Source organism: Aotus nancymaae, unplaced genomic scaffold (genome assembly GCF_030222135.1).
Source record: "Aotus nancymaae isolate 86718 unplaced genomic scaffold, 86718_ANA_hifiasm-v0.15.2.pri h1tg000064l_1, whole genome shotgun sequence".
In the NCBI taxonomy this organism is placed as follows: domain Eukaryota; kingdom Metazoa; phylum Chordata; class Mammalia; order Primates; family Aotidae; genus Aotus; species Aotus nancymaae.
This window is the reverse complement of record NW_026988479.1, coordinates 14,404,629-14,474,155: the sequence shown is the minus strand read 5'-3', so window position 1 is coordinate 14,474,155 and position 69,527 is coordinate 14,404,629. Positions and strand designations below refer to the sequence as shown.

General features: G+C 47.6%; 4 protein-coding genes and 1 non-coding gene across 12 annotated transcripts in view; 3 read left to right on the top strand and 2 right to left on the bottom strand.

Annotated features, from left to right (window-relative positions):
• STING1 (stimulator of interferon response cGAMP interactor 1) overlaps positions 1-2,539 on the top strand; it is an 8,874-nt gene extending 6,335 nt beyond the window's left edge. For 5 of the 6 annotated variants that reach the window (XM_064366374.1, XM_064366371.1, XM_064366373.1 and 2 more), the window contains one exon: positions 1,619-2,539. In XM_064366374.1, the coding sequence (XP_064222444.1) occupies positions 1,619-1,812 (194 nt within the window). In that variant the 3' untranslated portion in view covers positions 1,813-2,539. The remainder of the gene's footprint in view (positions 1-1,618) is intronic. The other variant, XM_064366375.1, reaches the window with a different exon arrangement.
• Positions 2,540-3,993: 1,454 nt separating this feature from the next.
• SMIM33 (small integral membrane protein 33) lies at positions 3,994-6,811 on the bottom strand. Its single transcript, XM_064366265.1, has 2 exons — positions 6,704-6,811; positions 3,994-5,173 (listed from the first exon to the last, which is right to left on the bottom strand). Exons 1-2 carry the CDS (start codon positions 6,809-6,811, stop codon positions 4,784-4,786), a joined length of 498 nt encoding a protein of 165 aa, XP_064222335.1. The 3' UTR covers positions 3,994-4,783.
• A 10,408-nt stretch (positions 6,812-17,219) lies between these two features.
• On the top strand, positions 17,220-29,282 carry ECSCR (endothelial cell surface expressed chemotaxis and apoptosis regulator). Of its 3 annotated transcripts, none has more exons than XM_012473495.3 (11): positions 17,220-17,341; positions 21,520-21,564; positions 21,905-21,955; positions 22,107-22,166; positions 22,643-22,777; positions 23,159-23,200; positions 24,104-24,217; positions 24,619-24,717; positions 24,839-24,875; positions 28,671-28,767; positions 28,937-29,282. In XM_012473495.3, the coding sequence occupies exons 1-11, from the start codon at positions 17,281-17,283 to the stop codon at positions 28,943-28,945; spliced, it is 750 nt and encodes a 249-aa protein (XP_012328918.2). In that variant the 5' UTR covers positions 17,220-17,280; the 3' UTR covers positions 28,946-29,282. The 3 variants fall into 3 exon arrangements, with proteins under 3 accessions (XP_012328918.2, XP_012328854.2, XP_012328985.2); XM_012473431.3 differs by having other exon boundaries at positions 22,640-22,777; XM_012473562.3 differs by lacking the exon at positions 23,159-23,200 and having other exon boundaries at positions 22,640-22,777.
• Positions 29,283-29,813: 531 nt separating this feature from the next.
• On the bottom strand, positions 29,814-29,930 carry LOC135270696 (U5 spliceosomal RNA). Its single transcript, XR_010338825.1, has one exon. It is a non-coding gene; the product is annotated as a U5 spliceosomal RNA (small nuclear RNA).
• An 8,837-nt stretch (positions 29,931-38,767) lies between these two features.
• DNAJC18 (DnaJ heat shock protein family (Hsp40) member C18) lies at positions 38,768-69,109 on the top strand. The gene is made up of 8 exons (XM_012473659.2): positions 38,768-38,887; positions 40,425-40,611; positions 47,813-47,958; positions 51,507-51,692; positions 52,760-52,869; positions 54,975-55,084; positions 57,592-57,764; positions 65,001-69,109. The coding sequence occupies exons 1-8, from the start codon at positions 38,848-38,850 to the stop codon at positions 65,123-65,125; spliced, it is 1,077 nt and encodes a 358-aa protein (XP_012329082.1). The 5' UTR covers positions 38,768-38,847; the 3' UTR covers positions 65,126-69,109.
• The last annotated feature ends 418 nt before the right edge of the window (positions 69,110-69,527 follow it).

Sequence of the window (69,527 nt, the reverse complement as noted above, 5' to 3'; positions counted from 1 at the left end):
GTGAGGGATTGATAGGGTGAGGGGTTGATAGGGTGAGGGATTGATGGAGTGAGGGGTTGATGGAGTGAGGGGTTGATAGGGTGAGGGATTGATAGGGTGAGGGGTTGATAGGGTGAGGGATTGATGGAGTGAGGGGTTGATGGAGTGAGGGGTTGATAGGGTGAGGGATTGATGGAGTGAGGGGTTGATAGGGTGAGGGGTTGATGGGGTGAGAGGTTGATGGAGTGAGGGGTTGATAGGATGAGGGGTTGATGGAGTGAGGGGTTGATAGGGTGAGGGGTTGATAGGGTGAGGGGTTGATGGGGTGAGAGGTTGATGGAGTGAGGGGTTGATAGGATGAGGGGTTGATGGAGTGAGGGGTTGATAGGGTGAGGGGTTGATAGGGTGAGGGGTTGATGGAGTGAGAGGTTGATAGAGTGAGGGGTTGATGGAGTGAGGGGTTGATAGGATGAGGGGTTGATGGAGTGAGGGGTTGATGGAGTGAGGGGTTGATAGGGTGAGGGATTGATGGAGTGAGGGGTTGATAGGGTGAGGGGTTGATAGGGTGAGGGGTTGATAGGGTGAGGGATTGATGGAGTGAGGGGTTGATGGAGTGAGGGGTTGATAGGGTGAGGGATTGATGGAGTGAGGGGTTGATAGGGTGAGGGGTTGATGGAGTGAGGGGTTGATAGGATGAGGGGTTGATGGAGTGAGGGGTTGATAGGGTGAGGGGCTGATGGAGTGAGGGGTTGATAGGGTGAGGGGTTGATGGAGTGAGGGGTTGATAGGATGAGGAGTTGATGGAGTGAGGGGTTGATGGAGTGAGGGGTTGATAGGGTGAGGGGTTGATAGGATGAGGGTTTGATAGGATGAGGGGTTGATGGAGTGAGGGGTTGATAGGGTGAGGGGCTGATGGAGCGAGGAGTTGATGGAGTGAGGGTTTGGTAGGGTGAGGGGTTGATAGGGTGAGGGGTTGATGGAGTGAGGGGTTGATGGAGTGAGGGGTTGATGGAGTGAGGGGTTGATAGGGTGAGGGGTTGATGGAGTGAGGGGTTGATAGGGTGAGGGGTTGATGGAGTGAGGGGTTGATAGGCTGGAGGGCAGCGGGAGTCAGGGATCTCAGGGTCTTCCAAAGAGTCAGAAGGAGCTATGGCAGCAGCATACCCTGGGCCTGTCCTTCCTTCCCTGGGAGAAGGCCTCCTCTTCTCAGCATACCAGATTGCTTTTTTAGGTGTTTGACTGTAGCCCCTCCATGAAGCCTGAAGAGGTGGGTTCTCGGGGCCTGTCACTTTATCTAGGATTCCAGAGGAAACAAAAGAGTCCCAGGCCGGTATGCAATGGGCACAGGAGGCTGGGGCTGCAGCCTTGGCTCTGCTGCTCCCTCACTGTGTGACCTCGGGCAGATTTCTGCTCCTCTCTGAGCATCAGCTCTAAAAGTGAGAGGGTGGAATTTCATTCTCCCGGAAACCACTTCTAGCTCTAGGATTCCATGAAACTCTAGCCCCAGTGGCTGGGGTGGGGGGTGGGTAGGAAGAGCGGGTAGGGAGGGTTGGGGGATCTTTCCAGCAAGTCTTCTAGACGTGTTCAAGTGGGAATGTGTAAGGTCCTCACTCCACTCTCCACCATCTCCCTGTTTCAGAACCTGCAGATGGAAGCAGCTTCTCGCTGTCCCAGGAGGTTCTCCGGCATCTGCGGCAGGAGGAAGAGGAGGAGGTTACTGTGGGCAGCTTGAAGACCTCAGAGGTGCCCAGTACCTCCACGATGTCCCAAGAGCCTCAGCTCCTCATCAGCGGAATGGAAAAGCCCCTCCCTCTCCGCTCGGATCTCTTCTGAGACCCAAAGTCACTCTGCCTGAGCCTCCGGTGGTCTCCAAGGCTCTGGACTGGGGGCTTTCTTCAGTGGCTGAATGTCCAGCAGAGCCATTTCCTCCCACAGGGGCCTTGCAGGGAAGGGCCTAGGACTTGACATGTCGAGATGAGTCCTGTCCCCTTGGGCCAGTGGTTTCCCCTCTCTGAGCCTCAGTGGCTTCAGCCTATGAAAGGGATCATAATCACTGCCCTTCCTCCCTCACGGTTGTAGTGAGGACTGAGTATGTGGAAGTTTCTCATAAGCTCTGGATGCTAGGTGCTTAAGGCCTGTGCCAGGTGTCTTTCATTGGGCCTTCCAGACTTACTCCCCACTCTTCTCTCCTTCCTCTGCTCTGGTATACCAAACTCTCTAGATGGTATCAACAGGCTCCTTTGCCCTCTGACTCCTGGTCATGTTCCATTATTGGGGACCCCCAGCGGGAGAATGGAGGGGAGGAGGCTGAATTTGGGGTAGTGAATCCTCCCGCTCCCACCGTGCAGCATCAGGGTTGCTGTGGGCTCTCCTGCCGGGTAACCCTTGCATAACCAAGGCTGTCTCTAGGGTTCTGGAACTGCTTCCTCCCCGGCCCCTTAAGTCTAGCTGTGTATGGGCCCCACCCCACCCCACTAGAGTCCTCCCTCTCACCTTCGGTTTCCTTACACTCCACGCTTTCTCAATGATCCCTTTTTAAAGCATGCCTCAGATTACCCAATGTGAGTGTCGTCTTTTTCCTGCTGGACTCTGACTGATATAACAGATGGGATTTACTGTCCCTGATGCCCCAAACCTGCCTGCACATGCATGCTTCCCTGCACCCCTCCTCATCCTAATACAGGCCAGCAGGGGGCTGGGTGTCATTTTCCATCTGGATGGAGCCTATCCGTTGTGCTGAGGGCACCTATCCTTTCAGCGCCCTTGTCTCCAGTGAGAGGCTTGGGGAGCAGGGACCATGGGCTTGGCCTGAGCCAGCACACAGATGATGCCATGAGGGGTACACAGCTGTGTCCTGGGCAAGGGGCCACTCAAAGGAGCAGGGGTCACTAACTATATGTGCCAGATGAGTGAGCCTGCAAAGGGACAAGGGAGAAAGAGTTTGTGTGATGAGATGGGACAGTTCCTGGAGGGCCTTGGACAGCACAGCCAGCTGCCATGCTGTACCTTTCGCCATCATGGTCACAACTGAGCCACTGTGACAAGGCTTTGAAGGCGCAGCTGCCTCCATCTGGGAGGGAAGGCAGCTCATCTCTGCTAGTTCCGTTTGTCCCACCAGGCTGGGCTCGTTCCCTCCCTCCCACCGTTTTTTTTTTTGTTTTGATCACAAATGCTCAGTATACATTTCTGAGTACAGCATCACTGTGGAGAAATGCTCCACACAGACACACATTGGTCAGAAGGAACTGGCTCCCCCTAAGGACGGCAGAGCCAAGGGGGTCAAGTGGGAACAGTCCCCGCTCTCCGGAAGTATGCCAGCCACCCTGTCCCCAAGGCCTGAGAATCCTCCATCATCACACTAGTGGCTCGTATACCAGAAACCAGCCCAGAATCAAAGGTCTTTCCAATCCATCCAGTCCCTAGCATAGGGCTTCGGCTGTGGAGTCTGATGACCCCAGGTTCAAATCCTGACTTCACCACTTAGTACCTGTGTCTACCTAGGTGTCTTGATAAACAAGCCTCAGTTTCCCCGAGTGTAAAATGGGGATAGCAGTGGCCCCTCTCCTGGAGGTTGTTTCGAGGAGTGAATGGTACCATATCTGTAGGTCCACAGAGAAGCCTGGCGTCCTGCCCCTGTCCAACAAGGGGCAGCTATTAACATTTTAGCTGCCTCTCCCCAGTCCCAAAGGAGGCAAGCCTGTCCTCTGCACAAGCTGCAGTCCCCACCTCTGTTCCTTTTTATCTTCTGTTATTTCCCAGCCAATGCCCCCAGGAGTTCCCCAGGGTAAAGCACCAGAGGTCCTGCCATTAATATCTGTCTGCAGATGAATGAGATTCAGAGGTGCTGGGGAAGGCAGTGCCACCAGGAGGCACTGAGCCACCAGAAGGCCCAGTTTTGTCTTCCTGGCCCCTGGCTGCATCTTCCTGACCCCCCTGCTGACTAGATCCAGGCCCTCCCACTGCTGGTAGTGGTCCCCACCCCACTCCTTCCTTCCCCAAACAAGCTCCATGGAGCTCCTTTTCCTTTCCTGTTTTTTCATCAGCTGGAAAGGTCTGGGAAATGTCCTGTGGTACATTCTAGGCTTTTCCAACAGGCCCAGGCACACAGAAAGTGGAAGGCAATGAGAGCCCCCCAAACTCCCCCCATCCCTTCTGGGGAGGCAAGACAGAGTCGGTGGGGGCCTTTGAAAGCCAGTCTTTGAACTATAAATTGTGCTTGGGCTTACAAGGATTTTGGAGCTTGTCAACAAGGTCTGGGCCTGACAGCTGAAGGATGGCCCCTGACTGACGGAGGACAGGCATTCGTCACTTCCCTGAGCCCAGGGAGTCTCAGGGAAGGCGGACCCCAGCTTCTCTGCCTGGGCTCTTCCTGGCTGGCCTTTGTAGGATCAGGGCCGCTCCACGGGGCCTCTGGCATTCCTGCTTGGGGGAGCTGGTGGAACCTCCCAAACTGGATTCACGTTACAACAAAAGGGAAGGAGACGAGGGGCTCGGTGAAGGGGCAGAGACTCGGAAAAGGAGATTCAGGGGTCTGGTGGTCCCTGAAGAGGGAGTGACCTTGTGAGGTGGCCTCAGGCCCTGGGAAGGCCCCCAGCAGCGTGTTTCTGGGCAGGGCCCTCGAGCTTCTTTGATATCTCCTGCCCACCACAGGGCTTTCTCTATAAATGTTCTGAGAGAGCAGCTCCAGCTGAGTCCAGTGTGCCCTTCCGACGCTCTGATGCCCAGGCTCCAATTTGCTTTTGCCCTTTTTCTCTGTCTGGTTTCTTGTTCTGAGCTAGGTCAGGCTAACTTTCCAGTCTCGCTGCTACAGATGTGTGACTTCATCGATGCTGGGCCTGGGTCCATCTGGCGCAGGGCAGGAGCCAGGGACAAGAGGGCCCTTCGGTGCTTCTTCGGGACTGTCTTGGGGGCCCAGCACCCGCCAGTGGATGAGGTAGATGCCATCCTCTGGCTTTGGGGTTGGTGGCTCCGTAGGGAGTGTGGCATGGCCCTGGTGCAGCCTTGGCCCAAAGTGGACTGCCACCACGATGCAGACTGCCAGCAGAACAAAGACAGTGACGATGATGGTGACTATGTGCAGCCCGTCACCTCGAGGTGGTTCCCAGGTGCCACCTAGCACCTCCGGAAGCTGCCTCTGGGGCTCCTGCCCCCGTGAACTGTTCACAGCTGGAGAAGGCCAGGAGTAGTGGCCAGCCTGGGAGGGGTGTGGCAGAGAGACAGGGTGACATGGGTGTATACACACAGAAAATGACCAAAATAAAGAGAGACAAACACCCAAAGGAACCTGAGGTGCGGGGTGGGGCAAGGGACCAGAGACAAGCAGAAAGACGAAAAGTCAGAGTAAAGACCTAGAAAGAGACAGATAATATAGAGGTAAACCACATGGCAACAGAGACCATAAAAGAAAAAGGCAGCCTGGGCATGGTGGCTCACACCTGTAATCCCAGCACTTTGGGAGGCCAAGGCAGGCAGATCACCTGAGGTCAGGAGTTCAAGACCAGCCTGACCAATGTGGAGAAACCCTGTCTTTACCAAAAAATACAAAATTAGCTAGGCATGGTGGCGCATGCCTGTAATCCCAGCTACTTGGGAGGCTGAGGCAGGAGAATCGCTTGAACCCAGGATGCAGAAGTTGCCGTGAGCTGAGATCATGCCATTGCACTCCAGCCTGGGCACAAGAGCAAAACTCCATCTCAAGAAAAAAAAAATGAAAAAGAAAAAGGCAGAAAAGGCAGAGGGGGACACAGAGAGGGAGAAAGAGGAAAAGGGAAAGAAAAAGACACATTAAAAACAGGGACAGAAATAAAGATGGAGAAAAAAGAAACAGACGCAGGGAGACAAAGTCATTCAGATAGGGACAAAGTGCTGGCTTCATCACAGTCCAGCATATAGAGTTTGGGCCCCCAAGTTTCCTCCCACTGTTGCCTCTTCCCAGGTCTCCAGCAAAATTCCTAAATAGATCCTGTGCCCTGGGTCGGGAGTCTTGGCATGCTATGGGCTGCTGTCCCCACATCCTGGGCAGTAGCAAGAGAGCACCTGCTTCCTAAAGTCCTGGGAAAAGGAGGTCCTTGTCCAGCATCTTAGGCTCCCCTTACTCCCCACTTGCACAGAAGTCAGACAGACAGCACCCTGGCCAGGGGAGAGGTAGAGGGGACATGAATCTTAGAAGCTTGGAGTGAGGCAGGGGGACGCCTCTCCTATAACTGTGCCTCCGCCACTCCGCCGAGGTCTCAGCATCCAGTTCTGGAGTCCTGGAGGGGAGGGGGTGCCCAGTGTGGACTCCTGGCTCTGCCCAGGATGGATTGAGAAGACCCTGTGCCAATCTTCCTTTGTCAAAGCCTCAGTGTTTTACCAAAAGCTGGGGGCCATGATCTGTACCCCTGTCTGTCTCCACCCTGCTGGGTGTTAGATAAGGGTGGTGGCACTGTAGTGAAGGCAGCAAAACACAAAACTGTAAGCCCTAGAGTTGATGAGGTCCTCACAGGCCCAAGAAACTTTTCCTCCTTAGCTTCCCCTTCCCAGATGGGCCACGCTGGAGCAGATCTTAGCGGGTGGAGCCCCTCCCTCTAACCCTGCACCCTCAGCGTGGCCCCACCCATGGTAGGCCAGGAAAGGCTGCCCAAGACAAACCCATTTCCTTTAGTCCCTCAGTCCCACTGTCCAAGCTATCCCATCTCCCACACGCAGCCCTTTGCCTGTGGAAAGACACCCCCAAACTCCCTACCTTACAAGTATTTTTGGGTCCCAGGCCACAAAGCTCCCAGGGCAGGGGGTGGGGAAGCAGCTCTAGATGTACAGAGGAAAAGGGGAAGCTCAGGCGGGTGACAGACATGGGGCCCCCCACAGGAAGTCAGCCCAGCCTGGCAGGAAGGGGTGAGCAGAGTCTACCTGGTGCATTGTCCGGGCCGGCACGGGGCTCCCTTTGGGACTGGCAGCCAGCTGGGTAAAGGAGGGCTGGCTGCCCTAGAACAGCCCCTACCCGGAGCTGCCACGTCTGCGGGGCCCACAGGCACACACCCTGTGCACACACTCTTACCGCTCTCCTTCGCTTGCACTTCCTTCCGGGAACATCTGGGCTACCCTGGGCTCTGCCCTTAACTCTGATAGTACCTTAATCTTCCTCCTTGGCACCTCCTTTCATGCCCCCTGCCAGCTTCAGGAGCCTGGGTGTGCCTGCCCACCCTTCCCCCACCAGATCCCAGAAGCCTGGCCAGCGCCCCAACCCAACCTGCCCCCAACCAAGTTATGCTGGCTCCTCACCCCAACCGATTTCCTGGAATTACTGTCCTTTGATCTTTTCTTTCTAAATGAAATAGTTCAAACACAATGGAAACTGCAGATAATACACTCTCTCTTTAATAAATACATAATACGTCTCTAAATTTCCAAGTCTCAACCGTCAGCTCTGTCTTCTCTCAATAGTTTGTCACATTTATTTTTAAAATGTTAATATTACAATTAAAACAGAAGCCCTCACTCCTTCTCACCACAGGGATAAACATCTTATAGAATTCCATGTTTAATGGCCGGGTGTGGTGACCCACACCTGTAATTCCCATACTTTGGGAGGCCAAGGCAGGAGGATCACTTGAGGCTAGGAATTAAAAACCAGTCTTGGCAACATAGTGATACCTTATCTCTACAAATAATTTAAAAATTAGCTGGGTGTGGTGGTGTACACCGTAGTCCCAGCTACTCAGGAGGCTGAGGTGGGAGGATCACTGAGCACAGAAGGTCAAAGACCGTGAGCCATGTTTGTGTCATTACACTCCGGCCTGTGCAACAGAGGGAGACTCCATCTCAAAAAGATAACAACAATAGAATTTGATGTTTATTATTCTCACACAAGACATTGTTTTCCCTTTTTTCCTTTTGGTTTTTATAAATACAGATTCTGTATTTCTTTGCATTTGCCTGAATGCAACTTCATTTGAGAGTATGTATGTGTTTTAATGTCCAAGTCACAAAAACTGCCCACCAATCTCTCCTCTCTCTAGAGACAGTTATTTTTTTTAGCTCCAGCTAACTCTGTGGGACCAGCCTTTTCTCATTCTGTCTGTTGCTGTGCACTCACCATCCTCTCTTCCAGTCTGGAGAGCTGGAGATGCCCTGGGAACTCCCCTTCACTAGAATTTTGACCCAGGATGAAGCAGAATGCAGCCTCCTGGTTCCTTGTCTCTCAGCAGAGCTGTCCCACATTCTGACATCCAAGCCCCCCACGCAAGACCTCCAAGTTTACTCTGAGCCCAGATCCCTGGGCTACTGACCTGATCTGCAAAGTGAGTAGGACCTATTGCTGGCTGACCTTGAAGCCCCTGGCTGATCCCCTCCCAGTGTGATCAGAAAGCCCCTGGCTGATCCCCTCCCACTGTGATCAGAGGCTCTCTGCTCATTCTCTGCTTCTCACCTTGGTCCATTTAGACTTCAGCCAGAGGGAATCTGGACTCTGCCACAGGTCCTGAACTTCAGCCACTGCTGTTCACCTCCTGCCTCCTCAAGACACATGTGCCATTGCTCTGGCAGATACCTCCACTGGGGCTCCTGTCCCTGTGTCCAAAAGCCCAATGTTTGATTCTTCTGATGACTACGTCTTCCCTTTCCCTCCCTCATTCATCCTGGATCTATTGTCTAAAGGGCTTCCAGGAGGAAGATGGTACAACTTCTACACTTCTTCACTACTGCTGTGAGCTGCCCGCCCATTCCCGCCGTCTAAACCTTAACCATCTGTTACAGCTTAGGTCAAGTGTGGCCTCCTCTAGGTACGAATTCTTCAGCCCTGTACTTGAGAAACTTTCTTTCTTTTCCTTAAGCCTTACGGCGTAATGTTTCTTACCTCCTCCTAACATTTGTCACACTTTGTCTTATGTTATCGGTATGTAGCAGCTCATTTTTCCAGGAACCATGTCTCTCGCTCTCTCTTTTTTTTTTTTTTGAGACTGAGTCTCGTTCTGTTGCCCAGGCTGGAGTGCACAGGCACAATCTTGGCTCACTACAACCTCCATCTCCTGAGTTCAAGCAATTCCAGGAATCATGTCTCATTCTTTGAGAACCATGGGGGTTTCTTGATAACAAAAGTTTTCTGATAGAAGTGGAACCTAGAGGAATGTACCCCTCCCCACCCCACAACGCAAACATATCTGTTCTTAATCCTGGAGGCTTAGAGCAAGCAGAACGCCTTTCTCCAGGAGGACACTTCTGAGCCATGACAGAATGCTCACTGCTTTGCTCCCACTGTCTCTTTCTGGATTTTGTTGTCACAGAGCCTCTTAGGGTGGGTGGAGGGGGCTACAATGATCAAGAATCTGCTCTTATTTCATAGAGAACAAATGCCCTGACTTTTGAGACTCAAGTCCTGGAACCAAAAATGAAGACTCTGGGGTCCTCCCCACCATCACCGAGCTGGGCTGGAGGCCCCTGACCCAGCTCCATACACTAGGGTCACTTTTCCTTTTCATCTCTCCAGGGAGGGTAGAAGTGACTTTGCTGGCCAATGGAAGGCAAAGAGCAACGCTTCTTTCACTCTGTTGCCACCAAAGGCAGGCATGCTGAGGAGTCTGCAGAGGGAGGTGAAGGACAAGGGCCTGTGGGGACATCCTGAGCAGGCCAGAGCGGGGTTGCCATGATAGACTCAGGGCAGGTCTGAGTCTAACTGGCTGACTTTTGAGGTCATCAGAAACTCTGGGCCAGAGTTGGGTAAGTAAGCCAGGAGCAAAGGCTGTTTTCCTCTACCACGCCCCACTTCTAGCCTTGTAAAAAGCTATAGGTCTATAAGGGGTGTGAGGTGTCTTTTTAGGATAATGGAAATGTTATATAAAATTGATTTTATTTGGGATAGGTAAACAACTCTCTGAATATATAAAAACCACTGAGGCTGGCATGGTGACTCACGCCTGTAATCCCAGCACTTTGGGAGGCCCAGGTGGGTGGATCATTTGAGGTCAGGAGTTCAAGATCAGCCTGGCCAACATGGTGAAACCCTGTCTCTACTAAAAATACAAAAATTAGCCAGGCTTGGCAATGTGTGTCTGTGATCCCAGCTATTCAGGAGGCTGAAGCAGGAGAATGGCTTGAACCCGGGAGGTGGATGTTGCAGTGAGCCAAGATTGTGCCACTGCACTCCAGTATGGAATACAGAAGGAGACTCTGTCTAAAAAAAAAAAAAGCCACTGAATTGTGCACTTCAAATGAGGAAGGGTGAAAGGGTGAGGAAGGCATCTACATGGTGGGGAAGGAATGGGAGCAGAAATGGGAGCTTGATTACTGCAAGGGGAGTGATCCAATAAGTAAATATTTAAGGATCATGGGAGCCAGAGAAGGGCCTTAGAGACGCTACACCCTAGCACCAAAGAGCACACTGACAACTCAGACCTCGGTTTCTTTTCTTTAAAAAAAATTTTTTTCGCCGGGCGCGGTGGCTCACGCCTGTAATCCTAGCACTTTGGGAGGCCGAGGCGGGTGGATCACGAGGTCAAGAGATCGAGACCATCCTAGTCAACATGGTGAAACCCCGTCTCTACTAAACATACAAAAAATTAGCTGGGCACGGTGGTGCGTGCCTGTAATCCCAGCTACTCAGGAGGCTGAGTCAGGAGAATTGCTTGAACCCAGGAGGCGGAGGTTGCGGTGAGCCGAGATCGCGCCATTGCACTCCAGCCAGGGTGACAAGAGCGAAACTCCGCCCCCCAAAAAAAAAAAAAATTTTTTTGAGACAGAGTTTCACTATGTGGCCCAGGCTGGAGTGCAGTGGCATGATCTCGGCTCATTGTGGCCTCGACCTCCCAGTATCACTCGAGCCTCCTGAATAGTTGGGACTACAGGCACACCCCACCATGCCAGGGTAATTTAAACTTTTTTTTTTTGCACAGACAATATCTCACTATGTTGCCCAGGCTGGTCTCAAACTCCTGAGCTAAAGTTCTCTTGCCAAGGCCTCCCAAAGTGTTGGGATTGCAGGCATGAGCCACCGTGCCTGGCCCTCAGCTTCCAAATACCATTTGCACCAAAAAGAATGAAGGCTCCTTAAAGAAATAAGCTGATTCCAGGGCTGGGGCAGGTGAAGCGCAAGATGTGCCTTGAGGCCAGTCATGATGGCTCACACCTGTAATCCCAGCACTTCGGGAGGCCAAGGTGGGTGGATCTCTTGACGTCAAGAGTTCGAGACAAGCCTGGGCAACACGGTGAAACTCCGTCACTACTAAAAATACAAAAGTTAGCCAGGCTTGGTGGTACGTGCCTGTAACCCCAGCTACTCAGGAGGCTGAGGCAGGAGAAGGTAGGAGAGTCGTTTGAACCTGGGAGGAGGAGATTGCAGTGAGCCGAGATCACGCCACTTCACTCCAGCAGAGTAGTGACAGAGCGAGACTGTCTCAAAAAAAAAAGAAAAAAGAAAAGAAAAGACAAAGAAAAAGTAAGCCTGGAATATCTTATGCCAGAAAGTAAGGAAGTACTCAAAAAATGATGAAGACATGTCAAAAGGACACAGAAGTCAGTTTGTAGGGGCTAAGAGTGGCCGAAATGGGGACAATTTGAGCATCAGAACAATAAATGATTGTATTCCAACCCAGTGAATAAAACAGAAATACATGAGTTTATATGCAGATATAGAAATGATCTCCTCATGGGCTGGGTGTGGCAGCTTACACCTGTAATCCCAGCATTTTGGGAGGCCAAAGCGGGCGGAACACTTGAGGTCAGGAGTTCAAGACCAGCCTGGCCAACATGGTGAAACCTCATTTCTACAAAAATACAAAAACTAGCTGGGCATGATGGCGGGTGCCTATAATCCCAGCTACTTTGGAGGCTGTAGCAGGAGAATTGCTTGAACCTGGGAGATGGAGGTTGTAGTGAGCTGAGATTGCACCACTACACTCCAGCCTGGGTGACAGGCGACAGAGCAAGACTCAGTCTCAAAAAAAAAAAAAGAGTCTTGGCAGATGTAATTAAGTTAAGAATCCCAGGCCTGGCGAGGTGGCTTATGCCTGTAATCCCAGCACTTTGGGAGGTCGAGGAGGGCAGATCACAAGGTCAGGAGTTCGAGACCAGCCTGACCAATATGGTGAAACCCCATCTCTACTAAAAATACAAAATTCAGCCAGGCGTGGTGGGACATGTCTATAACCCCAGCTACTCAGGAGGCTGAGGCAGAAGAATTGCTTGAACCTGGGAGGCAGAGGTTGCAGTGAGCTGAGATCGCACCACTGCACTCCAGTCTGGGCGACAAAGTAAGACTGTCTCAAAAAAAAAAAAAAAAAAAATCCCAGAACTTTGGGAGGCTGAGGCAGGTGGATCACTTGAGCCCAGGAATTCAAGACCAGCCTGGGCAACGTGGCGAAACCCCATTTCTACAAAAAAAAATACAAAAATTAACCAGGTATGGTGATGTGTTCCTGTAGTTCCAGCTACTCGGGAGGCTAGGTGGGACGATTGCTTGAGCCTGAGAGGCGGAGGTTGCAGTGAGCCAAGGTCGTGCCACTGCACTCCAACCTGGGTGACAGAGCCAGACCTTGTCTCAAAAGAAAAAAAGAATCTTAAGATCATCTTAGATTATCCAGACAGTCCCTAAATTCAATGACAAGTGTCCTTCTAAGAGACACTCAGAAGAGAAGACACAGAGGAAGCGATGTGAAGATGGCGGTGCAGATGATAGTGCTTCGCTACAAGCTAAGGGACACCAAGGAATGCCCAACAACCTCCAGAGGCTGGAGGAGGCAAAGAACAGATTCTCTCCTAGAGCCTTGGGAGCCACTGTGACGCAGCTGACACCTCGATTTTGACTTCTACCTTCTAGAACTGTAACAGAATAAATGTTTGTTGTTTTAAGCCACCAGTTTGTGATAATTTGTTACAGTAGCCACAGGAAACTAATACACTGGCAGACACCGCCTTGTGATCAAAGCAAACCTCCTCAGTAATGAAATAAATCCAAATCATGCATGGTGGGGGTTGTGTGTGCACATGTAGTCTCAGCTACTCAGGAGGCTGAGGCAGGAGGATGACTTGAGCCCAGGAGTTCAAGGCCAGCCTGGGTGACATAGTGAGACTCTGTCTCGAAAATAAAAATAAAAATAAAAATTGAGCCAGAGCTGGGCACGGTGACTCACACCTGTAATCCCAGCACTTTGGGAGGCTAAGGTGGGCAGATTATGAGGTCAGGAGTTAGAGACCAGCCTGACCAACATGGTGAAACCCTGTCTCTACTAAAAATACAAAAGTTAGCCGGGCATGGTGGCACACTCCTGTAATCCTAGCTACTCAGAGGCTGAGGCAGGAGAATTGCTTGAACCTGGAAGGCAGAGGTTGCAGTGAGCCTAGATTGTGCCACTGCACTCCAGCCTGGGCAACACAATGAGACTCTGTCTCAGAAAAAAAAAAAAAATTAGCCAGCACTGTGGCTCATGCCTGTAATCCCAGTAATTCAGGAGGCTGAGGCAGAAGGGTCACTTGAGCCTGGGAGTTCAAGGCTTCAGTGAGGTGAGACTGCACCATCACACTCCAGACTGGGTAACAGAGCCAGACCCTGCCTCTCTCTCACTCTCTCTCTTTTTTTTCTTTTGAGTCAGGGTCTGGCTCTGTCACCCAGGCTGGAGTGCAGTGGTACAATCTTGGCTCACTGCAACCTCTGCCTCCCAGGTTCAAACCATCCTGCCCACCCTAGCCTCGTGAGTAGCTGGGCCTACAGGTATGTACCAAACCTAGCTACTTTTTCTATTTCTAGCAGAGACAAGGTTTTGCCATGTTGCCCAGGCTGGTCTCAAACTCCTGAGCTCAATCCATCCTCCCTCCTTGGCCTCCCAAAGTGCTGGATTACTGGCATGAGCCATCACACCCAGCCCTGAGACCCTATCTCTTTAAAAAAAGAAAAGGAACAAAACCGGGCAGGCACAGTGGCTCACGCCTGCAATCCCAGCACTATGGGAGGCCAAGGTAGGTGGATCACAAGGTCAGGAGTTCAAGACCAGCCTGGCCAAGATGGTGAAACCCCGTCTCTACTAAAAACACAAAAATGAGCAGGGTATGGTGGCAGGCACCTGTAATACCAGCTACTAGGGAGGCTGAGTCAGGGGAATGGCTTGAATCCAGGTATCAGAGGTTGCAGTGAGCTGAGATTGTGCCACTGCACTGCTGCCTGGGTGACAGAATGAGACTCCATGTCAAAAAAAAAAAAAAGGAAAAAAAATAATGCATTATTTGAAGGATGAAGACAGGGGTTCAGCATTGCTTCTTTGACATTACTGCCAAAGATGGATAACCTAAATCTTAACATGAGGAAACACCAGAGAAACCCAAATTGAGAGACCTTCTATAAAATAACTGGACTGTAACTTTCAAAAGTGTTTAGGTCATGAAAATCAAGGAAAGGCTGAGCTATTCCAGATTGAAGGATACTAAAGATAATTTCAACGAGTAATTCTGGACAGGATCCTTTTGCTATAAAGGACATTATTGAAACAACTGCCAAAATTTGAATAGGATCTGAAGATTAGATGGTATTAACATATTTATGTTAATTTCCTAATTTTGATGGCTATATTGTGATTATGTAGGAGACTATCCCGTATAGGAAATACACACTAAATTATTCGGGGTGATGGGGCATCCTGTTGACAATGTACTCAAACAGTTCAGGGAAAACAGTTCTGTGTAATGTACTTCCAACTTTTCCTGTGATTGCTTCAAAATAGAATCTTTATTAAAAAATAAAGAAAAAAGGGCTAGGCAGGGTGGCTCATGTCTATAATTACAGCATGGGAGACCAAGGTGGAGGATCATTTGAAGTCAGGAGTTCGAGACCAGCCTGGCCAACATGGTGAAACCCCATGTCTACTGAAAATACAAAAATGATCTGGGTGTGGTGGCATGAGCCTGCAGTCCCAGCTACTCTGGAGGTTGAGGCACAAGAATGGCTTGAACCTGGGAGGCAGAGGCTGCAGTGAGCAGAAATTGTGCACCGCACTCCAGCCTGGGCAAAAAATAAAGAAAAAGAAAAGAAAGATACCAATCATATAAATGATTGCCTATGTATATGCATGTTGTCAAAGACTGGAAGGCAAATAGACTGGAAGGAAATTTATAACAATAATATAATTAATATTAAGGAGGTAGGATTGTTTGTAACATTCCTATGCTTTCAAATATATATATATATTTCTTTAATTTCAGTGTTAGGGTCTCATGTTGTTGCCCAGACTAGAGTGCAGTGGCCTGATGATAGCTAACTGCAGCCTTGAACTCTTGGGCTCAAGAGATTCTGTCACCTTAGTCTCCTGAGTAGCCAGGACTACAGGCATGCACCATCATGCCTGGCTAATTATTGTGATTTTTTTTTTTGGTAGAGACAGGGTCTTGCTGTGTTGCCCTGTCTGGTCTCAAACTCCTGGCCTCAAGAAATCCTTTTGCCTCAACCTCTCAAAGTGCTGGATTGTAGGCATGAGCCACTGTGCAGCCCTGACCTTAAATCTTTTGAGTTTAGTTCAGTAAGTATGTGCTGAGGACCTGCTATGTGGCAGGCATTGTGCCAGGTCCTAGGGATACTGAAAAAAATCACAATGCTGGCATGCAGTCTGCAGGAGAGAGAATCCTGGGATAAGGATGAGGGCTGCTGGATGCTGAGGACAGGAGACACCTCACCCCAGTGAGGGTGCAGAGGGAGGGGTGCTTCAAATAGGCACTCTTGCTCTTCTGTTAAGAATAATAATACTGGCCGGGTGAGGTGGCTCATGCCTGAAATGCCAGCACTTTGGGAAACCAAGTTGAGCGGATCACGAGGTCAGGAGATCGAGACTATCCTGGCTAAGATGGTGAAACCCCATCTCTACTAAAAATACAAAAAGTTAGCTGGGCGTGGTGGTGCATGCTGGTAGTCCCAGCTGCTCGGGAGGCTGAGGCAGGAGAATCGCTTGAACCCACCAGGAGGCGGAGGTTGTGGTGAGCTGAGGTCACACCACTGCACTCCAGCCTAGGAACAGAGGGAGACTCTATCTCAAAAATAAAATAAAATAAAATAAAATATCAATACTAGGCATGGTGGCACATGCCTGAAGTCCCAGCAATTGTGAGGCTGAGGCAGGGGGATCACTTGAGCCCAGTGTTTGAGTCCAGCCTGGGCAATATAGCAAGACCCCATCTTTTTTTTTTTTTTTTTTTTGAGACGGAGTGTCGCCTTGTTGCCTAGGCTGGAGGACAGTGGTGTGATCTCAGCTGACTGCAACCTCCACCTCCCGGGTTCAAGCAATTCTCCTGCCTCAGCCTCTCGAGTAGCTGAGACTACAGGCTTTTGCCACTATGCCCCGCTAATTTTTGTATATTTAGTAGAGATGGGGTTTCACTATGTTGGCCAGGCTGGTCTCGAACTCCTGACCTCATGATCCTCCCGCCTCAGCCTCCCAAAGTGTTGGGATTACAGGCGTGAGCCACTGCGAATGGCCAGACCCCATCTCTTTTTTTTTTTTTAGACAGAGTCTCGCATTGTCAGGCTGGAATCTCCAGGCTGGAGAGCAGTGGTGTAATCTTGGCCCACCGCAACCTCTGCCTCCTGGGTTCAAGGGATTCTTCTGCCTCAGCCTCCCGAGTAGCTGGGACTACAGGTGCACACCACCACAGCTACATTTTGTATTTTTAGTAGAGATGAGTTTTCACCATATTGGTCAGGCTAGTCTCAAACTCCTCATCTCTTGATTCTCCTGCCTCAGTCTCCCAGAGTGCTGGAATTATAGGCATGAGCCACCATGCCCGGCCAGACCCCATCTCTAAAAAAAAAGAAAAAAAGGAAAAATAATCATGGGTGTAGGGCCTCTCTGAAAGATGTGGGGAGTCCTATAGGCATTGGGATCCCTGAGGAAGGAGAGGAATGTGGAGAATTCAGAGTCCACAGAGCATGGGCGGCTGGTGGGCTGGGTTTCCAGGCTGAATCCCAGAAGAGGAGAACCCCGTCTGAAACGGTATGGGGTGGGATTGGTGTTAGATTCAAGGAAAACCCCCAGGTGGTCTGTGGTGGGACCTGATGGACCCCTTGGAAGAGAAGAGAATGGGGATGGGGCCAGGTGGCTGTGGATGGTCATCATGCATAGGCCCTAGAGGCCACGCTGGGCGGGCACAGTCCCTGCTGCAGCCTCACGTCCTCATCTGGACATGGCTGAGCAGGGCCCCTGGAACTAGTCCCAACGTGTTTCCTTCTATTCTTTGACAGGAAGCTCCTGGAGAGCCAGTCCCCACCCCCACCCCGCCCCAGCACTCCCTCTCTCTTCTCCACTATGGACAGAGCCTCCACTGAGCTGCTGCCTGCCCGCCACATACCCAGCTGACATGGGCACCGCAGGAGCCACGCAGCTCTGCTGGGCGATACTGGGCTTCCTCCTGCTCCGAGGTAAGAGGTCCCTGCCGCTTTCCCTCACAATTCCTCTCCGCAGCTGGCCATCCTGGGCGCCGGCCCCCTTCTCAGGACACACATGCTTTCCATCCAGGGCTGTGCCCAAGGGAAATTCCAGAGCCTTTCCATGAAGGGGATCAGTTGGACTGGGGGGTCCTGACTACCAGGCAGGGGTAAAATGGAGCTACAGTGAAACCCTCTTGTGGGAAAATTGTCCACGGGGAGCTGGGCTCCCCGTAGAGGCTGGCCTCCTCAACTGTGAGAGGCAGCTGTGTTAGTGCAAGTTCCAGGCTCAAAAGCTCCTTCTAGGATGTGCGCGGGCCCGAGACACCTATGGCTGCTTGTGGAGCCTCACCCTCTGATCTTGGGGCTAGGCTGACGACGGCCACTCTATCAACTGCTCTAACACAAATCATCTGCACCTTGGGCTTCACAGAGGATCTGCTCTTTCCTTTCACATGAGGAGTAGCAACCTAGGAATTCCACATGTTGCTTTTCAACTTAAATCACAGCAAGAGGGACTCAGGTTAGACACTACACAAAGAACTATTCACCAAGGAGGATATACATGACATTCTCACGTCCAGGGGGCTAGAGGAGATGACTTCCAGAGGAGGCTACTCGGAAATGGTACCTCTCCGACAGGCTCTGCCAGCCAATGAGTTGTGAAGCTGCTCATAGGGGTCCTCTCATCAGGGAGCAGTTGCTGGGAATCATGACAAGTCCAGGACATTCTGACTCACAGGGCAGCAACTTCCCTTTGACCATCCCTGCCCAGCCCCCACCTCACCCTCCACAAGTCCTCTGTGCTCAAAGCAGCAGAAAGAGCATGCAAGAGGGCTCGGATGGGGTGGGGTGGTGGCCCCCCGTCGGTGGTGGGTAAGAGGGCCAGAGTACCAGAACACTGCCTCCCGGAGAGGTCAGGCATTTCTCTAAAAGCCCATGGGCTGGAGGACAAAACTCTGATTGTCCCCATCCCTGCCTACCCTCTCCAGGACAGAGTCACAGGTCTTGGTCTGGGGGACTAGGCCATTGTGGGAACTGCAGGTGAGGCTCCCGAGGTGGCATTTTCACAGGCCTAGACTGTTCCCAGCCTCCCTACCCACTGTTTTCTCCCAGGCAAGTGCCAGGGCTCTCAAATGCCCTGTATCAGCTCTACCCAAGCCACGATCACCACCCCGTTTCCTAACCTCTCATCCTGAAGCACATCCTCAGAGCACTTCCTGGCTCCTTCATCCTGATGGACTGAGGAACCCTGAGCACATTTAGGCCCACAAAGGGACTTGGCTGTGGATACCCAGAGGCAGGGCAGACCTGAGACTTGGAGGAGTTGAGAGAACGGGGCAAAAACCAGTGTCTGGTATTGACTGAGCATGTCAGGCACTGTGTTAAGTGCTTCATATGTGTTTTCCTTCCCTCACGACAACTTGCAAAGTACTAATACCTCTTGCATTTTACTTAGTTATTTTTGAGACAGGGTCTCACTCTGTTGCCCAGGCCAGAGTGCAGTGGCATGATCATGGCTCACTGCAGCCTTGACCTCCTGGGCTCAAGCAACCCTCCTGCCTTAGCCTCCTGTGTAGCTGGGGGCTACAGGCACATGCCACCACACCCGGCTAATTTTTGTATTTTTTGTAGAGACAATGTTTACCATGTTGCCCAGGCTGGTCACTTGCACTTCAAAGTAAGGAAAACTGAGGCCTAGGTCAGACCATGACAAAGCCAGGACTTGAACTCAGGCTTGTCAGAATCTAAAATTCATGATTTTAACTACCAAACTATGCTCTTGAGGAAAATGGGGAGGGGTGTGTGTGGAGATAGACTAGAAGGGAACTAAGCAGACAAGGATTAGAGAGGGGAGACCAGGGAAATCAGAAATTCCTGTGGCTGGAGCTCTTCAGGTCTCTGCATGCCCAGTTGTCAGAGACACCCCTGGCTGTAGACACAGATGCTCCCTAAGCCCCTCCCCTACTCACAGAGGGATCTTTGTTGCTGACAAGAAGTTTGGGTAGGGGGAGGGGCAAGAGGCAAAGAAAGGTCAGGCTAGTGGGTCTTGAAGCTTGCGACTTTGGAACTTTCCCAAGCCACCAAATAGTTTTCTTTCTAGATAAATGCAGGAGGGCAGTTCCCTGTGCCTTCCCTCCAAAAACTAAGTTATTAGTTTTACAGCATTTAGGCTGGACACAGTGGCTCACTCCTGTTATCCCAGTACGCTGGGAGGCCGAGGTGGGTGGATCATGAGGTCGGGAGTTTGAGACCGGCCTGGCCACCATGGTGAAACTGTCTCTACTAAAAATACAAAATACAAAAATACAAAAATTAGCCAGGCATGGTGGCAGGTGCCAACTACTTGGGAGGCTGAGGCAGGAGAATCGCTTGAGCTCAGGAGGCAGAGGTTGCGGTGAGCTGAGATGGCACCACTACACTCCAGGCTGGGCGACAAGAGTGAAACTCCATCTCCAAAAAAAAAAAAACTACATTAGATATGCTGGATTAGTAACTGATAGATGTTTTCAGGACATGCCTTGGGTTAAAAGGATTCTCCCAGAGTCATCCCCAGCTAGAAAGGGTTTTCTCTAGCTTGGGCTTCCTACAAATTTTAACTCCCCTCTTGACCATCCCCCCTCCCCCAACAAGGGAATGGGGCTCTCAGAAATGGTGATCTAGAAAAACATGGCCCAGGGTTTGGCAATTTTACACTTGGAAACAATTAATTCTACACTATCCAAGTGATAGCCCCATGGAGGAAGGCAGTGGCTTAAGAAAAATAAGCAGAACAGCAGGCTGCCACAGGCTGGGGTGGGCCCCTGGCACCTGGCCGCCTCTGTCCACCCAGGCCTGGGCTGAATGCTTCCCTGATGGTGAGAGACCAAGGGAGCAGGAGAGCCAGGCCGGGGGCTGCAGTCCCTGCTCAAGCAGAGGGACGGGAACCCAGCTGGGCGGCTCCACTTCCCCACGTTGTTTTCCTTTCACATTGTTCACAGGTTTCAAGAATGATTTCATTGTGGAAAATGAGCAAATGCAACCTGACCTTTCAGGTTCCACATACACAGCGGGACACACAGGGGCACAGGAGCATGCACACACACTTGCATAGAGCCCCGCAGACACACATGCGCCTACAAAAAAGCCAGTGAGGGCTTCTGACTAGGGACTCCTGGTGACTGACCCCTCTCTGGGTTTGGTCAGTAACAGCCATTTCCGACGTATCCTCTGCCTGTAAGAGTGAACGGGCTGCTCATGCTAGAGCTTTCCTGCCTCGCATATATACCTCAGAACTTCCTTCCTGCGCAGGCCCCTACCTCCAGCCAAGATACAAGCCCTAATCCCCATCCCCATCTCACTCACCTTCCCATCGCTCAGCCCCTTCCCTGGGGGCAGGACCAGGATGACAGTGGCTTAGGGTAAACATGAGCCTAGAGACCTGGAGTCCTGGTCCCTTCCTTCTCTAGGCATGGCAGGTCACTGATCCTCTGTCCTTAGAAATGTCCCTAGTTTAAAATAACCTTCCCCTGACTCTGTGTCAGGTTGGTAAAATGCCATGTCAGATTGAAGAGAGAGGAAAGGACTCTGGGACCCTGAGCCATGAGGTGGTGGTGATGATGCTATTAAGTCATAATCTCAGAGGAAGCCAGCACCCGTCAGCTACAGCCCATGTCCTTTAGCCCTCTCCCTAGTGTGTCTGCCTTCCAGCATGGTAGGCTTAGAAAGCCAAAAGGATTTTTTCTGTTTTCTTTTTTCTTCCTCTTTCTTCTTTCTTTTCTTTTCTCTCTCTCTCTTTCTTTCTTATTGAGATGGGGTCTCCATCTGTTGCCCAGGCTGGAGTGCAGTGGTGCAATCATAGCTCACTGCAGCCAGCCAAGACCTCCTGGGCTCAAGCAATCCTCCCAAATATCATCTGAGGCTGAGGGGTGCGCTGCCGCCTACTGTTCCATCTCCCTGTCTTCTTCCCTAGATCTGTGTCTTTCTCCCTACCCCATCCCTCACCCCTGAGTAGCTAGGACTCCAAGTGTGCACTACCATGACTGGAGAATTTAAAAAAAAAATTTTTTTTTTTAGAGACAGGTTCTTGCTATGTTGCTCAGGCTGGGCCAGAAGGCGTTCTAAGGATTCCTCTCTGGGCTCTGTGCTGAGCAGGAGACTTACCAAGATACATGTTTTGCTTTCTCTTGCAGGCCACAACTCCCAGCCCACAGCGACCCAGACCTCTAGCTCTCAGGGTAAGACCAAATACGTGGGTCTACTCCAGCATGTAGACCTAGGAGCTTAGGAAGGGTGAGAGGAGCCCTTTGCCAGTTTAGCGTTAACCTCAGGTGGCTGTGGCTGGGGCTGGGGCTGGAGGGGGAGCTCTCAGGACTCACCAAGGCTGAGCTCATCTAAGGATTTTTTTGTACAGCCTGGCCCAGTCTCATGTGCCTTGAAAGAAAAAAAGAGGTGAATGGTGAGGGGTGAGGGGTAGGGGATGAGGTAGGGAGAAAGACACACAGATCTAGGGAAGAAGACAGGGAGATGGAACAGTAGGAGGCAGTGCACCCCTCAGCCTCAGATGATCTGTTTCAGGAGGCTTCAGCAGCCTAAGTCTGACCACAGAGCCCGTTTCTCCCAACCCAGGTGAGTGAATGCAGTTGCTGAGGTCCCTGCTCTTGCCCACACCCATTCATTCAGACCTGCTTGGAGCCCAGGGGTTCTTGGATGGGTGAGGGAGTGTGGTGTCACCAAACCTGCCCCACCTCCAACTCCCCATCTGCCTCTGTCCTTGCAGGATACATCCCTTCCTCAGAGGCTAACAGCCCAAGCCATGTGCCCAGTGCCGATACCCCAGGTACTGTGCCATTCAGACGACAAACGCCATCCAGGGAGGCCCAGGGAGGACCCCGACACAGTTTCTGCTCTAAAAGAGAATATAGCCTGGGGCGGGGTTGGGGGAACAGACAAGGAAACAGAACCTCACACTGATGATGACATGCAGGGCGAGAAGGGCTGCGGTGGGCACAAGCAGAAGCGTGGGAGCCCAGGCACACATCAGTCACTTCAGACTTGGGGGGCCAGGGATGATTCCCAGCAAGTGGCCTCTGAAGCTGAGCCAGAAGGGTCAGCTGAGCACGTGGAGACTGTGGGATGGAGGGTAGTGTGGATAATTCCAGGCAGAGGGAACTGCCCAGAGGTGAACGAGAGAATGGCCCCTTCTGGAACTGAAAGCGGGAAAGAAGAGGAAGATTTTGGACTGAAGAGCCCTTCCGGTGCACAGGCTGGCCAAGGCCCTGAGCAGGCCCGCACGTGCTTCCTCATTCACAGCAGCTCCAAAGAAGGCGGCGCAGGTCCCCGTGGCAGCCAGTAAACCCATGATGCCAAGGGCAGGCACCGCAGATGGGCTCTCCCCGACCTGGCTAGGCGTCACTTGGGCCAAGCCACAGATGCACACATCAGGACTTGGTGAGTGCCCAGGGCAGGGGCAGTGGTGAAGGACACTGGGTTCCATCTGGATGGACTCCTTCCACCCTCTTCAGGAGGCCGCAGGAGTCAGGACCCACGTCGGCAGCACCTAGTTCAGGAAAGAGGCTTGGTGGGGTGTAGAGACAGGAACTGGGCCTGGTCACAATGAAGGTAAAAGGAACTTAGAGTTGAGATTGAGAAATGCATAGCCAGAGAGGAGAGAGAGGGGAAGGAGACCCCATAATGAAGGAAAAGGGAGGCAGAAAAGGCTGGGAAAGGGCTAGACTCCTCTGAGGTAGGGCAGGTTGGCCCTGGCTAGGCAGCGAGGAAGAAGAGCTGGTGTGGGATGCCCCATCTTGGTCATGCTGTTTCATGGCGCAGGCGCAGGTGTCCCCAGCAGAAGAGGCGGAGGCACAAATGGAGGTATGTCCTGCTGCGTTCACCCCGAAGAAGAGGCGGCAGGAGATGTCTGTGGCCCTTTCTCTCATCTTATTCCTTGGCTCTCAGATTTTTTACTCTCCCAGACTTATTTGGGATCGGAGAGTGAGGAGAGATAAGGGAGTGGAACAGTAATTGGGCCTGAAGTACAATGGGTTAAAGAGGGAAGACACAGGTGACATAGCACCTTTTTTTGTTGTTGTTGAGAAGGAGTCTCACTCTGTTGCCCAGGCTGGAGTGCAGTGGTGCGATCACCACTCTCTGCAACCTCTGCCTCCTGAGTAGCTGGGATTACAGGCATGCACCACCAGGCCCAGCTAGTATTTTTTTGTTTTTTGTTTGTTTGTTTGTTTGTTTTAGATGGAGTCTATCTCTGTTACCCAAGCTGGAGTGCAGTGGTGTGATCTCAGCTCACTGCAACCTCTACCTCCCAGGTTCAAGCGATTCTCCTGCCTCAGCTTCCTGAGACTACAGGCATGTGCCACCACGCCTGGCTAATTTTTGTATTTTTTTGTAGAGATGGGGTTTCACCATATTGGCCAGGCTGGTCTCAAACTCCTGATCTCAAGTGATCCGCCCGCCTCAGCCATCCAAAGTGCTGGGATTACAGGCATGAGCCACCATGCCCAGCCAACATAGCATTTTTTTAAGAGGGCCAGAAGCCTGTGCCCCTTAACAGGCAGCCTGGCTTGTTGGATCTGTACCTGAGCAGAAGCATTCCTCCCACCTCAACCGTGGCACGACACAGACAGCTCTATTTTGCCCAGTCTGGCCTCCCAGCTCTGCAGCATAAATCCCTAGGAAGGGGGAAGCGGGAGGGAAGCTAGCTCTCTCTGATAGGCTGTATCAGTCCCCTTCCCTGATGCCCCTGACCCCACTCCATTTTAGACACATCTCAAAATGTTCCTCCCAATTCAACCACCGTGAGCCTGAGCACGAGGGAAGATGTGACCATCCTGCCCAAACCCACGTCAGAGACTGTGCTCACTGTGGCTGCATTTGGTGAGAGCGGGAGGAGAAGGTGGGACATGGGGGAAACCTCACCCCTGGAATTGACTTGGACTCTAGGTCTGGAAACACAAGTTCAAATATCACCCATTTGTTCCAGGAGGTTCTGGCTGATGAGGAAGGCCCTTTTGGGAGGGGGACCCCTGGCCCTCCAGACAGCTGTTCTTGGCTGTGCTGGGTTCCATGCTCTCATGGGGGGATGGAGTCAGGCTGGAGAGCCCACTCTGGCTAGCAGGCGGCAGGCTAAAAGCTCAGCTATTCAGCAGAGAAGTGGAACTCACTTTGCTCCTGGAGTCTGTCTACACAGTACTTAGCAGGAAGGGAATGCCGGACTCTTGTTGGCTCCTGTGTCTCCCCAGCTGGCTCCCCTTCACCCTGTTCTTTTCTCCGTTCAGGTGTTATCAGCTTCATTGTCATCCTGGTGGTTGTGGTGATCATCCTCGTCGCTGTGGTCAGCCTGAGGTTCAAGTGTCGGAAGAGCAAGGAGTCTGAAGGTGCGCGCCCTGCAGCTACGGGAAGGAATGAGCAGGGGGACTCCAGGTGGGCTTTGAGGGGAAGCCTGGACTTCTGAGTTACAGCATGTGACCCCCAACTTGTGCCTTTGGTTTTTCACAGATCCCCAGAAACCTGGGAGTTCAGGGCTGTCTGAAAGGTAAGACCGTCAGAAGAATCTTCTGTCACACCCAGACCCCAGCTCCCAGAGGGAGCCAACCCTTTCTGCCTTCCACACACACACCCCCACACACCCACACACCACACACACCATAATCACACACACACACACCCCTCAAACCCACCACACGCCCTACACCCTAGTGCACACACCCATATATCCACATATCACACACATTACACATCACACACACACACACCCCATAATCACACACATACCCACACATCCCAAACCCACCACATGCCCTACACCCTACTACACACATACTACCACACCACACACATCACACACATCACACACACCCCCACATACCTCAAACATACCACATGCCCCACACCCCACTACACACATACACACCACACACACCACACATTACACACAGCCACACACCTCAAACATACCACATGCTCCACACCCCACTACACACATACACACCACACACACCCCACACATCACACACCACACACAACCCATACTATACATACCTCCCCACACACACCACAAACACACCACACACTCCACACCCAACACTACACTCACATACCCACCTACCACATACACCCCACAAACCACACACACCCCATATTATACACCCCTTCACACACACACCTCAAATATACCACAGGCCTCACACCCCACACCCCACCCCACACATACCCCCTACTACACACACACACCCATGCACACCATAAACATACCACACACCCTATACCCCACACTACACATACCCACACACCACATACACCCCATGCACCACACACACACTATACTATACACACACATCCCACACACACCATAAACACACAGCATGCCCTATACCCCACACATCCATACCAAATACACACACACACCCACACCACACGCACATCCTATACTATACACACATACACACATATCCCACACCCTATACCCCACACACCCACCCACACCCACCCACCCTCATACCCATACTATATGCACCCACCCTCCCCACACACATACCGCACACCCCCACCCATACCACACACACACCACACACACACCACACATCCCTTACCCCACTACACATACCCATATCCCACACACATCACACACCCCACACCTCATACCCAACATGCCCACCCAAACCACACACATACACCACACACACACACCACACATCATCCCATACCATACACACACACCCCACACCACACACACACTTCATATCTTATACTACACATACCACACACCTCCATACCTTATGCTACACACACCAAACACCTCGTACTACACACAGTCCACACACACCACACACCCACACATCACACAAAACACACACACACCCCATATTATACACACACACCACATATACATATACACCTCACACCACACATACCACACATACACACCCCCTACACCACATACACACACCACACATGCATCACACCACACACACACACCCCTCAACACCTCACACCACATATCCCACACCATATACACATACTCCATACCACACATACACACCACACACCACATATAACACATATACCCCATACCACACACACACATCATGCTATACACAAACACTCCCTACCACACACACACCTCACACCACATACACACACACCACATACACACCCCATTCCACACCACACACACATACACCTCACACCACTTACCTCATACCACACATACACACCCCTCACTCCACACACACATACACACACATACAATCCTGATAGGCTCCCCTGAGGCCACGGCTGGGGTGGGCAGGACAGGGGCAGACCTGAAAGGGAACACTGCAGTGACAGGAGACGGACTCTTCACCCCCAGGGCTAAGCCTCTATAACCCCATCATGGAAGCGTGGGAATTCAGATTCTAATATAAAAAGACATTCTCTGTAAGCTTAGGAACCACTTGTACCTACTATGTGCCAAACATAAAGGTATACATTTTATAATATTACCTCAAATCTTTATAGCAATTATTCAAGGTATATATTACTTTTTTTTTTTTTTGAAATGAAGTCTCACTCTTGCCCCCAGGCTGGAGTGCAATGGTGCCATCTTGGCTCACTGCAGTCTCTGCCTCCCAGGTTCAAGCGATTCTCTTGTCTCAACCTCCCAAGTAGCTGGGATTACAGACGCCTGCCACCACGCCCAGCTAATTTTTGTGCTTTTTAGTAGAGATGGGTTTTACCACGTTGGCCAGGCTGGTTTCGAACTCCTGACCTCAGGTGATCCACCCGCCTAGGCCTCTCAAAGTGCTGGGATTACAGGTATGAGCCACCGCACCCAACCTAATTTTTTTTTTCTTCCCTCCCTCCCCCTAATTTTTTTTTTTTTTTAAAGAGACAGACTTGCTCTGTTGCCCAGGCTGGAGCACAATGATGCCAACAGGGCTCAAACGATCCTCCCACCTCAGCATGTCAAGTAGCTGGGACTACAGGCATGTGCCACCATGCCCAGCTAATTTTTTGTATTTTTAGTAGAAATGGGATTTCACCATGTTAGCCAGGCTGGTCTCGAACTCCTAACCTCAGGTGATCCACCCACCTTGGCCTCCCAAAGTGCTGGGATTACAGGTGTGAGCTACCGCACCCAGCCTAATTTTTAATTTTTTAAATAGATATGGGATGTCACTATGTTGCCCAGGCTGGTCTCAAACTCCTCTTAAATGATCCTTCTGCCTTGGCCTCCCAAAGTGCTGGGATTATAGGTGTAAACCAAGACATTAGTTCATTATACATTTTAAAAATTGAGGCTTTGGGCGAGGTGTGGTGGCTAATGCCTGTAATCCCAGCACTTTGGGAGGCCAAGGCGGGCAGATCATGAGGTCAGGAGTCCGAGACCAGCCTGGCCAACATGGTGAAATCCTGTCTCTACTAAAAATACAAAAATTAGCCAGGCATAGTGGTGGGCGCCTGTAATCTTAGGTACTAGGGGGGCTGAGGCAGAAGAATTGCTTGAACCTTGGGGGTGGAAGTTGCAGTGAGCCAAGATTGTGCCACTGCACTCCAGCCTGGGTGACAGAGCAAGACTCTGTCTTGGAAAAATAAAAAAAATAAAAAGAGGCTTTGGCAGGTGTGGTGGCTCACATCTGTAATCTCAGTACTTGGGGAAGCTGAGACAGGTGGATTGTGTGAGCTCAGGAGGTTGAGGCTGCTGTGAGCTGTGATCGTGCCACAAAAAGCACTCCAACCTGGGTGACAGAGCAAGACCCTGTCTCAATAAAAAATGAAAAAATAAAATTGAGGCTTTAATAGAGGTTGTAATTTGGTCAAGATCAAACAAGTAGTAGGTAGTAAAACCAAAATTTAAATGCAAGTCTTGGCCAGGCTCAGTGGCTCACGCCTGTAATCCCAGAACTCTGGGAGGCCAAGATGGGCAGATCATTTGAGGTCAGGAGTTCAAGACCAGCCTGGCCAACATGGTGAAATCCTGTCTCTACTAAAAAATACAAAAATTAGCTGGACGTAGTGGCACATGCCTGTAATCCCAGCTACTCAGGAGACTGAGGCAGGAGAATCGCTTGAACCCAGGAGGTGGAGGTTGCAGTGAGCTGAAATAACACCACTGCACTCCAGCGGCGACAGAGTGAGACTCCATCTCTAAATAAATAAATAAATAAATAAATAAATAAATAAATGCAGTCCTTTGGTCTTCAAAGTACACTCTCATTTCACAATGGTCCACCACCAAAATATAGATTTTTCGAGACAAAGGTCTAAGCCTCAACAACCTCACAGTTCCTTGACTCCCCATTGCCCTGCCCTCCTCTTCTCTTTAACCCAGATCCCCTTCCTCCCCTAGCTGCTCCACAGCCAATGGAGAGAAAGACAGCATCACCCTCATCTCCATGAAGAACATCAACATGAATAACGGCAAACAAAGTCTCTCAGCAGAGAAGGTACATTTTTCTGTTTCCTGCCTTCCTTCCCCAAATTCACCTTTCCCCTCCTCCTCCTACTTTCAGGCCAGAAAGGAGATACTCTCAAAAACCCAGGCTCTTCTCCCCTCTTCTCTACCCTGCCACTCCTAAGAAGTTCACTCTTCCCCATTATGTACTTATTCTGCAGGTTCTTTAAAAGCAACTTTGGGTCGTGAGTCCAAGGATAATGCAGCTGCCTCGTGACTACAAGGAGGAAGAGATGTAATTAGTAGAGGCAATGAACCACATGTAAATTATTTTATTGTTTCACGTCAGCTCCCAGATCTAAAGGACACTAGCATTGCCCCAGATCTGGTAGCAAGCTACTAAGATGAGAGACACTTTCCTACATGGACAGCTGCTGTGGAAATACTACCTGCTTCTCCCACCTTCTCAAAGTCACAGGAAAGAGGAGGCGACAGAGCAAGAGCAAGGAAAATGACAAGGTGGACTGATCTTTTCTACTTTGCATTAAAATTATTTTCTGGCCTGCAGTCTAATTACTTTTAAGGTCTATGCTCCCATGCACATTTCTTAACAGCACGTTATAGCAGCTTTGGGGCTTTCTTTCCTAGGCCAGACATACATGCAGGTTTCTGCCCCGTGGGCAGCTCTCTGGGAAACTTCGATGGTTGACAGAAGGAAGTTTTTGTCAGGTTTTATCAGGTTCACCTGGATTTTGTTGGTGGTGTTGCTTTCTTTTTTTCTTGAGATGGAATCTCACTCTCTCCCAGGCTGGAGTGCATTGGTGTGAGCTCAGCTTACAACAACCTCTACCTCCCAGGTTCAAGCAATTCTCCTGCCTCAGCTTCCTGAGCAGCTGAAACTACAGGTGTGTGCCATCATGCCTGGCTAATTTTTGTATTTTTTTAGGAGAGACGGGATTTCGTCATGTTGGTCAGGCTGGTCTCGAACTTCTGACCTCATGTGATTCACCTGCCTCGGCCTCCCAAAATGCTAGGATTACAGGTGTGAGCCACCGCACCCAGCCATTGTTTTTTTTCTTTTATTTTCTTCTTTATACTAGTTTTGCTAAAGCAAAGCCTCAAAAAAATTAACTAAAAACTCAAAGTTGCTCCTCTCCATAGGAATCTTTAGTAAAAGGTGAAAGATTTATATGATCTGAAGAGAAACCAGAGTATCACCTGGTTTATTAGAGTTGAGGCAACTGACTAACCACTCCAGTAGAGGAGAGAAACAAGGGACTGTAAACAGTGATCAGTCATCACCAAGAAATAAGTTTTGACTAGGAAATGCCAGTGGGGAGAGGTAAATGAGATGTGGGCAAATGTCCTCCACTTGCCCCTGGGTAGACATGCATCACTTTGGTCTTAGCTATGGGATGAACACTGGGAAGGTTTGCAGTGGGGATAGGTCTGTGACTTCATCAACCCAAACCTTCCCCACCTTACCCGATACAACTGTTATCTTGTGTCCTAGATACAGAATAGAAGATTGTAGAAATACTGGAAAGTCATTTAAAGAGAAGTAGGAAAAGAAAGGAGGTCTGCTTTCTTAGTCTTAGGCATATCTACTATAACACTAGTCTGGAAATGAATGTTGGGGAAAATCAAGGGAGGAGTTATCCATGTGTATTTTCCAGGAGTATTTAACTTTATAAGCATCAGCTAATTGGCAGTTTGGAACACAGGGAGAATACTGCTTACTCATTCTGAAGCAACAGTATGCTATTTTTTCTTTTTTTTTTTTTTTAAAGATGGGGTTTCACCATATTGGTCAGGCTGGTCTCGAACTCCTGACCTCAGGTGATCTGCCCACCTCAGCCTCCCAAGGTGCTAGGATTATAGGTGTGAGCCACTGCGCCCAGCTGTCAGTATGCTATTTTTTCTGATTCGGACTTCTCAAGGCGATATGAGAGAGACGGCCTAGAACAAAAAGTTTCATTCTCTGTGTCTCATTAAAACTCTTAAAATGAGACGGCAGAAACCTAGTGAGCAGGGCACAGCGGCTCATGCCTGTAATCCCAGCACTTTGGGAGGCCAAGGTGGAAGATCGCTTGAGCAGGAGTTCAAGACTGTTGTATTATTATAAATAATAATATTAAAATATTGTATTTTATTAGACCGTTTTCACACTGATATAAAGAAATACTGGATAATTTATAAGGAAAGAGGTTTAATTGACTCACAGTTTTGTATGGCTGGGGAGGCCTCAGGAAACTTACAATCATGGTGGAAGGGGAAGCAGGCACCTTCTTCACAAGGCAGCAGGAGACAGAGTCAGCAAGATCAGGGAAAACTGCCTTATAAAACCATCAGCTCTCGTGAGAACTCACCACTACCATGAGAACAGCATGGAGGAAATCACCCTCATTATCCAACCACCACCCACCTGGTCTCTCCCTCGACATGTGGAGATTATGGGGATTACAATTCAAGATGAGATTTTTGTGGAGACACCAGCCTGGGCAACATGGCAAGACCTTGTCTCTACAAAAAAATACAAAAATTAGCAGAGTGTGGTGGCACATGCTTGTGGTCCCAGCTACTCGGGGGGCTGAGGTAGGAGATCACTTTCTTCTGGGAGGTAGAGGCTGCAGTGAGCCATGGTTGGTTGTACCACTGCACTCCAGCCTGGGTGACAGGGTAAGATATGAAAGAAAGAGGAGAAAAAAAAGAAAGAGAGAAAGAAAGAAAGAAAGAGAGAGAAAGAGAGAGAAAGAAAGAAAAGAAAGAAAGAAAAAGAAAGAAGGGGGGCAGGAGGGAAGGAAAGAAAGAAAAGGAGGGGGAGGGAGGGAGAGAGGGAAGGAAGGAAGGAAGGAGGGAAGGAAGGAAGAAAAAAAGGAGGGAGAGAGAGAGGGAGGGGGAGGGAGGGAGAGAGGGAGGGAGGAAGGAGGGAAGGAAGGAAAAAAGAAAAGAAAAGAGAAAAGAATCTACTGTATTCTAAAATCCCCGAGGACAGGGCCTGTAACCTGCCCATGTCTGTAGCTCCCGTGTGACACAATGTGCCCAGTACATCCTAGGTAATATAAACTGGCTCTTGGGTGAAGGAAATCTGGTCATAAAGTTGGGCCATGGCACAGACTTGCAGGTTGACTTTAGTGAAATTGTCCCCTTTCTCCAAGCCTGTTCTCTTACATTTTTACTTTTTTTTTTTTTTTTTGAGGCAGGGTCTCACTCCCTCTCCCAGGCTGGAGTGCAGTGGCACAATCATAGTTCACTGTAGCCTTGAGCTCCTGAGCTCAACCAATCCTCCTACCTCAGTCTCCTAAGTAGCTGGGACTCTTGGCATGAGCCACTACTCCTGGCTAATTTCCAAAATTTTTTTGTAGAGGCAGGCTCTTGCCGTGTTGGCCAGGCTGGTCTCAAACTCCTGAGATCAAGTGATCCTCCTCCCTTGGCTTCCCAAAGTACTGGGGTTACAGGTGTGAGGCACCATGTCTGGCAGGTTTTAAAGTGAGGTGGCTTGATGACTTGGCCTTCACTATCTTTTCTCATTCTTATATTCCACAGTGCTACAGACTCTAGATGTAAGAAAAAATGAACACAGTTTGCTAAGTAGAGATCACTCTGGGTGGGAGCCAGAGACAAGTCTCAAGCGGCTCTGGACAAGCCTTTCACATTTTCAGAAGTTCCATTTCTCCTGTGTACTAAGAGGGAAGAATGCCCCCTACCTAGTCCTGGCTACCTCACTGGCTAGTGGCTAGGTAAAATGGGATAATACATGTGGAGATTCTTGGGAAGTGAGTGATTGTAGCAGACAGCTTGGAGTGGGGCGTCAGCACCCAGGCCCCACTTTAGGATCAAGGCACTTGTTCCCCAGACCTGGGTGTTGGCTGCTGAGGACCACAGCTAGTTGATGATTGGCTGATGGGGGTTGGGAGTGCGGATGAAGACCTGGACCCCTTGCCTCAATTCCCCTCCCCACATTCCTGCTTCCCTTACTCCTCACAGCTGTTGTTCCAGGAGCTCTCACCAAGAAACCTTTAGTGTGCAAATCTCAGCGTCTAGGAATCTATTTTGTGGAGGTACCTAACCTATGAAAGCAATACTACAGTATTTTTTCGGGGGAGGGAAGACAGGGTCTGGCTCTGCCATCCAGGCTGGAGTGTAATGGCACAATCACAGCTCACTGCAACCTCGAACTCCTGGGCTCAAACGATTCCCCTGCCTCAGCCTCCCAAGTAGCTGGGACTATTGACATGTGCCACCACAACTGCTAATGCATTTAAATTTTTTGTAGAGATGAGGTCTTGCTACGTTGCTCAGGCTGGTCACGAACTACTGGGCTCAAGAGATCCTCCCACCTCGGCCTCTTGAAGTGCTGGGGTTACAGGTGTGAGCCATCACCCTTGGCTAGTTTTTGAGACGGAGTTTCATTCTTGTTGCCCAGGCTGGAGTGCCATGGCTTGATCTCAGCTTACTGCAACCTCCGTCTCCCGGGTTCAAGCAAGTCTCCTGCCTCAGCCTCCCAAGTAGCTGGGATTACAGGTGCCCACCACCATGTCTGGCTAACTTCTGTATTTTTAGTAGAGACAGGGTTTCAACATGTTGGTCAGGCTGGTCTTGAACTCCTGAGCTCGGGTGATCCGGCCACCTTGACCTCCCAAAGTGCTGGGATTACAGGTGTGAGCCACTGCGCCCAGCCTTGGCTAATATTTTTTAAACAATTCAGATATATTTGATTTAAATCTCACAGCCAACAGCACATGCTTACTAGCCAGTTCTGGTCTAACATCCACCATTGGGGTGGAACCCCCTCAGTGACATAACAATGTCTGGGATTCTGTTTGTGATGTTGTTATTCTGCTTGCCATGGTCACTCAGTACAGCTGCTTGCCATACCAGACTAAACAGGTCAAGGACATGGGGCTTCACTCTAGGAAAGTCGGCTGACATCTTCAGTATAAAACCACACATTTTCCTCTGACTCTGGGCGATGACCTGCATCTATGAGCTGTTAGTCACAAGGTATTTATATGTAGGGGAAGAGGGAGAGAACTGGTATTAATAATCTTTGAGATTGAAAGGCTTTTACCCTGACACTGACACTGCAGTACCACATGAGCCATGTGCATTTTCCTGTTGCTAAGTAACTCTATCCTTTGGGAAGGGGTAGAGGATGAACTCAATGCTGAATTCTGCTCTGGAGCAAACTCTAGTAGGGAGGTTTCTCATGGAAGATCCTGCTATTTATGCAAATCCAAGACCGCACCTCTGACAGGAAATCTGAGTGCAGCCTTCTGCAGCCCTTGCAGCTTCCCTGAAACCCTATCTCTTCCTTGATGTCTAGTCAACAGGATGACGGTCATTTACAAGATGACTTCCTCCTTTTTCTCACACAGGACTACGTGGTCCTAAAACAGGAACAGGTGGCAGGGATAGGGGACTTGTGGCAGAAAGTCTTTCATTTCTTCCCCCATCCTGTGGGAGGGCAACCAATAAACCAGCTCAGACACACAGGCCCAGTGGGACACGAGGATCATTTACTCAGCTTCTTTCTTCTAGGGCTGGATGGAGCAGCATCTTAGTCATATAGGGCACAGGACAAACCCACCAACAAGAATCCACTACAGTTCAACACATATTGTTAAAAAGTAAGTGGAGGCTGGACGTGGTGGCTCATGCATGTAATCCCAACACTTGGGAAGTCTCTGGTGAGAGAATCGTTTGAAGCCAGGAGTTCCAGGCCAGCCTGGGTAACATAGTGAGATCCTGTATCAACAAAAAAAAAAAAAAAAAAAAAAAAGCTGGGCATAGTGGCATGCGCCTGTGGTCCCGGCTACTCAGGAGGCTGAGGTGGGAGGATCACTTGAGTCCAAGAGATCAAGGCTGCAGTGAGTTGTGATAGCACCACTGCACTCCAGCCCACGTGACAGAATAAGACCCTGTCTCTAAAAATAAAAAAAGTAAGTGGAGAAAACTGAAAGAAACCTGAGGCTGACCCTAAGGTGAAATGGTTCAGCAGATGAAGGATCACTGCAGGCCCCCTTGACCTAGTTCTGACACAGTTTCCCCAAGCCTGGCTAGTACTACTCTATTCAATTTGAATGTGCTGGAAAACACTGTGTGATTCTGTACACCAGTCTTTTCCTGGGTTTGTGGATGTCCTCCTTTCTCTCTTCTTCGAACTTTTTTCCACACCTATCTCCTTCTCTTTGAGAACTGCCTTGGAGATCCCAATTTCTCTTCCCTTACCTCCTTCCCAGCTACCCTCTCGTCCTGTGGGTTGCTTTCTCCTTGCATCTCCATCCTGTACCCTTTTGGGCCCATAGCTTCCTCTTTTACAAAACACAGAAATTGAACTTGACAGTGGGGACTATTTTTGCTAACTAGCTGATGAGTTTAAGCAAAAACTGACACAGAAATGTTCTCAATGTTGAGCTTTCAAGTTCCACGTTAGTCCAAATGATACAATCTTTTTTTTTTTTTTTGAGTCGGAGTTTCACTCTTGTTACCCAGGCTGGAGTGCAATGGCGCGATCTCGGCTCACCGCAACCTCTGCCTCCCGGGTTCAAGCAATTCTCCTGCCTCAGCCTCCCGAGTAGCGGGGACTACAGGCTCACGCCACCATGCCCAGCTAATTTTTTTTTTTTTTTTTTTTTTTTTTGTATTTTTAGTAGAGACGGGGTTTCACCATGTTGACCAGGATGGTCTCGATCTCTTGACCTCGTGATCCACCCGCCTCGGCCTCCCAAAGTGCTGGGATTATAGGCGTGAGCCACCGCGCCCGGCCAATGATACAATCTTAAGAAAAACTAGCTGGGCGCGGTGGCTCAAGCCTGTAATCCCAGCACTTTGGGAGGCCTAGGCAGGTGGATCACGAGGTCAAGAGATCGAGACCATCCTGGTCAACATGGTGAAACCCCGTCTCTACTAAAAATACAAAAAATTAGCTGGGCACGGTGGTGCATGCCTGTAATCCCAGCTACTCAGGAGGCTGAGGCAGGAGAATTGCCTGAACCCGGGAGGCGGAGGTTGCGGTGAGCCGAGATCACGCCATTGCACTCCAGCCTGGGTAACGAGCGAAACTCCGTCTCAAAAAAAAAAAAGAAAAAGAAAAATTCGGCCAGACACGTTGGCTCACGCCTGTAATCTTAGCACTTTGGGAGGCCAAAGTGGGCAGATCATCTGAGGTCGGGGGTTCGAGACCAGCCTGACTGACATGGAGAAACCCTGTCTCTACTAAAAATACAAAAAATAGCTGGTGTGGCGGCACATGCTTGTAATCCCAGCTATTCGGGAGGCTGAAGCAGAAGAATCGCTTGAACCTGGAAGGTGGAGGTTGAAGTGAGCCGAGATCACGCCATTGCACTCCAGCATGGGCAACAAGAGCAAAACTCTGTCTCAAAAAAAAAAAAAGAAAGAAAAATTCATCCAGAAGTGTTGGCTGAGGTGTAAACAAACTGAAGAATACATTTGGATACTTGGAAATGTTTGAGAAGGTCATAATGCTAACTTGTTGTTACTGTTCTAGAAGTAAATGAAAAGAAGTCTAGAAAAGAAGGGGATGGAAGGTTTCAGAGGATGAGGAGAGAGGGTGCTTAGCTACCAGACAGCTGCTAAGATTTGAGAAGAGACGCCAGTTTCCCAAATCTTGTCCAACACTCTTGAGCCTAGGCTCTGCTCCTAAATAGTCTCATAATTCATAGTTCCTCTTCTCAATCCAGTTAACCCCTGCAGTAGTGCTCTAGCAGCCCACTCTCAGCCAATACCTCTGACTTCATGGTATTCTAATATCTCCAAGTAGTGCCTCCAGACCTTTTCCCTGGGCCCCTGGACTCCAAGGTCCACCCCACCCTCGGCTGTTCATCTTCTAGAGCAGGCGGCCTAGACTTCCCAAACCAGAAAAACTTCCTTTTTATATTCAACCACCTGATAGATGTCCCTGGTCAGGTCCCTGAGCTGCAGAGCACAAGTGACACCTTCAGGATCCAGCTTTCTGTGAGCACACTGCTACCTGGATTAGATTAGGTAGTCAGAGGTCCAGTGTCCCAGAGCTGAGCTTTTGACTCATCTCATGGTTCTGGGGCCTCCTTTGCCTCTCAAGTTTAAGGGCATACATAATTCATCGGATTTAGGATGACCCGAAACCTTCTCATACTATTTCACTTTTGCCATCTTCTTCTCTTTTTGAAAGGGAGAAAATCACTGGTTTTAGTGGCTGGATTCAGGGATTAGGGTGCATGAAAAGCAGCTTCTCAGACCTTTTTGGCAGTGTTTTGCTTCTTGTCCTATTTGCAGGTAATGATTGCCAGATAGACAGGAATGGGGTCCAGTTAATCATATCCAAGACTTTACAATATACCCAACATACACCCCTTCACTCCTAATTTACAGTGTCAAACCATAAAAAATGGTTTTTCTTCCTCCGAGCCAGTCTATAACAGTGGCCAGCATTTATTAAACACGTACTACATGCCAGATGAGGTGCTAAAAGCTTGACAAGCATTATCTTATTATATCCTACAGCAATCCCATGCGGATTTTTTAACGACTATGCTAAATTCCTTCTCCTAAATTAAGTAAAAATGACCAAATTTCTAGACAACTGTTACTTTCTCAGTGCTTATGGGGGTGGGGGTGGGGGAAGAACGCTGTCTTTAAGTGCTCCAGGAGAAACCGATATTACAAATGACACAAGCCTTTAGTGGTCAACTAGTTTGGTAGTTTTCAAACATGCGGGTTTTCTTTCCTCTAGTAGACCACAAAATACAAAACAGAAAAAAGCAGAGCTGCTTTGATTGAAGAAGGGTAAGGTGCTAGTGCCTTTCCTGCTATGCCTTCCTACCCTCTCCCACTCCTCAATAGAAGATCCCAGAGACATCTACACATTGAGCCTTAAGGATTCCTCAATTTAAAAACTACGAATTGAATCCAATCTTCTCATTTTATAGGTGAGGAGACTGAGGCCGAAGAAGAAGGAAAAAGGAGTTGTTCAGGATCACACAATGATTTGTGCAAAACTCCAACTATTAATACAATGCCCATACAATTTCTAGGCCAGTGCTTTTTCCACTGAGAGGCCTTGTTCTCTAAGTTCTTAAGTGGGCACCATGTCAGTCATGCCAGGGCTGTGACTGTAGGAAAGGGCTGGAACTGCATGCCCTCTGGGGCTTTTACCCTTCCAAGTTTATGTCCAGGAATATACATCTCTCCCCACTGCCTATGTCGGTTCTAGTTGATATCATGATTGATTTGATCTTCTTGGATAAGATCTCAGTGAATTCCAGGTAATTTTTTGTTTGGGGATGAACTACAGCCATCCACCTATGGACAAAGAGTTGCTTTTATTCTTTGCTAGGCTCCACTCATAACTGGATGGGAAACAGCAGGAATATTTATTTCCTCATTTCCTTTTTTACTAATCTCAATGTCTAGTCCTTCAGAAAAGAAAGGAATGGACTAAAGAGACAACTGGGCTGCAAGAGAGGCAAAGGGTATCAGAGGGGGTTGGAGGAGGGCGGGTTGGAGGAAGGACCAGAACAGCAAAGATGGAGGCTCTAATGCCGGCCCCAATACCTTTCCATGTCTTCTTTCTCCACCCCGACACCCTCTGATGTCCAGTGCCTGAGGAGCTGGGGCAGTAGGGGCATACCAAGATTGCCCTCCAATCCCATAAATCTACATCACTTTTCTATTTTCTTGACTCTTAAGCTTCCAAAGGCTGGGGTCGGCATCTCCAAAACCCATCTCTGAATCTCCAGGGCCTACCACTGACTTTGCACAGAACAGGCATTAGCATATGCTTCAAATATATCCCTGAGGAGCATAATAGTCATACTGTCACCCTTAGTCGCCCCTCCTTGAATGTCCGGAGGGTTAGGCGGGGCCGAAGTGTCTATCGCAACCCTACAACTGGTGCTGCAGGCAGCTAGCAGCAACACTCTTCCACAGGTCTCCTGTCGAAGGTCAAGCCCTTTACTTCTCTGCATCTCCCACGGCCTCTGGCGCAGAGCCTGCCGGGAGTTGTAGTCCAGTGCCCCACGAACTCGTATGGACTGGACTACAATAACCAGCGTGCCCCGCGCTCCGCGCCCCCTTCTCTTTCAGCCTCCGGCGCGGGGAGGCTAGGCGAACCTGCTGATTGGGAACAGAGATGGCGGCTACTCTGGGCAGCGGGGAACGCTGGACGGAAGGTACTAGGTCCCCGCCCGAGGGAGGGACAGGGCGGCGTTTGGGAGAGATCAGGGATGGGGATCCTGAAGACGCACAAGGGCTGAGATCCTGGGCCTGAGGTGAGGGATGGAGGCCTGTGAGAAGATGCTGAGCCAGAGTAGGATGGGGTAGGGAAGCTAGGGACCGACGGGGAGCCAGAGTCACCAGTGACGACTTGTTGCCTCCGGCCCCCAGCCCCGCCTCCGCCCCCGCCCGTGCCCCGCCCAGGACCCGCAGAGGGTCAGGCCCCGCCCGTGCCAGGGTGACTGGAGGGCCCGTGGGGTGCTGCGGTCTCCCCGCAGCTTGCTAACCTGGCCCCTATCCTCCGCCTAACTGGGCCACCTAACCTTCAGTCCTTGTTTGATCTTGTCGCTCCAGCCGGCATCAGGACTAGCCTTTTCCACCCTACAGTCAGGCAAAACGTATTGATCCAGTACCTATTGTGTGTCCCGCATTATGCTGATTCTGCAGCGAGGATTTGAATGACACGAGTTCCTCAGCTCACAAGACTCGAAGCCCACTGAGAGGGTTTGATGACTGAAGAGCCAATTACAAAACAGGCCAATAATACAAAATGGCCTGGGCTACATAGCAAGGTCAGGGATTTGGGGAGCACACTGACAAGGCATCTAATGCAGACTGGCTGTCAAGGGAGGCTTCTTGCAGAAAGTGTTGGAAACGGTGACAAGAAGGATGTTTTGGAGTTGGAGTTAGCTAGGCCGATTTAGAGGAAGTGTGTCCAGGAGCAGTGGGTAGTCGCTGAGGGATGTTAAGCAGAAGAAAGATGTTAAAGCCTTTCCCAGGTCCTCCAGAGAAGACATGAGTGCTCCGCCCCTTTTGACTGAATTGCTTATGACCCTCTTTACATTCTACAGGTGTTATTATTGAATCTTCTCCCTTTAAACCAGGGATATCCAACCTTTTGGTTTCCCTGGGCCACATTGGAAAAAGAATTGTCTTGGTGTCTTGGGCCACACATAAAATTCACTAACACTGATGACAGCTGATGAGCTAAAAAAAAAAGTTGCCAAAAAATCTCATAATGTTCTAAGAAAGTTTACAAATTTGTGTTGGGCTAAAAGCCATGCTGGGCCTCATGCCACCTGTGGGCCACGGGTTGGACAAGCTTGCATTAAACTGTAACCTCTTTGTGGTCAAGAGTAGTTCTTACTCATCTGCCCCCTTGATCTATCTAGCCAAGTGCCTTGGTACATACTAGTTCTATAATTGTTAGTTTAAAAGAATTGAACTCCTCTCTACTTTAAATCTTAGGGGTGGGAGGCACTGCAACAAAAAATGCTATTTTATGAGCAGTGTCTCTTCTGACCATTGACCACAGAGAAACAGATGTTTATTCAGGCTCATATGAATGCTTAAAAGTCAGCATGACCTCCTTAGCCCTGGCCATCATGCTTACCTCCTCATGCTTACGAGCAGCCTCCTAGAGAGTTAAGGCAGGTCGAAAAGTTGATTTTCAGGGTCAGATGGAGACCTAATGGAGGGGCTGTTGCTTTGCAGCTTACATTGATGCAGTTAGAAGAAACAAATACCCAGAAGACACACCACCTGAGAGTCATGACTCCTGTGGCTGTTGTAACTGCGTGAAGGCACAAAAGGAAAAGAAGTCTGAGAATGAATGGAATCAGACCCGGCAGGGTGAGGGGAACTCCACTTATAGTGAGGAACAGCTGCTTGGGGTACAAAGGTGAGCATGTGGTGGGATTAAGTGAGTGATTTTATGGAAAGTGCTTAGAAGAGGACCAGGTTGTGTTATGTAAGTATTGACTGATGACGATGATGATGATTGAAGCATACTAGCTTTGTGACCTCAGAGGGAAGACTAAATAGAAGTGGAATATTAGGGTATAACATGAACTGACTACCTGCTTCTGCTTTAAGAGAGGCAGCAGAAACCAACTAGACACAACACACATTTATAGAACATTCTATTAACAACAACAGAATCATTTTCTTCTTAAGGATACATAGGATATTCTCCAGGGTAGACCATATCTTAAGCCATAAAACAAGCCTCAGTAAATTTAAAAAGATTGAAATCATATAGTATATGTTCTCTGAAATCAAAAACAGAAGAAAATTTGAGAAATTCACAAATATGTGGAAATTAAACTACAGGTTCCTAATAAGCAAATAAGTCACAGAATAAATCACTAGGAAAATTAGAAAATGCTTTGAGTTGAATGAAAATGAAAACATGACATACTAAAATATATAGGATGTAGCTTAAACAGTGCTTAGAAGGAAATTTATAGTTCTAAATGCTTACATATTTTTTTAAAGACCTCAAATCAGTAACCTAATCTACCTTAAGGAACTAGACAGCCTGGACAACACAGTGAAATCCCGTCTCTACAAAAAAGAAAAATTAGCTTGGTGTGGTGGCACGTGCCTGTAGTCCCGGCTACTCAGGAGGCTGAGGCAGAAGGACTGCTTGAACCCAGTAGGCTGAAGCTGCAGTGAGTCATGATTGCACCACTGCACTCCTGCCTGGACAACAGAGCAAGACCCTATCTCTCAAAAAAGGAAGGAAGGAAAGAAGGAAGGAAGGAAGGAGGGAGGGAGGGAAGGAGTGAGAGAAGGAAGGAAGGAAGAAAGGATATCCTTACCAATCTAAATACTATGCAAACAAATTAGATAACCTAGGTAAAATCAACAAATGCCTAGAAAGACACAAATTACCGAAACTGACTCAAGAAAAACTGGAGGCCAGGCACAGTGGGTCATACCCTTAATAGTGCTTTGGGGTGCTCAGGCACGAAGATTGCTTGAGACCAGGAATTTGAGATCAGCCTAGGCAACATAGCAAGACCCCATCTCTTAAAAAAAAAAAAAAAAAAAAACCTGAGCATGGTGACACGTGCCTGTGGTCCCAGCTACTTTAGAGACCGAAGCAGGAGGATACTTGAGCCTAGGAGTCTGAGGTTACAGTAAGCTATGATAGTGCCACTGCACTGCAGCCTGGGTGAAAGTGAGACCTTATTTCCAAAAAAAAAAAAAAAAAGACCCAAGTAGACCTACAACAAATAAGGAGATCGAATTAACAATCAAAAAACTTTTGGCTGGGCATAGTGGCTCATGCCTGTAATCCCATTATTTTGGGAGGCTGAGGTGAGAGGTTGACTTGAGCACAGGAGTTCAAGACCAGCCTGGCCAACATGGCAAAACTTCATCTCTACAATAAAACACAAGCAAAAAACCCCACAAAAATTAGCCAAGCATGGTGGTGCACACCTGTAGTCTCAGCTGCTCAGGAGGCTAAGGTGGCAGGATTGATGGAGCCTGGGAGGTAGAGGCTATAGTGAGCAGTGATTGCACCACTGCTCTCTAGTTTGGGTGGCAGAGGGAGAGCCTGTCTGAAAAAAAAAAAAAAACTTCCAATGAAGAAAAATCAAGGTCCAGCTGGCTTCACTGGTGAAGTCTACCAAACATTTGAGGAAGAATTAGCACTAATCCTTCATAAATTCTTATAAACTACAAGTGTAGGGAATACTTCCCAAACTCATTCTTTGAGGTCAGTATTACTCTGTAACCAAAACCAGGCAAAATTCATAAGAAATATAATATCAGACAAAATATCATAAGAAAACTATTGGCTGGGTGTGGTGGCTCATGCCTGTAATCCCAGCACTTTGGGAGGCCAAGGCAGGCAGATCACAGGGTCAGGAGTTTGAGACCAGCCTGGCCGATATGGTGAAACTAAAAATACAAAAGTTAGCCAGGCGTGGTGGTGGGAGCCTGTAGTCCCAGCTACTTCAGGAGGCTGAGGCAAGAGAATTGCTTGAACCTGGGGGATGTAGGTTGCAGTGAGCTGAGATCGTGCCATTGCACTCCAACCTGGGTGACAGAGTGAGACTCCGTCTCAAGAACGAAAGAAAGAAAACTAAACTATCAACCAAGATCCCTTATGGATATAGATTTTAAAATCTTCAAAAAATACTAGCAAAACAAAGCAATGTAAAAGTATTATACATCTTGACCAAGTGGGATTTATCCCAGTATTGCAGGATTGTATAACACACAAGTCAATGTAACATACTATGCTAATACAATGAAGGACAAAAATCACATGATCATTTCAATAGGTACAGAAAAAGCATTAAACAAAATCCAACACTCTTTCATAATACAAAACACTCAAAAAGCCAGGGATAGAAGGGAACTTTTTAACCTGATAAAGTTCATCTATAAAAATCTACAGTTAAAACATCATACTTACAGGTGAACAACTGGGTGTTTTCCCACCAAGATCAGAAACATGACAAGTATGTCTGTTTACTCTTGCCACTTCTGTTCAGCATTGTACTAGAGGGTCAAGTCAGGGCATTCAAGCAAGAAAAAGAAATAAAAGCCATTCAGATTAGAAAGAAGAGTAAAACTACATCCACAGATAACATGATTTTGTAAATAGAAAATCCTAACAAATACACACACAGACACACAAATACCGTTAGAACTAAGTTGAACAAAGTTATAGGATATAAGATCAATATACAAAAATTATTGTTTTCTATATATTAGCAATGAACAATCAAAAAATGAAATTAAGAAAATATAGTTGAGGCTGAGTGTGGTGGCTCATGCCTGTAATCCTAAAACTTTGGGAGGCTGAGACGGGAGGATTGCTTGAAGCCAGGAGTTCAAGACCAGGCTGAACAACATAGCAAGATCCTGTCTCTACTAAATAAAAACTTAGCCAGGTGTAGTGGTGTGCCCCTGCAATCCCAGCTACTCAGGAGGCTGAGGTAGGTAGATCCCTTGAGCCCAGGAATTCGAGGCTGCAGTGAGCTATGATCATCCCACTGCAGTCCAGCCTGGGTAACAAAGCAAGACTCTGTCTCTAGAAATAAATAAATAAATATATATATATTTTTTTTTTTTGAGAAAATACTATTTGCCTTTGAGCAACACAGGTTTGAACGGCATGGGTTTGAAATGTAGATTTTTTTTTTTTTTTTTTTTTTTGAGACAGAGTCTGGATTTGTCACCAGGCGCCAGGCTAGAGTGCAATGGCGTGATCTTGGCTCACTGCAACCTCCGCCTCCCAGATTCAAGTAATTCTCCTGCCTCAGCCTCCCAAGTAGCTGGGACTACAGGCGCATGCCACCACGCCCAGCTAATTTTTTTTTTGTATTTTTAGTAGAGATAGGGTTTCACCATGTTGGCCAGGCTGGTCTCGAACTCCTGACCTCAGGTGATCCACCTGCCTCAGCCTCCCCAAAGTGCTGGGATTACAGGTGTGAGCCAACGAGTCCAGCCCTGACTCATTTTTTTTTTTTTTTGAGATAGAGTTTCTCTCTTGTTGCCCAGGCTGGAGTGCAGTGACGAGATCTTGGCTCGCTGCAACCACCACCTCCTGGGTTCATGCGATTCTCCTGCCTCAGTGTCCTGAGTAGCTGGGACTACAGGTGGACGCCACCATGTCTAGCTAATTTTTTTGTATTTTTAGTAGAGGTAGGGTTTCACCATTTTGGCCAGGATGGTCTTGATCTCTTGACCTCGTGATCCTCCTGCCTCGGGCTCCCAAAGTGCTGGGATTATAGGCATGAGCTACTGTGCCTGGCCAGGACTGCCTTTTAAAAGTTATTTTGGATTAACTTGGTGTTATGGTGCACGCCTATAGTCCCAGCTACTTGGGAGGCTGATGCAGGAGAGCCCAGGAGTTGGAGGCTGCAGTGAGCTATAATCATGCCACTGCACTCCAGCCTAGGTGACAGGGATCCTACGCTGTCTCTAAAAACTAATGAAGTTCTGGCCGGGCGCGGTGGCTCAAGCCTGTAATCCCAGCACTTTGGGAGGCCGAGGCGGGTGGATCACGAGGTCGAGAGATCGAGACCATCCTGGTCAACATTGTGAAACCCCGTCTCTACTAATACAAAAAAATTAGCTGGGCACGGTGGCGCGTGCCTGTAATCCCAGCTACTCAGGAGGCTGAGGCAGGAGAATTGCCTGAACCCAGGAGGCGGAGGTTGCGGTGAGCCGAGATCGCGCCATTGCACTCCAGCCTGGGTAACAAGAGCGAGACTCCGTCTCAGAAAAAAAAAAAAAAAAAACTAATAAAGTTCTTTTGGCCCCGGCCACTCAGAACTCCATGAGTTCAACACCAAAGGCATGAAAGTGGTCTACTTGCCCCCAAATACATCTCTAATTTCAGCCTCTAGATCAGGAAGGGGGTCATAAGAACCTTTAAGTCTCGTTACACATAGTGCTCTATAGAAAGGATTGTCAACACTATGGAAGAGGACCCCAATAAAGAAAACATCATGAAAGTCTGAAGGGATTACACCATTCAAGAGTCCATCATTGTTACAGAAAAAGCTATGAAAGCCATCAGCCCCAAACAATAAATTTCTGCTGGAGAAAACTGTGTCCAGATGTTGTGCATGACCTCATAGGACTGACTACAGAGCCAATCAAGGAAATGATGAAAGACATCAAAGATGCAGTGCCAGAAAACAAATTGACATTAGACCATATGGCAGATGGGCTCCAGTTATTTGGGACTGCTTTTGACTTCTTTTACAACGTGACCCTTTTACGTAACAGACATTGAACACTAAAGCAAACAATGGAAGGAGGATTGATACTGACTGGAAACATTTTTAGAGACATTTAAAAAATAAAACAAAACAGAAAAGGCAGCCAGGCACAGTGTCTCACACCTGTAATCCTAATACTTTGGGAGGCTGAGGCGGGCAGATTACCTGAGGTCAGGAGTTCAAGACCAGCCAGGCCAACATGGTGAAACCCTGTCTCTACTAAAAATACAAAAAAATTAGCTGGGTGTGGTGGCGCGTGCCTGAAATCCCAGCCTCTCTAGAGGCTGAGGCAGGAGAATCTCTTGAACCTGGGAGGTGGAGGTTGCGGTGAGCCGAGGATTGTGCCATTGCACTCCAGCCTTGGCAATAAGAGCAAAACTCTGTCTCAAAAAAAAAAGAAAAAGAATGTGGTGGCTCATGCCTGTAATCTCAGCACTTTGGGAGGCCAAGGTAGGTGGATCACTTGAGGTCAGGAGTTTGAGACCAGCCTGGCCAATATAGTGAAATCCTGTCTCTACTAAAAATACAAAAAATTAGCTGGGTATGGTGGCACGATCCTGCAGTCCCAGCTACTTGGGAGGCTGAGGCAGGAGAATTGCTTGAACACAGGAGGTGGAGGGAGGTTGCAGTGAGCCGAGATCGTGCCACTGCACTCCAGCCTGGGTTCCATCTCAAAAAAAAAAAAAGAATGTGGTAGATATATGATACTAGTTAACATTTATTTAGTATTAGATGCTTTCAAGCTCTTTGATGAAGACTTTAATCATAAAATCAGCTCTGAGAAATACAGGTATAATTATTAGCTCATTTCAGAAGATAACACCAAGCTATAGAGGTTAAGTACACAGCAAAATCAAATCTAAACCAAGGCATCTTGACTCCAGAGTTCATCTCTAGTCCAGCAGTTCTCAAAGGTGTTTGGGGAGCCCCAAGACCCTTTTAAGGGATAGGTCTACAAGTTTAAAACTGTAGTCATAATGATACAAACATGTTACTTATCTTTTTCACTGATTTTCTCATGATTATACAGTAGAGTTTTTTTTTTTTTTTTTTGAGACGGAGTTTCGCTCTTGTTACCCAGGCTGGAGTGCAATGGCGTGATCTCGGCTCACGGCAACCTCCGCCTCCTGGGTTCAGGCAATTCTGCCTCAGCCTCCTGAGTAGCTGGGATTACAGGCACGCGCCACCATGCCCAGCTAATTTTTTGTATTTTTAGTAGAGACGGGGTTTCACCATGTTGACCAGGATGGTCTCGATTTCTTGACCTCGTGATCCACCCGCCTCGGCCTCTCAAAGTGCTGGGATTACAGGCGTGAGCCACCGCGCCTGGCCTTTTTTTTTTTTTTTTTTTTTTTAACAAAAGCAAGATGTAGAAAGATGATTATGTTTCCATTTAGGTAGGAAAAAAAAAATGAAGAGGACTATACCTGTATTCTTTCTCTACCTAGGATCCACAGAAAACTTCTAATGATAGTTGTCCCTGTGGTGGGATACTGGGGGACAGGGAATGATGAAGCAGGAGAATTTTTACTATATAAACTTTAGTTCTGTTGGCTCTTTTTCTTCTATCATGTGTATGTTAACTTTTTAAAAACACAGTTTAGCCAGGTACGGTGGTTCACGCCTGTAATCCCAGCATTTTGGGAGAGCGAGGTGGGAGGATCGTGAGATCAGGAGATCGAGACTAACCTGATGGTCAAGCTGGTCTCGATCTCCTGACCTCATGATGGTGTCTTAGTAGAAGCACTATCTCTACTAAAAATTCAAAAAATTAGCCGGGCCTGTTGGTGCATGCCTGTAATCTCAGCTACTTGGGAGGCTGAGGCGAATCGCTTGACCCCAGGAGGCGACAGTTGCATTGAGCCGAGATTGCACCATTGCACTCTAGCCTGGGCAACGAGAGCAAGACTCCATCTCAAAAAATAACCAAAAAACAAAAACAAACAAACAACAACAAAAACACAGTTTAAAAAGATAGCCATAGGAAAAAGAGAGAAAAAATTATAAACAAACAGGGAGATTAACTGTTTCTTTTGGCTTTGCTGTCCTGTGGTTCATCTCTCAGGATGTTAGCCTGAACCTTGGTATAAGGATTAGCATACTTGTTCTACTCACTTGCAGGGATATAGGAAGAATAAATAGTAGATGTAAAAGTACTCTGAAAGGCATTAAGTTCTGGGTGGCAGAAGGGCATTGTTAATGAATGTGAATGTTTCGTTAATGTGTGCACTAATTTTCTCATAGGTTTGTTTTGGGTGTCACAGATTGGAGGGAAGATGGATGTATTGTTTTGCAGTTAGTTGTACAAAAGAGGCCTCTGTAGAAATACATGTTTGCGGTTTTTTTTAGGATCAAGAAATGCAGAAATTACTATGAAATTCTGGGAGTTTCTCGAGATGCCAGTGACGAAGAGCTTAAGAAAGCTTACAGAAAACTCGCCCTGAAATTTCACCCTGACAAGAACTGTGCTCCTGGAGCAACAGATGCTTTCAAAGGTCTGATCCTGAACCAATGCTCAGTGCTGCCCTTGTCATGGTTGGTCATAATAAGTTGTTTTTAGCCTTCCCCATAGTTGTTTTATGAGGCCATAAGGAGGGCTTTTCCCCCTGCACACCTCTTAAATAGTGATTATGAGCACAGCTCCCACTTGATTTTATCCACTTACCTTAATTGTTCTTTCTTTCTCTTCTTTCTTTCCTTTCTTCCTTTTTCTTTCTCTTTCTTTCTCTTCCTTTCTTTCCTTTTTTTTGAGACAGGGTTTCACTCTGTCACCCAGGCTGGAGTGTGGTGGCGCCATCTTGGCTCACTGCAACCTCTGCCCCCTGGGCTCAAGTGATCCTCCCACCTCAGCCTCCTGAGTAACTGGGACTACAGGTGAGCACCACCATGCTCAGCTAATTTTTGCATCTTTTGTAAAGATGGGGTTTTACCATGTTGCACTGGCTGATCTCAAACTCCTGAGCTCAAGCAATCTGCCCACCTAGGCCTTCCAAAGTGCTGGGATTACAGGTGTGAGCCACTGTGCCTTTCCTCCATGAAATTTTAAGAAATATATTCTTTAGGCCAGGTGCAGTGGCTCACTCCTGTAATCCTAACACTTTGGGAGGTCAAGGTGGGTGGATCACCTGAGGTCAGGAGTTTGAGACCAGCCTGGCCAACGTGGCAAAACCTCATCTCTACTAAAAATACAATAACCAGCTGGGTGTGGTGGCACATGCCTGTAATCCCAACTACTCGGGAGGCTGAGGAAGTAAAATCGCTTGAATTCAGGAGGTGGAGGTTGCAGTGCGCTGAGATCATGCCATTACACTCCAGCCTGCATGACGGGAGGGAGACTCCATCTCAAAAAAATAAAAAAAGAAATAAATTCTTTTTAATTTTATTTTTTAAAAACTTTTTCAGTTTTCTTTTGGTGCTGTGACTCAGATGAAATATATTCTTTAAAAATATTTTGTACCCAACACATGAGTACAAATCTTAAGAGCTTCACCTGGCCAGGCATGGTGGCCCACACCTGTAAACCCCAGCACTTTGAGAGGCTGAGATAGGAGGATTGCTTGAGCTTAGGAGTATGAGACCAGCCTGGGCAACATAGTGAGAGCTCATCTCTACTAAAAATAAAAATTAAAAAAATTGTTTTGGTAGGCTGAAGTGGGAGGATTGCTTGAGCCAGAGATCAAGGCTGCAGTGAACCGTGATTGAACCACTGCACTCCAAGTCATTGTTTCAGGCAAAGATCATCAGTGAATGCTAAAACCATTGAGTGCAAGGTTGTTGTCACCTATGTGGTATTCTCGCCAAAATGTTTGACCTAAATCTAATAATGGGGAAACAATCAGAGTATGAAACATTATAACTCAATCAAGACAGTTGCAGTTGGGGGAAAAAAAGACAATAAAACAAAATAAACATATTCCTGTGATTCCAGTGTTGTTGTTTCTGGCGATCAGGGAAAACCTGTCTATAAGAATGCTGATTTGTTCTTCCAAAAAAATAAACATAATGAAAAACAAAAAAGGTGGAGACAGTTTTAGATTAAAAGAAAGTAAAGAGACATAAAACTAAAAGCAATACTTGAATCTTGCATGGATGCATTGGATGATAATGGACTGATGTTAATTTTCTTATCTGTGATAATGGTGTTGTGATCACACAGGAGAATGTCTTTCTTCTTGGGAGATATATGTTGAGGTATTTAGGGGCAAGGTGTCATAATATCTGTGGCCTACTTTCAAATGGTTCAGCAAAAGAAATGTATACTTATTACAACATATACGTACATATGTATATATAAAGAGAGTTGTGGGTAACAGAGTGGCAAGGCAAACATTTAACAATTCCCCAGGTAAAAGAATCATGAAGAAATACTCTTTCTGACTGTGTTTATGACAGTGTTGACTGAATTACAGGTAGGGAGTTGGGGATGCCTTAAAAGACTTTTTTTTTTTAGGTTTCTATTGATTGGTGCTACTGATTTTATGTTTAAATGAAATTTGGCAAGGTTTGCACATTTGTACAAAGAGAGGAGACATACTGGTAAACATATGTAACTACTCAGCCTTTCAACCCTTTTTGAGACATTGGAAATATATTTCTTAATTTCAGAAAATAATTATCTAAAGAAAACTGAAATAAAATTATGACAAAGACTTTGTTTTTAATCAAGTAGGACAGGTGTTGGTTTTTGAGATAGAGTCTCACTCTGTCACCAGGCTGGAGTGCAGTGGCGCAATCTTGGCTCACTGCAACCTCCGCCTCCCTGGTCCAAGTGATTCTCCTGCCTCAGCTTCCTGAGTAGCTGGGACTACAGGCGTGTGCCGCCCCTCCCAGCTAATTTTTGTAGTTTTAGTAGAGACGGGGTTACCATGTTGGCCAGGGTGGTCTCGATCTCCTGACCTCATGATCTACCCACCTCGGACTCCCAATGTGCTGGGATTACAGGTGTGAGCCACCGTGCCCGGCATGCAGGAGGATTTTTATTAAGATTGTTTCAGGAGGCCGGGTGCAGTGGCTCACGCCTGTAATCCTAGCACTTTGGGAGGCCGAGGTGGGCAGATCACAAGGTCAGGAGTTTGAGACCAGCCTGGCCAATATGATGAAACTCCATCTCTACTAAAAATAGAAAAATTAGCAGGACGTGGTGGTGGCTACCTGTAGTCCCAGCTACTCAGGAGGCTGAGGCAGGAGAACCACTTGAACCCAGGAGGCGGAGGTTGCAGTAAGCCAAGATTGAGCCAGTGCATCTCAAAAAAAAAAAAAAAAAAAAAAAAAGATTGTTTCAGGAGAGAATTTAGGAAATTTTTCTGACTAAAGTTAGAATATCACTACTGATGGGTAAACTGTTTCTAACATGAACTATTGCACTCAAGTGAAATAAGAACACATTTTTAGCCAGATGCCGTGGCTCACACCTGTAATCCCAACACTTTTGGAGGCCAAGGTGGGAGGATCACTTGAGGCCAGGAATCTGAGACTAGTCTGGGCAATGTAGCAATATCCCAACTCTTAAAGAAAAAAAAAATAAGTAAAGAACACTTTTTTTTTTCTTGAGACAGAGTCTTGCTCTGTTGCCCAGCCTGGAGTGCAATGATGTGATCTCAGCTCACTGCAGCTTCCCAAAGTGCCTCATTTTATAGGCATGAGCCACTGTGCCTCGCCAGTTTTTATGAATGAGAGTGCTGGCCAGTTAGAGAACATTTTCCCAACATGTCTGAGACTTGTGGTGATTGGGAACCAAAACTGAGGTGGGGGGATCCTAACTTCTAGGACAGCTGGGATGACTCCAGGACTGTTGATTGGGAGTTAACTCTCACTTCAGCAGTAGTTCTTAATTCCTGTGATTCCAGTGTTGTTGTTTCTAGCAATCAAGGAAAACCTCAAGGGCAAGCACTTTGGAGAACTTTCTAGGCCCAAGCACCTCTCCTTGGGCCCTTGCAAAGTTGTCCAGCATGAGTCACCTCTTGGCTCTTCATCACTGCTGCTGTGATCACTGTCAGCCATAGCACAGACTGTGTCCTCATGTGCTGCTTCTTGTTGGTTGCAGCAATAGGAAATGCGTTTGCAGTCCTGAGCAATCCTGATAAGAGACTTCGCTATGATGAATACGGAGATGAACAGGTGACTTTCACTGCCCCTCGAGCCAGACCTTATAATTATTACAGAGACTTTGAAGCTGACATCACTCCAGAAGAGCTATTCAATGTCTTCTTTGGAGGACATTTTCCTACAGGTTAGTATCCCAAAATTATCTTTAAAATATTTCTTTCTTTATGGCTCTCAGCAAGCTCCTGTTTGAAAATCTGAATAGAGGGACGATGGTATGATGGAGACAGCAAGGATTTGGAATCAGTTGAGCAGGAGTTTGAGGCAAGTCTCCAGCCTCCAGCTGTGCATAATTTTGACCAATCATTTAGTCTCTCTGACCCTGTTTCCTCTCCTGAAAAATAGGGCTGTTAATAATACCTATTTCACAGGGTCACTGTGAAGATTAGATACTTTTAAGTGCCTTATAAATAAGTAACAAAATGCCTATTATTATTATTATTATAAAATAGCACTTACAAAGATAAAAGATTGGAAAGTGCCCCCCAGCAAGTTGGAAGTTGGTATAATTTAGTGCCCAGGAAGTAAATTGAATTTTATGAATTGCTATTAAAAGATACCAGTGACACAATGTGCTATTGGGCACGGAAGCAGACGTGAGCATGCCAAATAGGATTCATGGCCCAAACGCTCTCACTCTGCTAGCCTTTCGGGGTTCTCTCTCACTAGTTGCAAAGGACTATTTAAATGAAGTCAGGAGAGCTCAGCATGCTTTTAGCTCCAGCTGGTTCGCTTGGCTTGCTTACTGTATTTTTTTTCTACTGGGTAAAATAGGCCAATACTCTATCCTTAACAACCTAGCTGGGAACAAGGACCTTGAAAAAGGCAAGGAAGGGCCAGGTATGGTGGTTCATGCCTGTAATACCAGCATTTTGGGAGGCCAGTGTCGGTGGATCACTTGAGGTCAGGAGTTCGAGACCAGCCTGGCCAACATGGTGAAACCCCATCTCTACTAAAAATAAAAAAAATTAGCCAGGCATGGTGGCAGGTGCCTGTAATCCCAACTACTCAGGAGGCTGAGGCAGGAGACTCACTTAAACCCAGGAGGCGGAGGTTGCAGTGAGCCGAGATCACACCATTGTACTCCAGCCTGGGTAACAGAGTGAAACTGTGTCTCCAAGAAAGAAATAAAAAGGCAAGGAAGGAGTATTTGCCATATCCCATACTGAGTATTTGGTTTTCTTTCTTTTCCAGGAAATATTCATATGTTTTCAAATGTGACAGATGACACTCACTATCACCGCCGACGGCACCGACATGAGAGGACACAGACTCAGAAGGAGGAGGAAGAAGAGAAACCTCAGGTACGTAGGGAGGGAGGAGCGCTGCTGCCCATAAACAGTTGTACTGGGCCAACCTTGATGGTACATGGTCAAGTTTTAGTAGTTGAACTTGAGATATGTTGCTAAGATGTGCTTTAGGAAAGCAAAAGCAATGGTGAGAAGACCTGAATAATTGGCCTAAATAGGCAGAATGGCGTCCCCTCCTTCTGCCCATTCTTGGGTGGTTCTCCCAGGGTCTCAGCTCCCCTGTGGGGCTGACTTCATCAAGGCTCTTTTTGTTTTGAAAGAGGGTCTCACTGTCACCCAGGCTGGAGTACAATAGCACAAACATAGCTCACTGCAGCCTCGAACTCCAGGGCTCAAGCAATCCTCCCACCCCAGCTTCTCATGTAGCTGGGACTATAGTTGTGTGCCACCATACCCAGCTAATTTTTTCACCATGTTTCCCAGGCTGGTCTCGAACTCATGCCTCATGTCTTGGCCACCCAAAGTGCTGGGATTAAAGGCATGAGCCACTGCGCCGGCCTCAAAGTTTTCTTGGCTGCAGAAAATAGGAACCTTCTTCAAACTATTTAGAACTAAAGGGGGTTTAAGGTAAGGGATCAAAGGACAAGAAGCACAGCTGGGCCTCATGACAGACAGGAACAAGGAACTGTCAGGCTCCCAAGCAGCTGTGCTCTGCAGGACTCTCTGGGGCCAGATTGTCTCCAGTTTTCCTGCCACTCTGCCTCTGTTTTTTCACAGAGCAGCTTTGCTTATTCTACTTCTCCTTGCAAATAGCTAGTCTACAGTGCCTGAGAGTGTGTGTTCTTCCTTAAAGTGATGACCCAGAAATGAAGGGTGATGAGTCTCAACCCCAAATTCCTAGGAGAGAAAATGTGATTATCTCTGCCAGAGTTAGATGTCTCCCCAGTCCAACCAGCTGTAGCCAAGTGACAGAGTTGCATAATGCTAATCTGGCTCCTGGAGCCCCACTCCTATAAGAGACACAGTCTGGGCAGATTGACCTAGAGATGTCTGCTTCATTGGTCTTATAAATGGGCACTGCAGGGGGATTACTGAGTGTCAGTCCAGGTTGTTGTTGGGCCTCCTTCAGCCTGCTCAGCAGAGAGAATGAAGGTTATTTGGTGTAGACTGAGTATCCGTTATCTGAAGTAAATGGGACCAGTAGTATTTCAGATTTCAGATTTTTTTTTTTTTAGATTTTGGAATATTTGCATTATACCATTAAACAGTTGAGCATTCCTAATCTGAAAATCTGAGGCTGGGTGCAGTGGCTCACACCTGTAATCCTAACACTTTGGGAGACTATGGTAGGAAGACTGCTTGAGCCCAGGAGTTCAAGACTAGCCTGGGCAACATGGCAAAACCTTGTCTCTACAAAAATTTTAAAATTAGGCCAGGCATGGTGGCTCATGCCTGTAATCCTAACACTGGGAGGCCGAGGCAGGTGGATCAACTGAGTTCAGGGGTTTGAGACCAGCCTGACCAACATGGAGAAACCCTGTCTCTACTAAAAATACAAAATTTAGCCAGGTGTGGTGGTACATGCCTGTAATCCCAGATATTGGGAGGCTGAGGCAGGAGAATCACTTGAACCCAGGAGGAGGAGGTTGCAGTGAGCTGAGATCGCACCATTGCACTACAGCCTTGGCAATAAGAGTGAAACTCCATCTCAAAAAAAAAAAAATTAGCTGGACACAGTGATGTGCACCTGTGGTCCGAGCTTCTCAGGAGGCTGAGGCGAGAGAATCATCAGAACCCAGGAGGTCAAGGCTGTAGTAAGCCATGTTTGTACCTCTGTACTCTAGCCTGGTGACAGAGCAAGACCATGTCTCAAAAAAAAAAAAAAAAAAAAAAGCAATGAGCATTTCCTTTGAGTGTCATGCTGGCACTCAAAAAGTTTTAGATTTTGGAGCGTTTTCAATTTTGAATTTTCTGATTAGGAGTGGCCAAACTGTGCTTCTCAGCTGAGAGTAGAGCCTTCCCCTAAAAGCCTGGGGCTTTGTGGATCCTCCTGGGCAATGTGTTGGTGACTTGTTATTTTCTTTGGGACCTCTGTCTTATTTTCAGTAAGCTTTATATTGATGAAGAACACTTACAGCAAGTATTGTTTTCTTTTTTAGACTACGTATTCTGCATTTATTCAGCTACTTCCAGTTCTTGTGATTGTGATTATATCTGTCATTACTCAGCTGCTGGCTACTAATCCCCCATATAGTCTATTCTATAAATCGTAAGTCTGATATTTCTAAATCTTTCTCAGTAACAGTCTGGGGGTGAAAGACTTGAAAGTTTTGCTGCTAAATTACTAACATTTCATTTCACCTTTTGCTGTAGAAAACACCGATTTGTTGTTTAAAGGAACAGCTGGGTAGTAATGGTGCTGAGACTCAAAAATACTGAAGCAGTCTCCTGTGTGCCTCACGAAATAGATTGTTTTGTTCTATAGTGACACCATCTGGTCGACTGTAGAACAGCAGTAACTGGTTTTTGAAGGTTCAGTAGAATTGAAGGTTTAGATGAACTCATTATCACATCATGGTAGAGTTAGAAAGACCATTGAGCTGCTGATAGGATTGCTGGACCCTGTGGGTCTCAGAGCATGGTATTAATAACTAGGATCAAGTGATTATTTTCAATTTATTTGTTTTGCTTAAAATACAGAAATTCATTGTAATGCCTATGGCATACAGATTATAAACTCTGATAGAATTTTTAAAAATTTCTTCAATTAATTCTTTCAGTTGATTCAGTTCCCAAGGTTTGGTCCCCAGACCAGCCATCATCAGCATCAGCAGGCAACATGTTAGAAAGGCAGATTCTAGGGCCCTCCATATCCATTGAATTAGAAGCTCTGGGGGTAGGACCAGAGGCCTGAGTTTTAACAAACTCTCCAGATGATTCTGGTCCACACTGAAGTTTGAGAATCACTAGATTATCTTTTTTGTTAATAATGAATAATAAGTTGTTACTCATTATTATAGTTTAGTGGAAAAAACCTTTCAAAAGTAGAATTTATTAGACAATATGTAACAGGAAGAGTCTTTGTGAGTGATGACTGTAGACTGAAGACTGTCATTCCAGGTCAATCCAAGTCAGTATTTTCCTTTTTTTGTTGTTGTTTTTTGAGACAGAATCTCACTGTGTCACCCAGGCTGGAGTGCAGTGGTGCAATCTGGGCTCACTTCAACCTCAACCTCCCCAGTTCAAGCAATTCTTGTGCCTCAGCCTCCTGAGTAGCTGGGATAATAGGCAGTGCATGCCACCACACCCGGCTAATTTTTATATTTTAGTAGAGACAGGGTTTCACTATGTTGGCCAGCTGGTCTCAGACTCCTGAAGTCAGGTGATCTACCCACCTCGGCCTCCCAAAGTGCTGGGATTACAGGCGTGAGCCATTGTGCCCAGCCAGTATTTTCCTTTTACAGAGAGTAAAGCTGAGGCTCAGAGAGAGGTTTTTTGTTTTTGTTTTTGAGGCAGTCTTGCTCTGTCACCCAGGCTCCCAGGCTGGAGTGCAATGGTGCAATCGTGGCTCACTGTAATCTCCTTCTCCCAGGTTCAAGCGATTCTCATGCCTCAGCCTCCTTAGTAGCTGGGATTGTAAGTGTGCACTGCCATGCCTGGCTAATTTTTGTATTTTTTAGTAGAGACTGGGTTTCATCATTTTGGCCAGACTGGTCTCGAACTCCTGGCCTCAAGTAATCCACCCATCTCAGCCTCCCAAAGTGCTGGGATTACACTCATGAGCCACTGTGCCCGGCCTTCAGAGAGAGGTTTTTGCCCTCGTGTCACACTGGCCTGATTCCCTCTGTTTCCCAACTTTTCTTGTTTTTCCATATGGTACTTCAGCTTTCTTTCTTGTGAGGCCAGCAGGGTAAGCACGGACCTGCTCTGTAAACCCCTCCCTAGAATGAGGGGAGAGCAGTCATGGCCTCAGCTCTTACTCTAAGTAGAGAGGATCAAAAGTGAGGGCCAGGGAAAAGTCAAATAAAATATAGCCCCTTTAAGGTATAATTTGTCCAGTTTGAAGAAAACCAGCTTGGGTTTTGCACATTGCTGTCACATTGTTTTAACTTGAGTTTGAGGTCCTTTCTATACTTCCTTATGGTTAGAATTTAATCAGCTCAGTACTCTTAATGTTGCTGAGCACCAGATACCACTGGATGCCTTGGACCCACAGAGAGTTAGCTCTGAAGCATCATTGAAATCTTTTATCTGAGTTTCTTGCAGTTCTCAGTTAGCAGCTTCATGCAAAGTACTTCTTATCATGTCCGAAATATTGCTTCTAGGTTGGTGCGAGCTATCTGTTTTTTTGTAAATAATTTGCTATATAACATAATCAGTTCATTCAACCAGCATTTCTAATAGCCTACTCTGTCAGGTACCATACTAGATCCTACACAACATAAAAATTGTTTTTTTAAAGCATTCAGCATTCTCCTTTTAGGACAGAGAGCAGTATAAGAGAAGTGAGTCCTTTAAGAGAATACACCATTTATGCTGAAGCTGAATTCATAGTATGAACGTGCTCATGTAATACCAATTATGATGATGTTATATTTACAACTTTGCAAGGGAAATAGTATTGGGTACATTAGAAAATGATATCTGCCTCTGCTCTATGAACAGATGATGATGATGATGATGATGATGACGATGATATCTACGAGGCTACTGCTAAGAGTAATATTCCCAAATATTACGAGCTCACATGAGCCTCTCTCTCTCTCCTTGTTTCAGGACCTTGGGCTACACCATTTCTAGAGAAACTCAGAACCTGCAGGTGCCTTACTTTGTGGATAAAAACTTTGACAAGGCCTACAGAGGAGCTTCTCTGCATGACCTGGAGAAGACAATAGAGAAGGATTACATTGATTATATCCAGACGAATTGTTGGAAGGAGAAACAACAAAGTAAGATGCTGTAAAAGGGGCATTAGTTGGTGGCCGTGGTTCCCAGCAGGAGGCACCCCCAGCCTCCTGATCCCTCCTCTCTTGTTTGGGGCTACACATGTTTATGTGAACAGAGTCAAAAGACAAACCATTCAGGATACTACAAAAAAGTGGGGGGAAATTTATTGACAGGATGCATGTGGCCAGGACTTGGAAATCTTAGGAATTTAGGTGGCGCTAGTCACCTGTTTGTATGTCTGTCTCTCTTTGCGTCTCTACCTCTCTCTGCCCATGTGCCCCTTCTCCTCTCCCCACCAGCTGCCTTCCTTTCTTTCTTCCCACTTCCCTTCTTCATAACCTTGTTTGCCATGGTTTACTATGGTTGCCAGCCTCCTTGTCACTCTCTCAAATTCCCCAGCCTCGCCAGTCAGTGCCCCTTTCCGCAGCACACACCTCTGTAAGTTCTTGGTGCTCGCTGATTTGGCCTACAGTTTCCCAATTCCACACTCCCCAGAGGGAAATCTGATTGAGCCAGCCTAACTTGTTTTGTTTTGTTTTGTTTTTTTGTGCAGTGGAGTGCAGTGGCGTGATCTCGGCTCACTGCAATCTCCACCTCCCGGGTTCAAGCGATTATCCTGCCTCAGCCTCCCCAGTAGCTGGGATTACAGGCGTGTGCCACCATGCCCAGCTAATTTTTGTATTTTTAGTAGAGACGGGGTTTCACCATAGTGGCCAGGATGATCTCGATCTCTTGACATTGTGATCCACTCGCCTCAGCCTCCCAAAGTGCTGAGATTACAGGCATGAACCACCACGTCCAGCCCTGAGCCAGCCTAACTCTTTGAGCCACAACAAAGGTTTAGAGGTTTCTGGTATTGAATGAGATGTCCCTTACCCTCATATCCAGCAGGTTGTGGCCACACAGAACAAAAGCGACCCCCTTGGTCTGCCCCTTTAGTAGGGGTGGGTGTGGCAGGCCTTTCCGCTATTTCCCTCTCTGGAGACAGTGGGCATGATGCATCTGCCACGGCTTGCAGCTTCAGCAAGTATTACTAAGGAGTGTCTGCAGCAGGGGTAGCCCTGTCTCAGTCAGCAGCTTCACCTTTGGTTCCACTTGAATTCTACACACACACACATACACATACACACACACCCCATTAATGACCGTATCTTCTAAAATTTGGTTTTGGTTAATTATTTTTATTTTCTTTTTTATTTCTCAGGAGCTACCCTTTTCACTGAAGTGTTGGCTCATGTTTAAAAAGCAAATTCTAACTCATCTAAAGCCTTATTACCTAGTAGTGCAAAATACCTAATGGTATCTGATAAAATTAGCTCTTGGGTCACAGTGCTGCTAAGCCCTCAGTGACCATCACACACTCCCAACCCCGCCCTCAAGTTAAGCTCTCCTTCCTCTGTGTTCTTAAAGCACTTTGTTCAGCCTGCTAACATAGAACCGATCGCACAGTGTTAGAGTTCCAGAGATATATGTCAGTCTCCCCTGAGAGACTATGAGCTCTCTGGGAATAAGAACTTGGTCTTACTAATTTTGTGTCCCAGGGCCCTGGCACAGCCCTCGCTTCAGAACAGGTGCTCGACAAATGTCTTTTGAAGAGAGGATTCTCAGGAGTAGAAAACAATGAAAATGCTGAGGATTGTGAATAACAGCAGGGTTAGTGTCCTAGCTCAATCCTTATTGACCTGGTCTCTGACCCCTATTTCTGTAGGGCAAAGACCCACTGTTTTCTCAAGGTGCATTAGGAAGTTGGTGAGCAATGACTCTGGGATATAAGAGGAAATTAAACAGGAGGAGAAAATTCCATTTTTATTGAAAAACACTGAGGTTTCAGGAAATACCCTACCCCATATCTAAATTAGATTTTATAAGAATCAAAAATCAGCTGGGCACGGTGGCTCATGCCTGTAATCCCAGCACTTTGGGAGGCCGAGGCGGGCAGATCACGAGGTCAAGAGATCGAGACCATCCTGGTCAACATGGTGAAACCCCGTCTCTACTAAAAATACAAAAAATTAGCTGGGCACGGTGGTGCGTGCCTGTAATCCCAGCTACTCAGGAGGCTGAGGCAGGAGAATTGCCTGAACCCGGGAGGCGGAGGTTGCGGTGAGCCGAGATCGCACCATTGCACTCCAACCTGGGTAATAAGAGTGAAACTCCATCTCAAAAAAAAAAAAAAAGAATCAAAAATCAGGAAAGAATTTTGGAGCAGGATAAAGACCTTATACTAGGCCGGGCGCGGTGGCTCACACCTGTAATCCCAGCACTTTGGGAGGCCGAGGCGGGCGGATCACGAGGTCAAGAGATCGAGACCATCCTGGCCAACATGGTGAAACCCCGTCTCTACTAAAAATACAAAAAAATTAGCTGGGCGTTGTGGCATGCTCCTGTAGTCCCAGCTACTCGGGAGGCTGAGGCAGAAGAATTGCTTGAACCCAGGAGGCAGAGGTTGCAATGAGCCGAGGTCACACCACTGCACTCCAGCCTGGCGCCTGGTGACAGAGTGAGACTGTGTCTCAAAAAAAAGAAAAAAAAAAAAGACCTTATACTAAAAGGCAGTATATAGGCCAGGCATGGTAGCTCATGCCTATAGTCCTAGCACTTTGGGAAGCCGAGGCCGAGGCAAAAGGATCACTTGAGTCCAGGAGTTCAAGACCAACTGGGCAACATAGCGAAATCCTATCTCTAGAAAAAGTACAAAAATAAGCCAGGTGTGGCCAGGTATGGTGGCTCACGCCTGTAATCCCAGCACTTTGGAAGGCCGAGGTAGGCAGATCACGAGGTCAGGAGATTGAGACCATCTTGGCTAACATAGTAAAACCTCATCTCTACTAAAAATACAAAAAATTAGCCAGACTTGGTGGCACGTGCCTGTATTCCCAGCTACTCTGGGAGGTGGAGGTTGCAGTGAGCTGAGATCACGCCACTGCGCTCCAGCCTGGGCAACCGAGTGAGACTCCATCTCAAATAAATAAATAAAGTAAGCCAGGTGTGGCAGCACATGCCTGTGGTTCCTGCTACTCAGGAGGTCCAGCTTGGGAGGTTCAGCCTGCAGTGAGCTGTGATCACTCCACTGTACTCCAGCCTGGGCCACAGAGGGAGAGCCTCTCTCAATAAAAAAGGCAGTATATACATGGATCCAAATCAGGTGAAAGCCAGTGTATGTCCTGAAAGTCCCCATTGTCTGGGTCCTGGGAGGGCTTTGACTTTGTTGCTTTCTGCAAGAACTGGATGAAAATCTGCATTTCACATTCTTCAAACACCCCCCTGCCCCACATCTTCCTCTGTGGCAGTAAGATGCTGGAATTATGCAAAGAGCTCATGGTAAGGATTGCACCAAAGGTCATTTCTAAGCTTTTGTCCCCATCCTCATGAGACCTAGTTCAGAGTTTTGGCATTCTCCAGGTATAAATAAAAATCTAGTGAGTGCCCAAGCACGGTGGCTCATGCCTGTAATCCCAGCACTTAGGGAGGCTGAAGTGGGTGGATCACCTGAGGTCAGGAGATCGAGACCAGCCATGGCGAAATCCTGCCTCTACTAAAAATACAAAAATTGATCAAAAATTGGCATAAAAATAAAAATACAAAAATTGCCCACGCTGGCTCATGTCTGCAATCCCAGCACTTTGGGAGGCCTAGGTGGGCAGATCACCTGAGGATGACAGTTTGAGACCAGCCTGACCGACATGGAGAAACCCCATCTCTACTAAAAATACAAAAATTAGCTGGGCATGGTGGCACATGCCTGTAGTCCCAGCTACTCTGGAGGCTAAAGCAGGAGAATCGCTTGAACCCAGAAGGTGGAGGTTGCAGTGAGCCAAGATCGCACCACTGCACTTCAACCTGGGTGACAGAACAAGACTCCAACTCAAAAATAAATAAATAAAAATAAATCCAGTGAGTAAGTATGATGTGTGTACCTACAAGTTCCAAATGGGGGCTATCAGCATACACCCCTTAAAAATCTATTTCTGGCATTTAAGTACAGTGGCTGTGCAGAGCCTCCACACAACCGAAGTGCCATTTGAGAACAAGCAGCATCTGCCCTCTGAATCCAGCAGCAAGTGCAGCCAGCAAGGTTAAATTTAGCACTTGGAGGTTGTAAAAATAAACCCACTTGAGAACAAAGTTCACTCTTGGCAAAATACCAAATGCAAACTGTTTTTAGCAAGGTTAGCCATTGACTTTTTAAAGCTTTGGTTCATTTATTTTCTCTGCTCTTCCTTAGAATGCTTAATCTGGGTAACCTTTTTTTTTTTTTAAAGACGGAGTTTTGCTCTGTCACCCAGGCTGGAATGCAATCGTGCGATCTTGTCTCACTGTAACCTCTCCTCCTGGGTTCAAGCGATTCTCCTGCCTCAGCCTCCCAGGTACCTGGGATTACAGGCGCCCATCACCACGCCTGGCTAATTTTTGTAGTTTTTTAGTAGAAACAGGTTTTCACCATGTTGGCCAGGCTGGTCTCAAACTCCTGACCTCAGGTAATCTGCCCACCTCCGCCTCCCAAAGTGCTGGGATTACAGGCGTGAGCCACTGCACCCGGCCAATCTGGATGAACTTTTATGAGTAATCCCTTACTATAAACACTCATTGTCCTGTTTACTTCTTCACAGCTGCATCTAGATAATAAAACTGATGCCAGGGCAAGTGGCTACGCCACTAGGCTGAGCTGGACAAAAGTAGGAGGTAGGAACCGCCTCTTGGCCTAGCCGAGCTAAGCTGAGCTTCTGGCCTGGACTGGCAGAGCAGCACTTCCTTCCATGCCCTTGAGCAGGATAACCTAGTGGGTAGAAGCTTAGGCTTTGAAATGGGGATAGATTCCACTTCCTCCTGGAAAGGTTGTGTGGATTATAGAAGATGGTATGGGTGTAACCCTTAGCACAGTATCAGGCATATAGAAAGTGCCTGATTTCTTTCTTTCTTTCTTTCTTTTTTTAGAAGAAAAAAAAAAAAAGAAAGAGAGTGCCTGATTTCTGGTGGAGTCCTGGCTTTACCTGGCTTTGCACTGTAGACTGGATGCAGCACCGTCTCATGGGGCTGGATCTTGAGGATAGTTGAGATCTGTTGCAGTCTTTCAGCTGTCAAGACTCCAATCTGGGCTCTTGTGCAGTGTGTTCTTGGGAAAGGGTCTGGGTCTGGCTTCTCTTGGCAATGTGCCTGAGTCAGTTATCTTTAAGGTTCAATGCTCTGTCCATCAGTTACAGTGGCATTCAGAGGAAGGGGAACCTTCTGCTAAGAAGAAAAGGTATTCTCTTGAACCTGCTACTCTCAAAAATTTTTTTTAATTACTTGGAAGTTATTGAATATTAACAGAATTTGTCAAAAGTAGCATATTCTTCAAGTTGACCCTTTGCTCATTGAAGGATGAAAGGATTCACTGGCAGTTTGAAGAGAAGTTGCTCTAACCTTGGTATTGGGGATGTGGGACATGGTTCCTTGAAACACTGACCTTGTACAAGGTCATTGCTCTGGAGCAGGGGTCTCTGACCTGGTTTCATGAGCTTTATGAAAAGCAACGTGATATTTTGAGAAAAGCAGTTATCTTTCATCAGCTTGTTGAAGTGGCCTTCAATGTAGAAAATACAGAGTCACTAGCCCTTAATGTTTCCTGGAGCAAGATTTCAGGGAACGAGGCATTTAGAAAAGCTGGGCAAATGTAAAACCTAAGGAAATCATTTCAAGGAAAAGCAAAACCACAGAATCTGTTTCAATACTGGTGTAACTGTGACTCTAGAGGACTGAAGGCATAGACTGACTTCACAGAGGCCTCCTGGGCAGATGTTACCCACATGCCAAAGAAGCCCAAGACTGGAGTTAGTGCCGAGCCCTGGGCAGCATGCAGGAGCAGAGAGAGCTTTCATTTGGATACGACCCATGATCCTCCATGGAGCCCCATCACCTGCAAGGGTGACTGTGCCAAGGCAAGCCCTGGCTAGCAGGCGCTGCAGGCACCCTCACCGCGCGGGGAGAGCACATTGTTCTGGAGCCTGGGAGACCTAGTGCTTGCCAAGCCACTGTTGGGCTAGAGCCCAGGCTGTGCAGCCTCCATTGTAGAGGGAGATTTTTTTTATGCATATCCACCCCTCACCCTGGAGTCCTGCACTTTATCTGCACTTTGGGCCTTACTTGGGGTAAATAGCATCATTGTGAGCAGAAATGCCAGAGTGTTTTGTGTTGATAGAAACTTATCAGAAAGCAATGCCCATTGTTCCCCCTGGCTAAATAATAATTCCTGTTTCCAGGCAGTTTGCTGATTAATCAGACAGGTGTCATTCGTTCCACCAAGAAAAACAAAATCTGTCAGCAAGATGATTAAGAGAATGGATAGGCATATTTCAAAACGATTAAAATAGCATTTTCACAAGTCTGGTCCTTTAAACATTGAGTAGCTGCCTGCTATTGGAGGCTTTCAGAAGCCACACACCACATCCAAGCATGCCATCCTGCTAATAATATGCAATACGTCTCTGAAGGTGTTTTCAGGCAATCCTCCCTGAGAATGTCTGAACCTCACAAAAGAATAAAAAATAGAGGCAGCCAAACCACCATTGCGTCGGGAGACATAGCAGAGATTATATTCTGGTTAAAAATAGAATGACCTTCTCCACCATGAAGAGAAAATGAAATTCATTTAGTCAAGGAGACAAAGGTTACCCGATCCAGATGATTCAACTTTTAAAAAAGCCCAGCTGCCTTTGGCCTTTGAGTTAGGGACCCCACGTGTGGTGAGGGAATGAACACTGGTAGCGCTCTGGCCTTCTGTAGACACACACCCGACAGCAGTAGGCTCTGTGTCCCTTCGCACATGTGAGTTATGATGCAGCAGTGCAGGGGAAGAATAAAGCAGCTGTCTATTTCAGATGACAGGAATAGGCCACTGGACTCCATTCTCTCCCACATGCCATTGGAATCCCGTTGGTAGGAGGCTGGGGGGCAGTCTCACTGCACACACGCAGGTTTCCTAAGTCTGGTGCCAAATGTTTTCTTGGTAAGAACTAAGTCCAGCGCTTTTATAAGAGAGCACAGATACTGTTGGACTGCAGGCTCACAGATGCCCTTTAATCCTCAGCACCTGGTCTAGTGCCTAAGACATGTTTTGTGAATAAATGAGTAAATGTTTCTTAGATTTAATTGAAAGAAAAAGCATGAAATGAAGTAAAAGGAGCTTTGACTCCAGAAATGTTGAAATGAAACACAGGAGTTCAACTCTTGATGAACTGGTTACCTCTTTTATCTTTCAGAGTCAGAGTTGACAAATTTGGCAGGATTATACAGAGATGAACGATTGAAACAGAAAGCAGAGTCGCTGAAACTTGAAAACTGTGAGAAACTTTCCAAACTTATTGGCCTACGCAGAGGTGGCTGAGAGGATAATGGCCCTACGCAGGGCTGGGGTTTTGCTACTTGTTCCTATTTATGTTCCTGATTCCATTTTATAATACAAAATTAGGAAATGATGAACACTTTATTATTTGCTAACTTCATTGGTTGGGCAGAGTGGCAGGAGCATGGGCACGAGAGCCAGACGTGTCTTCACAGAATCCTTCCTGGGGAGTGGCTCCGGGGGCCAGGAGCAGTTCATCTAAGCTAAGTGAATGGCAAAGCACTGGATTCCGTCTCCCTGCTCCATGCCCATGCTGCCTCTGTGAATGTAGTTCAGGGCATCCCAGAGCAGATCCGTGTTTTCTTTCTTCTTCTCTTCTTCAGTGAGGCCTGAAGACCCAGGCATTCCTAAGCTTAGCCAAAGCTTAATATTAGTTATTTACACTGTCCACCAAGAATTATACCTCTCCCTTCATTAGAGTCATTATCTTCTGCCAAGATTTAGCCTTTGGAACCTGTTCCTGCCCAGCTTTCTATTTTCTAAGGGAATATGGAGAAATTTAAACAATCGTAGTCAATAGTTTTCTAATATTCCAATCTCTGCTCAGTTAGTAGCATTAGCAAACTGCCTGATTTGAGGCTCCTTTATTTCCTTAACCCTCTCTCTTTTAGAGGGTCCAGAAATTAAAACTACTAAGCAGCATCAGGAGGCAAGGTTGGGGTGAAGGTATAATGCAAGACTGAGCCTCAGCTCCTCTATGCAGCCTCCCTAGTCCATCAGTCCATCATAGAACCCAGAGAATGTCCCTTCAGTCATTTCCACTCAGTATCAGCATTGGTGTCATTGCACTTGGGCTGAGTTCCTACATGCCACAGAGGCAGATGGGCAGACCCAGGAGGAGGCATTGCCAGCTCTCCAGGCTGTTTGCTCAAGCTTAGAGATAGAGGGGACAGACCCTCTCTTCCTGGATATGGGGGTCTAGCATTGGCCCCAGCAGCCACTTTGTTTAACCCAGTGTTCTATAGTTTGTGATTTGAGATGCTTTTCATACATTCAACATTTAATGAGTGCTCACTATAAAGCAGGGGCTCTCACACATATTTTCTTACTTAAACCTCCTCACAACTCTGAAGTAGATGTATTATCCCTGGTTCTATGAATGAGAACATTGGCCCAGAGAGGATGAATGGTTGACCTGGGTCATACAGCTGGTAGTGGCAGAGCTAGATGATAGGCTGAGCGTCAAGTAGAAAGTGGGAGAGAGCATCCTTATGTCTCAGGTTTCTAGCCAGACTGGCAAAGCAGAACCTTTCCTGAGGATGCCTCTGTGCACCCTACCCCTGTGACCCCACATCCTTTCTGTGACAATCCTGCATCCATTCAGGGCAACGTCCTTGCTGCTCTTTAGGAAGTAGGACCCTGTCTAACATAAATTCTGTACACAAAATAAGAGGTTCCTCACAGGCAGGCAGCCTTCCCACTGGTGACAAGGAAGAATTTAGTCACTGCCTGGGCTGTGTGGTTCTGGGCCTTCCTGTGGAGCTGAGCTGCCTGGATTATCATGACTCTGAACCTGGAAGGATCATTAGGTGACTGTAGCCTACACTCCATGCTTCCTTCAGATTGGAGGAAAAGTTTCTGCCAGAGAGTCAGCTGGGTACAGTTGCTCATGCCTGTAATCCCAGTACTTTGGGAGGCTGAGGCAGGTGGATCACCTGAGGTTAGGAGTTCAAGACCAGCCTGGCTAACATGGTGAAACCTCATCTCTACTGATAAAACAAAAATTAGCCAGGCATGGTGGTGCACACCTGTAGTCCCAGCTACATGGGAGGCTAAGTAAGGCACAAGAATTGCTGCAATCTGCAAGGCAGAGGTTGCAGTGAGCTGAGATCACACCGCTGCACTCCAGCCTGGGTGACAGAGTGAGACTCCATCTCAAAACAAACAAAAAAAAGGAGTCTACATTAAAACATCTCCAAAGTAAAGTTTCTTCATCCCAATGCATGGCCACGATTTACACAGACGTGCCTAGCATGACTCATCAGCAGCGGAACAGCTGTTCCCTACCATGCCTCTGTATGCATTCCAGAGTCAGGAGATGGGTTCATAGGTAAAGATTGAGGGCTTTAGTGGCTTGCAAGAGACAACTGCTCAGTTGTAGGGAGAAGGTGCATTTCTAGAAATAGCCAGATTTTGCTGCCCTAGTAGGTCTGTCCTCCTGGTTTGGGGGGCCCTTCTTGATCCCCTCTGAGTAACTAAGGGAAGTTATATTGTAAAATGTGCCCATGAGCCAAATAGGCTTATGGAAAGTTCGCCTATATACACAAAAATCAAAACTCTCCTCTCCCCATCCCCAACCTCTGCTAGAAATTTGGCCATAATGAAACTAACTTGACAGGTTAAAAGACCCTGTTCTAAATGCCCAAGAATCAAGTAGTCACATATTTTATGGACTTCATGGCAGTGATGAGTAATCTGTGATGATACTAAATACAGGCAATAGTAACTAACTCCATTAAATGACACACTGGTTGTCTGTTTTTATAGCAGTGATGGTACTGTTTTATTACCAATAGACCACACATTCACATCTGTTTTTCCTCCAGGGAACTGTATTTGCTTTTGGTTGAAGGATAGTTTAATCTATTTGATACTATCCAGAATATTGTTAAACTATAATTTCCTGGGTTATATTTTAGATGGGTTGTCTGCATGGTGGTAAAATAAGCTTTTTCCTCTTGCCTACATCCTTTGGAAGATCTCCTGATCATACATAAACTCTAGGTAGGGCTTATTCTTGCTGTCAGAGCTTGGCACCCAGCTCTAGACTGTTTCTTTGAGCATTACTGCAGATTGGCGACGTGTATGATGGGAGCAGGGCTCAGAAATAGGGCTTGAGGCTCAGGCAGAAACTGAAGCTCTTATTCAAATGAAGGTGCTCTCTACCACATGATCAGCAGTGAGAAAAGGAGGATGAAAATCCTTCTCAACACAAAGAGCTTGAAGGAATCCATGTCCCCAGATTAGCAACCCTAGGGTTCATCTGCACAAGCCAGAAAATATGTAAGCTTCCTTGATCAGCTCCAGGCCTCACATCCCATGAGTAGTGACCAATAAGAAAACGCCACTTCTCTGCTTTCTGTTGAAAACTATTAGAAAATACAGTGAACTGGCCAGGCGCAGTGGCTCACGCCTGTAATCCCAGCACTTTGGGAGGCCAAGGAGGGCACATCATTTGAGGTCAGGAGTTTGAGACCAGCCTGGCAAACATGGTGAAACCCCATCTCTACTAAAAATATAGAAATTAGCCAGGCATTGTAGCAGGCACCTGTAATCTCAGCTACTTGGGAGGCTGAGGCTGGAGAATCACTTGAGCCTGGGAGGCGGAGGTTGCAGTGAGCAGAGATCGCGCCACTGCACTCCAGCCTGGGCGACAGACGAAGACTCTGCCTCAAAAAAGGAAAAAGAAAAAAATACAGTGAACTCCAGATGCCACTGGAACATGGGGTCCAGCAGCCTGGCCAAGCTATGCGTCATTCTTTTTCCTCCTCATACTCAGGCTGGGCTTTGTGAGGAGGCACTGTGTGATTCCGGTGGCTTCTGTTCCAACTGGCCACACCACACATGCAAGTTCATTGTCTGCATGCACTGCTCCTCACAGGAGTTTGCACTTCATTCATATTTATTCCGGCCTCATTTAAGGTGTAAGTTTAGTGTCCTAACATATTTATTTTTGGAAAGGCCCAAGTTAGAAAACATCTTTTTTTTCTTGAGGCTGCACTGTTGATATGTGATGCACCAATTAAGTATATACCCATGTGTTAGATACTGAGTATATCATTTACATCACGCTCAGTATTTGGAATTAAAGATGTGGATGTTCTGTGACCAGAGTAGGGATGACACAAATGGAATCAGCTCCTGGTGGACTAAGAATCTTGAAAAAATCTGGTCACCTGATCCACTACATCTGGATTGAGTGTATTTTAACAAAGAAAAACATTAAACAATTTTATATAAAAAGAATGGCTATTTTTCCTTGGTTCTTTTACCTTTGCCCATGGCATCCTTGGCCACTGCCTGACTCCCTTGGAGCCACTTTGGACTAGAGAAGCTGTTGGCATCTGCCCCAGTCTTCCCTCACCCATCAGTGGGATTATTTGCATTTGGAATAGTAGATAGCATTGTTGGCATCATCAGTTCCACATTTTCTATCAGATAACAGCAGTTGCAGTATATCACAGCCAATAGACAGATAAAAACTACACTTAGCATCAGAAATTCAGGTGTTATCCCAGTTCCTTGCTGGCTCTGTTCCTAGTGGCCCATATTTAGGAAAGTATTGATTTAAAAATGTAGTAAATGGGCCAGGCGCAGTGGCTCATGCCTGTAATCCCAGCACTTTGAGAGGCTGAGGTGGGTGGATCACAAGGTCAAGAGATAA

Excerpts from the sequence above, each read along its gene's own strand:
- DNAJC18 (XM_012473659.2), top strand. The coding sequence starts at position 38,848 with ATGGCGGCTACTCTGGGCAGCGGGGAACGCTGGACGGAAG. Across the intron at positions 40,612-47,812 it reads CAGCTGCTTGGGGTACAAAG|GATCAAGAAATGCAGAAATT; the intron begins GTGAGCATGTGG and ends GGTTTTTTTTAG. Across the intron at positions 51,693-52,759 it reads TGGAGGACATTTTCCTACAG|GAAATATTCATATGTTTTCA; the intron begins GTTAGTATCCCA and ends TTTCTTTTCCAG.
- SMIM33 (XM_064366265.1), bottom strand. The coding sequence starts at position 6,811 with ATGTCTGTCACCCGCCTGAGCTTCCCCTTTTCCTCTGTACATCTAGAG. Across the intron at positions 5,174-6,703 it reads GACCCAAAAATACTTGTAAG|GCTGGCCACTACTCCTGGCC; the intron begins GTAGGGAGTTTG and ends CACCCCTCCCAG.
- ECSCR (XM_012473431.3), top strand. The coding sequence starts at position 17,281 with ATGGGCACCGCAGGAGCCACGCAGCTCTGCTGGGCGATACTGGGCTTC. Across the intron at positions 22,167-22,639 it reads GCCCAGTGCCGATACCCCAG|CAGCTCCAAAGAAGGCGGCG; the intron begins GTACTGTGCCAT and ends CCTCATTCACAG. Across the intron at positions 23,201-24,103 it reads AGGCGGAGGCACAAATGGAG|ACACATCTCAAAATGTTCCT; the intron begins GTATGTCCTGCT and ends ACTCCATTTTAG.